Source organism: Castanea sativa, chromosome 8 (assembly GCF_040712315.1).
Source record: "Castanea sativa cultivar Marrone di Chiusa Pesio chromosome 8, ASM4071231v1".
In the NCBI taxonomy this organism is placed as follows: Eukaryota; Viridiplantae; Streptophyta; class Magnoliopsida; order Fagales; family Fagaceae; genus Castanea; species Castanea sativa.
The window spans coordinates 48847115-48919203 of NC_134020.1; the positions used below are offsets into that span (position 1 = coordinate 48847115).

The 72089-nt window shown below is 36.6% G+C and overlaps 4 protein-coding genes and 1 non-coding gene across 7 annotated transcripts; 3 read left to right on the forward strand and 2 right to left on the reverse strand.

Annotated features, from left to right (window-relative positions):
• Window positions 1–11654: 11654 nt before the first annotated feature.
• On the forward strand, window positions 11655–11726 carry TRNAM-CAU (transfer RNA methionine (anticodon CAU)). The gene has a single exon. It is a non-coding gene; the product is annotated as a tRNA-Met (tRNA).
• A 106-nt stretch (window positions 11727–11832) lies between these two features.
• Window positions 11833–15605, forward strand: LOC142607376 (constitutive photomorphogenesis protein 10). 3 transcript variants are annotated; one of them, XR_012839306.1, is made up of 5 exons: window positions 11873–12178; window positions 13593–13666; window positions 14363–14510; window positions 14849–15029; window positions 15217–15389. XR_012839306.1 is itself a non-coding variant. In XM_075778835.1 (4 exons), exons 1-4 carry the CDS (start codon window positions 11953–11955, stop codon window positions 14947–14949), a joined length of 546 nt encoding a protein of 181 aa, XP_075634950.1. In that variant the 5' UTR covers window positions 11833–11952; the 3' UTR covers window positions 14950–15605. The 3 variants fall into 3 exon arrangements, 2 of the variants coding, with proteins under 2 accessions (XP_075634950.1, XP_075634948.1); XM_075778835.1 differs by having other exon boundaries at window positions 11833–12178; window positions 14852–15605; XM_075778833.1 differs by having other exon boundaries at window positions 11844–12178; window positions 14849–15605.
• Window positions 15606–16573: 968 nt separating this feature from the next.
• On the forward strand, window positions 16574–23496 carry LOC142606805 (putative CoA ligase CCL12). Its single transcript, XM_075778144.1, has 12 exons — window positions 16574–16717; window positions 17739–18033; window positions 18919–19048; window positions 19147–19406; window positions 19801–20002; window positions 21307–21347; window positions 21702–21847; window positions 21980–22033; window positions 22128–22348; window positions 22928–23022; window positions 23101–23317; window positions 23414–23496. Exons 2-12 carry the CDS (start codon window positions 17765–17767, stop codon window positions 23432–23434), a joined length of 1656 nt encoding a protein of 551 aa, XP_075634259.1. The 5' UTR covers window positions 16574–16717; window positions 17739–17764; the 3' UTR covers window positions 23435–23496.
• A 14791-nt stretch (window positions 23497–38287) lies between these two features.
• Window positions 38288–39872, reverse strand: LOC142608331 (feruloyl CoA ortho-hydroxylase F6H1-3-like). Its single transcript, XM_075780086.1, has 2 exons — window positions 39294–39872; window positions 38288–38903 (listed from the first exon to the last, which is right to left on the reverse strand). Exons 1-2 carry the CDS (start codon window positions 39797–39799, stop codon window positions 38333–38335), a joined length of 1077 nt encoding a protein of 358 aa, XP_075636201.1. The 5' UTR covers window positions 39800–39872; the 3' UTR covers window positions 38288–38332.
• A 29428-nt stretch (window positions 39873–69300) lies between these two features.
• LOC142607855 (feruloyl CoA ortho-hydroxylase F6H1-3-like) lies at window positions 69301–70920 on the reverse strand. Its single transcript, XM_075779504.1, has 2 exons — window positions 70322–70920; window positions 69301–69953 (listed from the first exon to the last, which is right to left on the reverse strand). Exons 1-2 carry the CDS (start codon window positions 70918–70920, stop codon window positions 69383–69385), a joined length of 1170 nt encoding a protein of 389 aa, XP_075635619.1. The 3' UTR covers window positions 69301–69382.
• Between the last annotated feature and the right edge of the window lie 1169 nt (window positions 70921–72089).

Consider the following 72089-nt stretch of genomic DNA (forward strand, 5'->3'; position numbering starts at 1 on the left):
AGCACCCTGATGGAGATATGGGCCTTTGAGCCGTGCCAAAGAGGTCCGACCTGCTCTTGAGTTTAGAACTTGTTAGTACCACGGGTCGGCCCATACGCCTAGGATCCGAGGATCCAGCCGAGGGTAAATTTCTCTTTGGACGGACACCAGAGAACCTGGGACTTCATGATAAACGTCAGGCAATGACATGGTTAAAACCAGTGGATAAGAGGGGTAGACCCTTGAGTGTCCTGGAAGCACCGATGTGATAGAAACACCGAAGATTAAGGCTGTCATCTCCACATTAAAGACCTTGCACCTACCGCCCTGGCCGCATTGATGGGGAAGTGACACCTGAACAGTGGAAGGGAAACTTCTGGTTACTATTCAAAGGCACTGAGAAAAGAAATATCTAGGCTAAAGGGGAGGTGAGGCAACACGTGTACAAATTATTCAAAAGAGTAGTATTTAAGGAGCAATCTAAGACAGTAAAGTGGGGGACTCTCTTTGTAACCTAAGGAAAAGAGAAAAAGATAGAGAAATAATATAAGAACAGTTCTCGGCTTATGTTCGAGCAGATTGACTTATAGTATTCTTTGTTGTTTCTAAGTGTTTATAATCTCTGGCTTGCCATTTAATCCTCAAATACTTCTAACCTGAGTTTCAAGCCCACACTCTACAAATTCATATTGTTTAAGGCTCATTGGGCCTGGGCCTATAACTGTTCTTGGGGCCAGGTGCAATTGTGCACTTACAATTGGCGCCGTCTGTGGGAAATCTAGTCTAGAAGCGACAGGGGTACTATGGCAGGCTTAGGTGCTCACCATGCTGAGTCACAGGGATCACAGCTGGAAGATCACTTTGAACGTCTTGAACATCAAAGAGATCGTGAGGGGAGTGTCCATACAGAATATCCAGGTGCTGGCCATATTCATGAAGGTGGTAGCACCACCCACGATGAGGGTTCTAAATCCATGCAGAAGGAAATCAACCGTTTAAAGAGAAAGCTACGCCGCGCTAAGCGTAGGTTTTCATCATCCTCATCTAACTCTTCCTCAGAGGAGGATAGGGGAGCTGGCCACAGCTCAAGGTCGCGCTCTCCCACCAGTGCAACATCCTCCAGTGAGGAGGGCAGCCAACCAACTCGCAGACGTAAGAAGCCTTGTTCTAGGGGCTTAGGCAACGATGCTATGAGTAGGGCGTTGCACCAGCTCTCCAAATCTCCATTCGCACGGAGGATTGAGAAAGGAAGGCTTCCCAGAAGGTTTACCCAGCCCACTTTCACCATCTATAATGGCCGGACTGATCCGGTGGAGCACGTGAGTCACTTCAACCAGAGGATGGCGGTGCACTTTCACAACGAGACCCTGATGTGCAAAGTTTTCCCCTCCAGCCTGGGACCTGTTGCTATGAGGTGGTTCAACGGCCTTAAGTCGGGGTCTATAAGTTCGTTTGGGGAGCTTACTAGGGCGTTCGCTTCACGGTTCATCACGTGTAGCAGAGTACCTCAGCCATTGGACTCGCTGTTATCCATGACTATGAGGGAGGGGGAGACGTTGAAAGCATACTCCGATCGTTACTGGGAGATGTTTAATGAAATAGATGTTGACTTTGATGAGGTGGCACTTAATACCTTTAAGGTGGGCCTCCCTACTGACCACGACCTGAGAAAGTCTTTGACTAAAAAGCCTGTTCGCAGTGTACGTCGCCTCATGGACCGTATTGACGAGTATAAGAGAGTGGAGGAAGACCAACAGCAAGGAAAGGGAAAGGAGAAGGTTATCCTGCAGGAGAGAAGGGATTTCAGGTCGGACAGATATCACAATAACAGGCCGAGGAGCGATTACGTTGGACAGTCCTCCTCGGCGGTACCTCAGGCCGTAAACACTGTATTCCGGGAACCAGTACATCAGCTGTTGGAGAAAGTTCGCAAGGAACCCTTCTTTAAATGGCCTGATAAGATGGCAGGAGACCCTGCGAAGAGGAATCACAACCTCTTTTGCCAGTACCATCGGGATGTGGGTCACACTACCGAGAACTGTCGGACCCTGTGGAACCATCTGGAGCAGCTCGTCAGTGAGGGAAAGTTAAAGCAGCACCTGTGTCAGCCCACTGGGCAGGCCAGCCAGGTAGGCTCAAACAACCAGAGGAACAATACATCTCGGCCAGCCTTGGGAACAATTAATGTTATCTTCGCTGCCCCTGGCAGGACCGGCTCAGGTCCCACTAGGGTGATGGCGGTTTCCCATCAACAGACCGAGGACATGGGTCACAGGCTGAAGAGGTTGAAGGGCACTTTGCCCGTCCTAGATTTCTCGGAGGAGGATAAGGTAGGGACTATTCAGCCCCATGACGATGCTCTTGTGGTTACCCTCAGAATTGGGAACTATGACCTGAGAAGGGTGATGATAGATCAGGGCAGCGGTGCAGATATCATGTACCCTGATCTGTTTAAGGGGTTAAGATTGAAGTTGGAAGACGTTACTCCTTATGACTCGCCACTTATAAGCTTCGAAGGGAGAGCCGTTGTGCCAAAGGGACAGATCCGTTTGCCCGTTCAGTCCGACTCAGAAACGGTGGAGGTGGACTTCATCGTGGTTGATGCGTACTCTCCATACACGGCCATCCTTGCCAGGCCTTGGCTGCATGCGCTTGGAGCCGTCTCCTCTACCTTACATGTTAAAGTTAAATTCCCCTCGGGGGAATGTGTTGAGGAAATCCTCGGCAGCCAATCAGTAGCCAGGCAGTGCATATCGGCTGCAGTACTGCATCAGACAGAAGCCGAGTCTTCGGCTTTGATCAACAAGGATTTATAGCAATTAACGGCTCCTGATTCATCTGGAGTGGTGACAGGAGATGAGACACAGTGCGAGGGATTAGAGAAGTTCCCAGTGGCCGATGACCCGGAGAGATTCTTCCAAGTCGGTGTACTTTTACCACACCAAGAGAAAATGGAGTTGTTAGAGTTCTTGAAGGATAATGTTGATGTTTTTGCGTGGGATCCTTATGAAGCTCCAGGCCTGGATCCGGGCTTCATTTGTCATCACCTAAATGTCAACCCGGCTATCATTCCGAGAAGGCAGCCACCTCGGCGATCTTCCAGGGAACATTCCGAGGCTGTGAAGGAAGAGGTGCTTAAATTCAAAAGGGCTGGGGCTATCAAAGAAGTCTTCTACCCTGAGTGGTTAGCCCATACAGTTGTCGTTAAAAAGAAAAATGGAACGTGGAGGGTATGTGTGGACTTTACTGATCTGAATAAGGCTTGTCCCAAAGATTCGTTCCCAATGCCACGTATTGATCAACTGGTGGATGCCACTGTTGGACATCCTCGGATGAGTTTCTTAGACGCCTTCCAGGGTTATCACCAGATCCCCTTGGCACTGGAGGATCAGGAGAAGACTGCATTCATTACACCGACCGGGAATTACCATTATAAGGTCATGCCGTTCGGTCTGAAGAATGCTGGGGCTACTTATCAAAGGATGATGACCAGAATGTTCGAACAGCAGATGGGGAAAACCATTGAGGTATACGTTGACGATATGGTGGTGAAAAGCAAAACAATCCCCTCACATGTGAAAGATTTGGCCGACACTTTTCAGATACTGAGAAGGTACAAGTTGCGCCTCAACGCCTCAAAATGTTCTTTCGGCGTGGGGTCTGGGAAGTTCTTGGGATACATGATTACACATAGAGGCATAGAGGTAAACCCGGTGCAGGTCAAGGCTATTCAGGACTTGCAGTCTCCTCGAAACCCAAAAGAAATTCAAAAGTTGACGGGAATGATTGCCGCTTTGAACAGGTTCATATCTCGGTCAGCTGACCGGTGTCGTCCTTTCTTCCAACTGCTGAATAAGTGGAAGGGGTTTCAATGGACCGAGGATTGCGAGTTAGCCTTTCAACAGCTTAAGCAATATCTATCTCGGCCACCCATTCTTTCTCGTCCAGAGGCACATGAGATTTTGTTTGCTTATCTAGCAGTGGCCGTCCACGCGGTCAGCCTTGTCCTGATAAGAGATGATAGCGGGGTGCAAAGACCGGTATATTATGTTAGTAAGTCTTTGGGTGATGCCGAGGTGCGTTATCAACCCTTAGAGAAAGCGCTCCTAGCCGTGGTTCATGCCACGCGAAATCTTCCCCATTATTTTCAGTCCCACACAGTGGTTGTTCTGACCCAATTGCCCCTCAAGGCAGTTCTGCGTAGCGCCGACTACGTAGGAAGGATAGCAAAGTGGGGGACCATCCTGGGGGCTTTTGATGTAAAGTATAAGCCTCGCACCTCGGTGAAGGGCCAGGTCCTCGCTGACTTGGTGGCGGAATTTGCCGAGCCATTACTGGAAGAAACTCTAAAAGAAGCACACATGGGTGGAAAATCAGTTGGTGTGATTACAACTGCCGCGCCTCCGATTTGGAAAATGTATGTGGATGGGGCGGCTAATCAGAGAGGATCTGGTGTTGGACTAGTCCTTATATCCCCAGAGGGAATTGTCTTCGAAAAATCTTTGAGATTGGCGTTCTCGGCTACTAACAATGAGGCCGAATACGAAGCGGTCTTGGTAGGCATGAAAATGGTGCATAGGATGGGTGGAAAGGAAATCCACATCTTCTCGGATTCTCAACTGGTGGTCGGCCAGGTCACGGGGACCATGGAGGCTAAAGATCCAAGGGTGCAGGAATATTTGGCCCAGGTTAAGCGTCAGCAAACTCAATTTCGCTCCTTCGCCTTAACTCATATCTCTCGGAGCGGAAACACCCATGCAGACTCCTTAGCCACGCTGGCAACGTCCTCGACTCAAGGTTTACCTAGGGTTATCCTCGTTGAGGATTTGCTGGAGCCCTCTCTTGTCATTACCAACGCGCCTCGTATCCATCTAATAAGGCCTGGACCTAGTTGGATCGACCTGGTCGTATCTTTTCTTAGGGATGATGTCCTTCCTGAGGACAAATCCGAAGCCGATAAGATACGCCGAAAGGCGCCACGTTTCTGGCTGTCCGAGGATCAAAAACTGTATAAGCGATCCTTTTCAGGATCGTACCTGTTGTGTGTACACCCTGATCTAACGGAGGGGCTTCTAGAAGAGTTGCATGAAGGGATTTGTGGCAGCCACACTGGGGGAAGGTCCTTGGCCCACAGAGCTCTGACTCAGGGTTATTGGTGGCCCAATATGCAAAGGGAGGCCCAAGACTATGCCAGGAAATGTGATCAGTGTCAGAGGTTTGCTCCTAATATTCACCAACCTGGAGGGATTCTCAACCCTTTCTCCAGCCCTTGGCCTTTCGCACAATGGGGCTTGGATATTGTAGGGCCATTTTCGAGAGCTGCTGGCAATAAAAGATGGCTTCTTGTGGGAACAGACTATTTCACTAAATGGGTTGAGGCCGAGCCCTTAGCAAATATAAGAGATATTGACTCCAAGAAGTTTGTCTGGAAAAACATCGTTACCAGATTCGGTATACCACACACACTCATCTCGGACAATGGTGTCCAGTTCGACAGTATTGTGGTGACATGGGTATTATAAATAGGTATTCCACCCCAGCTTATCCTTGAGGAAACGGGCAGGCCGAGGCCATTAACAAAGTTATTGTCAGCGGGCTAAAGAAAAGGTTGGATGATGCGAAAGGCAGATGGGTCGAAGAGCTCCCTCATGTTCTGTGGACGTATCGGACCACACCGCGCAGGTCCACTGGAGAAACTCCATTCTCTATGACTTATGGAGCCGAGGCGGTGATACCTCTGGAATCTGGTTTTCCCACCCTAAAGACCAGCTCCTTTAGCCCTGAGAGTAACAATGGACTCTTGGAAAAAGGCCTAGATTTGCTTGAGGAACGGCGCGAGGCAGCGATGGTCCAAATAGCTTATTATCAACAGAAGCTAAAACGGGGTTACGATGCCCACGTGAGGCTAAGGCCACTTGCACCTGGTGATCTCGTGCTAAGGAAAGTTGTGGGTACCTCTAAGAACCCAGCTTGGGGTAAGTTAGGACCCAACTGGGAAGGCCCCTACCGCATTGTATCAGTAGCAGGCATAGGGTCATATCGGCTAGCTGACCTAGATGAAAGAATTATACCACGCCCATGGAATGTAAACAATCTTAGAAGGTATTATTATTAATAAAGTGTGCTTTTATTGGTGAATATTTCAAAGTTATGACTACTTCTGATGCATGAAGTTACTGATTTTAAGAATCAAACAGAAACTTGGTTAAGTGCAGTCTTCGGACCACAAACCTTGTGGAAATTGATGTCTTGTCACTTGTTAAACAGAACCTTAGTTATGCCGGGTCTTCGGACCTCCTACTTTGGGAAAATTAACATTTGAAGTTACTGATTTTAAGAATCAAACAGAAACTTGGTTAAGTGCAGTCTTCGGACCACAAACCTTGTGGAAATTGATGTCTTGTCACTTGTTAAACAGAACCTTAGTTATGCCGGGTCTTCGGACCTCCTACTTTGGGGAAATTAACATTTGAAGTTACTAATTTTAAGAATCAAACAGAAACTTGGTTAAGTGCAGTCTTCGGACCCCAAACCTTGTGGAAATTGATGTCTTGTCACTTGTTAAACAGAACCTTAGTTATGTCGGGTCCTTGGACCTCCCACTTTGGACAAAATTGACATTTAAGCTTATTAATCTTAAGAACTAATGTGAAATTGTTTAAGTCCGTCCTCAGATCACAAATTTAATTAAAGTTGATTGTTTATGGCGCCTGCAAATTAATGCCTTACTGGTCATTAATTCGGATCTTAAGTCTTGTATCTTTAAGTGTTAAGTAAATTTGTGTAAGGAATGGTCCTCGGACCTTGTATCTTACTAAGAATGGTACTATACATTACGAGGGTTTGATCGTTATGTTAATTTCAACCATATCACCTTCTGGCAAATCTTTAATAATGTGCGCATGATTATGTGGAAATTATGGTTATGCAGTTCTTGGAGTTAGATTTGTGTACTTTGAGAAACTTTTGTTATGTATTAATGGGAAACTTTTGCGATATATATAAAAAGAATAAAGTAAAAACAGATGCAGCACAAGTAAAAATCAAGTAAAGTCGTTCTTCATTAATCATTTGGACATGCATTACATATAAAGATTGAACAAGGAAAAAGAGAAGCCCTAAACTAGGTCCTAAGCTGTTGGAGGAGGATCTTGCTGAGAAGTGCTGGTTCCCTCCGTCTTTTTCAACTCCAGCTCAAAGGAAGTCAGGACTTGCTTTCCTTTGTCTACTGTCTTCGTTGGAAGGACGCCGAGTTCCACTATCTGGCTCAAATCCTTCTCTGCATCCCCTCCTCCTTCCTTCTCTTTGTTAGAACCTAAAGGTTCTGTAGGATCTGGAGTCAGCTGGGGGACTATCGAAGGCAGAGCAGGGAGAGCTGACTCAGGGGTAGGAGTAGCAGCAGGAGGTTCTTCAATTTCCTGTATCTCCAAAGGAAGCCAAACGTTCTCGGACTTCCTCAGATCCGAGGACAGAGGAACTCCAGCCACGTTTAGGGCTTCCCCCCAGACTTTCTGACAGTACTCCTGGCACAAAGCCGCGAAAGCCTCTGTCAGCTGCTCCTCGGTATTTGCTACCCCTTCCTCGTAGCTCGTCTGCTTGGCAGTCTGTAAAGAGTGCTGGAATGAGCTGGCTTCTTCTTTCATTAGCGCAAGCTCCTTTTCCAAATCCGAGCGTTCCCTTTGGCCTCGGGAAAGCTCGTCATCTTTTTCGCGAAGGAGCCTGCGCTGCCCTTCTATCTGGGTCTTCATGGTCTTCAAATTAGACTCCACCCCATTCTTTTCTCTCTTCAGATCAGCCACCTCCGCGACGAGCTTCTCGTTCTCAGCGAGGGCTGTGCCCAAGGACTTCTCAGTCTCCATCCTGATCTCCAGCTCAGTTCTGGCCTTTTTCCGAGTATCTTCTATGAACTTTTCGGCTACGAAGACCTCCTGAATGGCCTATAACAAAATGTGAGGGAGTTAGAAATAATAAAAAACTTATGAGTATTGTTAGAATTGGAATATCCCCAAAAAGGAGGAAACTTACCAGCGCTAGGTCCCTTTTTAGAGAAAGGAATAGTTGTGGCTGGCTCATTTTTTCCAAGGTCTCCATATCCTTGGGCAGCAGAAGAGGGCGCTCCAACACTTCGGCCAAGTGGTGGGCATGGCCTTGTTGAACCGCCCTTATACTAGATTGGCAGGATATGGGAGCACCGTCCAATCTTAAGTCAGGAGACCAGGTAACCGGTGCTCGGCGCACTTCGGCTTCATCCCTGATCTCCCCACTCTCAACTGAGCGGGCCCTACCCTTGCCTTTGTCCAGCTTCTGCTGCTGAACCGGTGGGGGTTGTTGTTGTGGTTTTTTGGGGTCCTTGCTGATCGTCCCCTCAATATCCCCCTTTCTCTTCTTCTTAGGATCCTCGGCTGGAAGTTTTGGCTCAGCTGGAGGAGGGGGAGGTGGCAAAGATGGAGGAACTTGGGACGCCCCCGTCTTCTTCCCGGCGACCTTCGCACCTCTCTTGGTTAGGAGATTCTGCATCCTATCCATATCTTCCTCGGATGCGTCTTCTGGTCGGGCAACTATTAATCCTGCAATTCCTGAGGCCTCGGTGGCTTCTTCCTCCTCGTCAGAGAGTACGACGAACTAAGTCCCTTGAGGTCTTCCGGTGTCTTCGAGTTGGAATTGATCTATCTCTTCGTCTAGCGCGTGTGAAGAAGACACCTGTTCCTCTGGAACAACAGTCGCCTGAGAATGCACAGCGAGGGGGGTTGCCGCAATGGGCTGTCCGTATAGAACGGTGTCAGGGGCGTCAGGGAGATTGTGGTCGTCCAAAAAATGGGGCCGGGCTACGTTTATCTTCCTTCGCCTTCGGTCACCGGCTACTATGGCGTTTTCTATCTCCTGGAAGTCCGAGGAGATGGGGGTGTATCCAAGCATCAGATGAGCCGCTCTGAGTTGTAGGTCCTCGCTGACGAACACCTCGGAGCGCAGTACCCGGTTAAGATCCGCAACGTTGCAGTGACTTAGGCGTGGGCGCACGTGTCGCTTATCTGCAAAGGAAAATACCAAATCAGACTAATATGGTCAGATTCATACAATACATGATGAACCTAAATAAACGTGAATGCATGTAAGTGCGAATTTTTGTCAATGTTAGAGGAGTTTGTGCGGGGGAGGGGAGGCTATTCCTAAGGTGTCGCACCTGGATCTCCCCACTCAACTGGGCAGTGGAGGCCGTCATGCCAGTTCCCAGAAACGATCAGGTAGTCATCCTTCATGCCTTTGTTGGATTTGGGCAGACAGGAGATTAGCCTAACGACACTGGAGCGAGACTTAATGTAATAACCTACTTTGGAAAGTTTATGGGACTCGTACAGAAAGACCACATCGTGCCAGGTGAGGTTTAAACCCATCTGCTCGTTTAGAGCATCGACACTACCCAAAACTCTAAAAACGTTTGGGAGGCATTGATCGGGGCACAAACGGTGGTTGCGAAGGTACTCCCTAGTTACAGGCCTCATTGGGAGGGTCATCCCACCCTCTATGAAGGCTATCATTGGGATGATAACCTCTCCCTCCTTTCTAGAACCGGCCACGGCTTCTGCCGGGTAGTATTTCAAACCTACATCGTCGGGAATGTGATACTTGGCTCTAAAGCCTTCCATTCCAGCGGCGGTATCAACTAAACACTTAAACCTACCCATTAGAAAGGAACGAAAGGCTAAACTCTAAAAGGGAAAATATTCACGAAGACAGCCGAGGACTGTATCCGAGGAGAAAAGGTTAAGAGTAGAGAGAGCAAGAACTTACAAAGTTGAAGGTACAGGTTTCCACGATTTTCTGTAGGTAAAGTATGATTGTTGGTGTTTTGATGGGATTAGTCCCTGATGAATTAAATGAAGGCGCAGGTTCCCGAAGCGTCACGACGTGCGAAAAGGCGGCCTTGAAATTATATTTGTCCCGCCTAGAATTTTGCGGAGTAATGAGGACCGTTGGATGCCCATCTCACCGTTGAACGTGGGAGACAAAATGTAACTTACAGTAATAAATACGCGCGTTGTTGAAAAATAAAACCGCCAAGTGGCATCTTCTGGGACGCGAAACGACTTCCACACGTGCCATCACTCACAAAGTGTGTGGAATCAGTTCTTGTCGGATCAAAACCCTATTTTTCTCCTCGGACGTTGAAAATTAGAGTTTTGAGGGGCTATTGTGGGGAGTAAAAGCACCCTGATGGAGATATGGGCCTTTGGGCCGTGCCAAAGAGGTCCGACCTGCTCTTGAGTTTAGAATTTGTTAGTACCACGGGTCGGCCCATACGCCTAGGATCCGAGGATCCAGTCGAGGGTAAATTTCTCTTCGGACGGACACCAGAGAACCTGGGACTTCATGATAAACGTCAGGCAATGACATGGTTAAAACCAGTGGATAAGAGGGGTAGACCCTTGAGTGTCCTGGAAGCACCGATGTGATAGAAACACCGAAGATTAAGGCTGTCATCTCCACATTAAAGACCTTGCACCTACCGCCCTGGCCGCATTGATGGGGAAGTGACACCTGAACAGTGGAAGGGAAACTTCTGGTTACTATTCAAAGGCACTGAGAAAAGAAATATCTAGGCTAAAGGGGAGGTGAGGCAACACGTGTACAAATTATTCAAAAGAGTAGTATTTAAGGAGCAATCTAAGACAGTAAAGTGGGGGACTTTCTTTGTAACCTAAGGAAAAGAGAAAAAGAGAGAGAAATAATATAAGAACAGTTCTCGGCTTATGTCCGAGCAGATTGACTTATAGTATTCTTTGTTGTTTCTAAGTGTTATAATCTCTGGCTTGCCATTTAATCCTCAAATACTTCTAACCTGGGTTTCAAGCCCACACTCTACAAATTCATATTGTTTAAGGCTCATTGGGCCTGGGCCTATAACTGTTCTTGGGGCCAGGTGCAATTGTGCACTTACAGCAATTTTATAGGAAGAATTCCAACATCACTTGAAAACGTTACTCAAATTACTTATTTGATTCTATTAAGGAACAATTTTATTAGGCCAATTCCACCAAAATCACTTGAGAACCTAACACAAATGACTTATTTAGATTTATCAAGGAACAATTTTATTGGGTCAATTCTAACATTACTTGAGAACCTTACAAAACTTACTTATTTGAATTTGTCATCTAATAGTTTCAGCGGTGAGATTCAATTGCCACTTTTAAATTTTATGTGTTTTTGGTTGATATATCAAACTAACAATTTTTAATTATTGGGGAATATTTCAATAAATTTGTTGTTGTCAATATTGGACTTATTGGTCCCCTTCTATATCACATAAGTGGTTTGAATTTAATTCATCTCTCTTTAAATTCAAATTTCTTAAATGAGACATTGCCATCTCAGTTATTCAATTTGACCTCCTTGGTGAGGTTAGGACTTGGTGGTAAAAGTGTACTAAACCATCCATGTTCCTTGACCTTTTATACCTTTTGTTTCTTCTATTTTTGATTTATTTATTTCCCATTTCAATCAAATTCAATTAATTTAAAAAAAAAAATTAAAAATATCGATAGTTTTGATCTTTAGCTAAAAAGCCTAGCCAGTTGCCACTGGCCTACTAGGCCCACCAGTGCGTTGCAAAATTGCGGTGAAGAAAACGTCTAATAATTAGATATATATAATACTAATGCATAGTATAACAACAAATCAGAGTGGCGCAGCGGAAGCGTGGTGGGCCCATAACCCACAGGTCCCAGGATCGAAACCTGGCTCTGATACAAAAGAGTAGCTTCCCAAAACCCACTATTTTTACCATATTTTTCCGTCGAAACGGTACGTTTTGAGCCTCTTTTAATCACCAAAACGGTGCGTTTCACACCAACCACTTCTTCTTCATCCACCTCCTCTTTAGCTTTGTGTCTCTAACTGTAACCACACAAAAAAAAAAAAAGTGTTAAAACGGTGCGTTTTATTGAAGAGTACACAGAGAGAGAGAGAGAGAGCATGATGATATCAGGAGGGAAATCACCATCATCATCATCATCAATAGCATTGACAGCATCAGGAGGAGGAACATCGTCATGGGCACCCACCACCTCTGTCTCTGCTTCCGGGAAGAGGATTCAGATAGAGATGTCCGAGCTCAACGTGGACCCACCTCCCGATTGCTCTGCTGGACCCAAGGGTGACAATCTCTACCACTGGGTCGCCACCATTATTGGCCCCCAAGGTCTCCTCTCCTCTCATCTCCAACTGTTTTTGTCTTCTGGGGTGTGCTTTGTTTTAGTGTGCTGACTTTTTAGTTCCAAGCTCGAGTCTTTTTGTGGTTTTGAATGATGGGTTTGTCATGAAATTGTCTTTTGTAAGGCCACTATTGTTTTCTATGATTTCTTTATTTTTGTCTTCTGGGTTTTGTTTGCTGTTTGTTTTGAGTGCTGTCTTGTGCTTTTTTTTGCTGAATTTTTAGTTCAAGCTCGAGTCTTTTGGTGGTTTTGAGTGATGGGTTTGTCATTAAATTAGCTGTTTAAGGCCTCTACTGCTTGCTTTGAGTGTTGGCTTATGTTTTTACTCACTTTTTTAGTTCAAGTTTGAGTTTTTTGGGTGAAGTTTTGCTTTTTAAGGCTTAGTGATGTGATTCTGGATGTAGTTTGTTTGAGTTTTTGCTTCAATTTTTATCCGCGTTGCTTGATTTGAAGAACCTGTATTTTGATGATTTGGAGTTATGGCTTGGTGATGAAGTTCTATTATTTAAAGCCTAACTTGGGTTTGCCTTTTGCTGGAAGGCAAACCCAAGTTGATGATTTTCACTAGCGCAGCTGGTGATGAATTTCTGGTTTCAAGATCAATCATATGATTTGGGTGTACTTTGTCTTCAGTATTAGCTTAAATTTTGCCACTCTCTCAATTTAAGCTTCAGTGTTGATAATTTCCAGTAATGGGGCCAGTAACAAAGTTCTGGTCTTCAAGCCTAATTGAGTTTCCTTTTTCTTCGAGTATTAGCTTAAATTTACTCCCTCAATTTTAAGCTTCAAAAACAAAGGATCATCCTCTATATTGAATCTCCTATCAAATATAATCCTGTACATGTTCTTGTACATCATCATTTGCAACCTTCTCCTTATAACAATCCCAGTCGTTGAAGCTTCAGGAACTTTCTTCACATCCTCAACCACACTAGCTTGAGTTTTATTTGATTTTGAGTAGTGTGGCTGGTGATGAAGTTCCGGTCGTCAAGCTTAATCTTGTGATTTGAGTTTACTTTTAGATGGAGTTCCTCTTTCTTGTTCTCTGTGTTGTCTAGCTCCCGCTTAGAGAACTAGAGAATGCTTCTATGAGGTTTATTAAATTCAATAAACATGTGAGGCCTGGGCCCATTGTGGGTTCTTTGCCCCCACTAGCACACACACACCAACGCACTTGCTATTTTGGGTTGGATTTCATTCCATTACTGGGTTCATGGCATATCACTTGACTTAACTGTTCAAATGAATATGAGTGAATTTTCCAATTCCGAAGCAGTAATTTGGCTTTTTATTATAATGTAAGGTTGATGCAAAGATGGTTGTAAGGAAATATATTTATGCATCGTTATTATGACTGACATAGCAATATTGACTGAACTTTTTGTGTGTCCATTTATTTAGGAACACCATATGAAGGTGGTATATATTTCCTAGACATAACATTTCCAAGTGATTATCCATTCAAACCTCCAAAGGTATGTTGAACAATTTGAAATATTATGTCCTCTTAAACATCAGAATGCATATTTTATTAGAACATCACCGTATATCTTATGACACCCTCTCTAAGTTTCTTTGGTTTGTGTTAGGAATTTGGTGAAGAAGTAAAAGGGACAGTACTGCTGGGTGTGCGACCACTGGAAAAAAAAGGGTGGGGGGGGGGGGAGGTGGATTTATTAACATTTTAGTCAGCATAAAACAAAAAGCTGTCCTAAAATGAGAGTCGTCTATGGAAAAAGTCCACTTTAAAATGGGGAGCATTTTGTGCTTTGACTTTTCATGTCTTTAGGTGTTTTTTCCATAATCTTTATGTGTTTAGTGGGTACTCTGCGTTATAATGCGTGTGTGAGCATATATGAAACTATTTAATATACATAAGACTGTTATATTCGCAAAGATTTTCTTATTTATTATACCGTTATTATAGCATAAAAATAGGCAGTTTAGGGTACTGTTTGAAGCGACAATCTTATGATTCAGAGATCTAAGGTTTTCACTCCAACAATTGTAAAAGTTTTTTCTATCAATATTGCATTCCAGCTGAGAAAAATAATGTGTAATTTAAACACAAATGTGTTGTACTCTTGTATGGAAGAATTATCAACTGCTTATCATGCTTAGTGTCCATTGTTTATTTGTATGTTCTTCCCATTATAACGTTAGGTTTGCAGGTAGTGTTCAAAACTCGTATTTACCACTGCAATGTTGATACTGCTGGCAATTTGATTATAGACATTTTAAACGATAGTTGGAGTCCAGCTCTAACAATCACTAAGGTGCTGCTTGCAATCAGATCAATTTTCACAAATCCTAATCCCTGTAAGTTCTTTCGATCTCTTGGACATTCATTTTTACAATAAATATCTGAAATTAAATTTTTTTTTTTTTTTCAAAATCTGTGTTTGTATGTTGGGAAGGGGGTAAAAGGGTGTTGGATCATGCTGGGATACATCCCTTACATGTGTCACCAACAGCAGTAGCCAATGCCAATTTGTGCATACAATATTAAACGAAGTAAAATTGGGGTTTTCACTTCTCAAATTGTGGCAATGTGGACCTTTATAGCTTGAGTTGGAACTAAGATATCAGCAAAAATAACACTTGAACTGGATGTGTCATTCTCTCTAGTACTGAATTTATGAATATTCTTGTCGCAGCAGATAAGCCGCTTATCCCTGGCATTGCCCGATTGTACTTGGCAGATAGAGAAAAACATGATGAACTAGCTGCAGAGTGGACAAGGCGATTTGCCAAGTGACTTGGGTGAATCTGACAAAAGTGCCATTCAAATTGCAGATGTTCTATCATTTTGATTCATGGATAGGTCATAAAATCCAGGTGAACACAAGGAAAAGCTGTTTGTAAATTTTTCACAGTATCTTGCTAACCTTATGACCATCCCAGTGTGTTTTTGATAATGGCTGAAAGAGACATTCAGGACGCAATATGAAATTATGTACAATGAGAAATCTCAGAATGTTTGGTTAATTGGTGGTTATTGTTATTGTTTACCGGCGAAAAGCAGCTGTAACTATAGAAGACTGTGTCTGGAGGCGTGTCCCAAATTCGTTGGAGTTGTGGACTAGCAAGCTGAATGATATTGATGCATCAAAAGTAACATATGATGTGTACTACATGATTCATTAGAGTGCCAAAGAAAACATTTTTGTGAAGTTACATATCCAAGAATTATATCTCTGCTTCTGTTTTTGCTCCAATAAGCCATAAGATGATCCTGCAAATGAAGACATACAAAAGTAGTGTTTTTCTGGAGTGCCTCTACCATTATCAAAATTGTGGGCAAAGCTCTACTTTTTGAGTTGTTCAAGCTGTCTTGGACTTACCTTGACAACAAAATATGCAATCCCTATTCTCATGTTGTTAATAAGTTACATAATTCTTTAGTTTCTTTCACTGAAGGTGTCGGCTCATTATCAAGACCTGCATGTTGCACTTGCCTGAAATTATATGGTGCATTTAGTGTACTATGCCTTTCCTCCCATTTAAGAATAGCCTAATAGGTCTCATATATAGGTGTCGCATATAGGATTTATCTTTATGTAAGGAATGGCACCAGCCGGATTTCCTATTTTCTGTCCTACTTTCGCTTCGAGGCAGGTTTGTTTTTCCCGCCCCATTCTAGCGGGTACCAAAATGGGTACCCATCTTGTCAAACCCATTTTTTTTTATATAATTTATTAAATGTTTATTTTGAACGCATTAAATTAAAACTCATAAAAAAAAAAAAACAAGTTGTAACATTACAAAACTTTTTTAAAGCATAACAGTACGACAATTTAAATAATAAGAAATACAAAAACAATTCAAACATAGCAATACAACAATTAAAAAAATATAAACAATGTAAACATTTTTTTTTTTTAAACAATGTAAATATTAAAACATAAAAGTATAAATTCAATAATAATACAATATACAAAAATCATAAAAGAAAAGTTAGTAGACTAAAAACACAAATATTCTTATAGAAAAAAACTTATAAAAATATTTTTTAATTATTCAAATATAAACAAAGAAGATGCAGGGCGGGTCCTGAGGAAAATATTAACCTCCATCCTCGCCCTATTGGTTATGTGGGGCTGGTAAAACTAGTCTATCAATGGTGGATGAGGCAAGTACCTGTGGGTGCAGGTTGAAATTGTCATCCGACCTGGACAATTGTGTAAAGAATTCAAAAATTTTAAGATTACATAAAATGTCACAATTTATGTCATAATTTGTGCGACAATTGTCTATTATTACATAATAGAAAGTAAGTGATGGAGAAAAAATGATGGGTGATATAAAAGTGAGGCTCAAGTATGATAATTGTGGCATTTTATTATATTGCCACAGGAGCATGGAAGTTTGAGTGTTTGGTACCAATACTCTCACATGGTACTAGACAAAAATAGTGTTTCCAATACTCTGATATGGTACTAGACAATTGAGTTCTGATCCTTCGATTTTCACTTTCACAACTCCCCCCGTGGTTCAATCAGGAGAATATTGACTTCAGAAGTATTGTATGATCTCTCTATCTGTCTGTACAATCCCCCCTCCCCCTTATTATTCCAGTAATATCTACAGTATTTGAGAATGCCTAATGTTCTATCTGATATCTTGGCCTCTTGCTGAATTTAGAAGATTACTACATACTCTTCTTTACGTTGAAAACAAAATCTAATTCAAAGACTCATCTTTCCACCTCTGTCGAATTGCCTGGAGTGCGTTGTGTATGCCACAGTCGTCAATTGCAACGTAGGATAGATTGTTCTTTATATGCTATAAGTAATTACTTGTTTAAGTTGTTATCAGTGTAATTAGTCAATCATTGGATAAAATTCTTTCTTCTTTACTATTATTTAAATTGGTAAGATTGTGATATTCCAAATTGTGCGGATCCTTTTGGATGTTGAGTGTGTTGATTGGTTATTTTATATATACAAAGTCATTAACTACAACAACAACAGTGGCACTTAGGGGTAGAATATCCCTAGAGGAGAAGTAGGCCAAGAAAAAAAAGTTGTGAAAAATATGTCTTCCAATCATTAAAAACTTTTTCTACAATGTTAGAGACATAGATGATAGACCCACTTCTCGTTTGGCTTGGATATGGACACAGTGATTCTGTTGCAGTCATTGGAGCTTTCTTTCTATAAAATCTTACTTTTAACATGGTGTTTACCCACAACTCTCCCAAAAAAAAAGAGGCACTGTTGTACTTCAAATGATATCAGAAACTTCGTGACTACTCCACCAACACGACTGAGTTTTAGAGAGTAGTTGGTGTATAAGGAAATTTGGAAGGTTCGGTGCCATATGTAACACGTGGACCTCACCTAAACAATACTTAACTATTTTTTATTCCTACTTGCATGCTACACTGAAGATATATCTCATGCAATTGCAATGTGACGTTAACAACCACTACGATTTCAAAAACAAAGTTATTGATAAGATGTAACTATATTGCTTAAAATTTCCACAGATTTTGAAAAAGTTCGCATTTTCGACTTTTTTCTACAACTTTGTCACTTACCACAGATCAAGAGAGAGATAGAGAGACAAAGATGAGGAAGAGCATAAGCGAAGTTGGAGTGGAGGACTTTGTGAAGGCAGGGCTAACCATAGAGGAGGCCCAAGAATTCCAAAGGGTTCTCAAAGAAGCAGTTTTTGGAGCCAAAGGGTCTGACCCAAAAGAGGTTTGGCGATCACTGGTGGCTCAAAGGGTGCTAAAGCCATGGCACCCACATGCGCTGCATCAGCTAGTCTACTACTCGGTCTATGCCAATTGGGACTCCCTCACCAATGGTCCTCCTCTCTACTGGTTCCCTTCTCTGTATGGTTTTGCTCTTTGTCTTTGATTTCTTTCCCTCAGCTCTATTAGCAATTACCTACTACTTTCACTGATTCATTGCATTGTTTTCTCCGTTGTTATTTAGTCCCTATAGTTATGCATATTCTTACAGTTGGTCCTGCAGTTTTTGTCTTTTCTATTTATCTGCCTAGTTATAATGAAAAGATATTATCCTTTTTGGTAGTTGTTTGCCACGTTTTTTGAAAAACTGGTTGAGGCCCTTCATCTAACAGGTCCTAATAATGTATTAGATTTGTCTGGCAAGTATCGACAAATAAACTATCACTTGTCCCAAAAATAATTGTTCAGAAACTGTAAATTTAATTATTATTGGAACGCTCTTCTAATGTGTGGTCCCAGACTTCCCTTAATACGTGGGGTCCAATCAACATTTGAGCTTTATAACATTTTAAATAGAGGTACAATGGAAACATGGTTCTATTTGATCACAGGGTTTAAAAAGAAATCAATGAATTTAACTAATCCGATCTCTCTTTCATTGATTCTGTTAGGAGTTAAGCTTATTTGACCATGTTTCTTTCCATGTTCTCTGGATCAATGTTATAGGCATTAGTAATGTTTATTCTAAGGTTAGCTGCAATTGTTAACAAATGTAACCGGCATTAACATTGCACTGCTGCTGTACTCTTAACTAAACTTAATACAATTGTCTATGATTGATGGTTGTATCATTAGTTGCAGAAACTTATATACGCTTTGTTGCAGAAAGTTACCAGTGCGTGCATTCCAATTGATAGCTCAATTTTATTGCTTTGTAATGACTTTGAGGTTGCATTTTTGATATATTCAAAGAGTAAATGTTCAGATTTTTACCCTTAACTGATCTTTTCTCGCTCTGTTTGTTAGAGATCAGTCTAAACATACAAACTTGGGACGTTTGATGGGAAAGTATGGTTCAAAGCTGTTAGGAACATCATACAAGGATCCTATTACAAGTTTCAGCCACTTTCAGAACTTCTCTGTTCAGCATCCTGAGGTTTATTATGCTTTTTGTGCCTTCATTTGCTAGGTAAATGCTAGTTTTGATGCAAAGCAGTATTTCAACTTAGTTATGTAAATGTCAATGAATTTCAGGATTACTGGTCTATTGTTCTAAAAGAGCTTTCAGTTTCATTTCATGAGGCCCCAAAGTACATTTTAGATACTACCGACAAATTGAAACATGGGGGAACATGGTTTCCAGGTTCAGTTTTGAATATTGCTGAGTGTTGTTTGCTACCTAGAACTCATCCAAGAAAAGAAGATAACAGTGTGGCTATTGTGTGGAGGGATGAAGGCTGTGATGATTCCAATATTAATCACATGACACTGAAAGAACTTCGAGAACGAGTAATGTATGCTCTCACTTGATTATGCTTATCCCCAATTGAGTGTGTTATCTGTTAAAGTGTGGTGCACATTATAACTACTGTGTCTGAGTGATGTCTGAGTGAACATTATAACTACTCTTTCTCTCTCTCTCTCTTACTCTAACTGGGTCAATGCAAATGGGATATATTAGGGATACTGCCTTGATCTCATAGAATGTGATTCTTTGCAACTATGCACTTTTTGGGAATCTAATGGTGTTGTGGTTGTGTTTGTGTGTTTTTTTTTGGGTCTTTAAAGAATGGTAGCCCTCCACATTGAAATGCAAGGTTGAGTTATAAAGTGTACTTGGCTCTTTATTTTTCAATTCTTCAACCTAAGACAGATGCATATATTAAGAGGATTTGAAATGATTTACAGGTTGGTGGCAAATGCACTCGATGCTGTATTTTCAAAGGGTGATGCAATTGCAATTGATATGCCAATGACAATCAATGCAGTTATCATATATTTGGCAATTATACTAGCAGGATTTGTTGTTGTATCAATAGCTGACAGTTTTGCAGCAAAGGAAATTGCAACTCGTTTGCGTGTGTCAAAAGCAAAGGGTATCTTCACTCAGGTGATCATTCACCTTCATAAAATATCTGTTAGATTAAAAATGTGGGATTACCGTAGTACTCAAACCAAGTTGGTCCATCTGTTATGCTGAATATATGTGAAGTGGCAGCAATTGTACTTGCGTCATCAGATGTTAGAATCAGTAATTAGCAAGATATTAGATTGTTAAATTGTGTTCCTTGTCTAGTAAAACCCATAAATAAATAAGTGCTCAAAGCTGCAAAAATGATGGCCTGACCATTCAGTCTTTTGCAAAAATGGTCTGACCATTAGTTTGGCTCATCATACATGTTGATTGTACTACATAGAATCATCCATATAATTCTGCATTGTGTCAATGGTATATTTGGTTGTTTAGATACTGCCTGTGTCATATCATATTAGCATGAGTGGATTACCAAATTTTACTTTTATAAGTATTTATCATTTATTTCTGCACCTTCCCCTTCCCTCTCTCTCTTTTTGCCTAGTTGTTGTAGTAGTTTCATCTTATGCTGTGATCTCTGTCCACTTCTGAGTATGAACAAATCCAGCTGCTAAGTTGTATTGTTAATATGTCTTCCTTATGGTGTTAGCAGATCATTAATCAATAGTTTCTAGAAGCACATCTCTAAGCCATCCAGCCATAATTCCCTACTGGCAATCTTACTGAAAAATTAATTTCCACTTTTTGTAATAATTAGATAGAATCTTTTAATGGTTCTTCCCATGTTTCCACTTTTTTCAAACTATTTTGTGGTAATTTTTAAATGTCAAGTTTCATACATTTATGATGTTAAACTGTCTAGTTCTGCTTCCATCTCAGTTTGGTATTTCCCTTCCCAAGCTGGTAGCTATAAGCAAGGTAGTTAAGTTTGAAAAGCAAGAAAAATGTGTCTTTCACAAGTAGTTAATTCTTGGAGAGGCTTTTGTCAGGTTAATACTATTTGAGTATATTGGATGAGGCTTTGGACTAAAGGTCAAAGAAAGTTGTGGAGCTCTATTAGTTTCTATCATGGAACAACTTACCGTAGCTTTTCAGAATTGTTAATGCAACCTGTATTTGAGTTCTCTCCCATGTCTATGTCTATATACATGTGGATGTACCATGAATATTCATTGAGGTGGTTCGCAATTACATTTTTGAGTTCATTTCTACGTTCATATGCATGTGAATGTACCACAAGTTCTGTCCCTCAGGGGTAGGCTTGTACAAGCCCACAAATATGCTAAAGTAAAATATCAATTTTGAACTAATTTTTATATGTTTCAGTTTACATAGTTCCTTGTTTTGAAAGGTTATTCCTGTTCTCAATTTGTATTCAGGATTTCATATTAAGAGGAGGCCGAATGTTACCTTTGTACAGGTAAAGACTGCCATTGTATAGTTAAGATAGATGAGCAACTTCCTTCTCTCTGTCAGGTGGTAGAACTAAAGCAACAAGCCATGTGTGTGAATGATGGATTCACCCTACCTGAGCCTTGTAAGATGCTAGTTTTTGTGCAAAAGCCGAATGCCAAACACCAATTTCCTTTAAGTAGTTCTCGTAGGCACTTCATGAAAGTTAGCTACCATGAAGCACTTACCCAATATGGAAATGAATCTGTGCATGTTAATTCCTTTTTCTTATCCGAATTTTTTTTACCATGTTGATTGGAGACTGGACAGGTTAATAGTACACTTTTTGTATCATCATGGCTATTCTTCTTTCTCCTTGCAGTCGAGTTGTAGAAGCGGCTCCTTATAAAGCTATAGTGCTCCCTGTGATTGGTAATGATGTGGGCATTCAGTTAAGAGAACAGGATTTATCGTGGAAAGAATTTCTTTCTAGTGCCAATCACCATCGAAGGTATGCATACAGCAATGGTGTCAAATTAGTCCAACAAAATACTTAATGAAAATAAAGGTCCACCTTTGTATCAAAATGCAAAGAATGTCCAAAGAATTAATTACAGTAATGACATTCTCTTCTTGGCAGATCAAATAATTATATTCCAGTCTATCAACCAGTGGAATCCGTGATTAATATACTTTTTTCATCTGGAACCACAGGTATATAAGTTGTTCCAGCACATATATATTTCTTAGCTTGAGTATGAGATGCTTGTATCATAATTTTTCTAGTTCCTTTCTTGGCCTTCATCAGGAGAACCAAAAGCTATTCCATGGACACAACTTTCGCCAATTCGATCTGCTGCTGATGCATGGGCTCACATAGATGTTCAAGTTGGAGATGTTTTCTGCTGGCCTACAAATTTGGGATGGGTGATGGGACCAAGCGTACTCTTCTTATGCTTTCTATGTGGTGCAACTCTTGCACTCTATCATGGATCACCTCTTGGCCATGGCTTTGGAAAATTTGTTCAGGTAACACCTCCAACACTTTATCTCGGCCTGAAGGCTAATAGATTAATATAATTTCTAGGTATTTGATTTTACTTAAATCAATCGGAAAGAATTATTATGAGGCAAACAATGGAAGCCAGCATGAGAATGGTAATCCAACCCAGGGTGATTGGCTTTGGAAGAGACAGACTTATGTAGCCCGCTAAAGATCTTATAAAATACCATCAAAGTTGTGGTTGCTTAGATTTATTTATTTTTTGTGAATTGTTGGTTAGTGGTGGAACAAAGGCAAATATTCCCCCGGACTTATTTGAAAAGAAAAACATTATTTAGATGAGTTGCAGTATGAACAATAAGGAACTGCAGGAATACTGAACTTCTATATACAAGTACAGCAGTATACCAAAGAGATCTAAGCTCAAATGGCACGTCCTTCCTACCGTAAGAATGAGTTGAACGGTGAGGTCATTAGTTCAAAAGCCACTAAGCGTGTGCTTGTGTGACTTACAAATTAAATAATTTGGGTAATATTTTTTGCATTATAAGGGTTAGCACCCTCTGTCCAAATGCCAACTTAGTTTTGATTTTAATTTTGTTCAGGATGCAGGAGTGACTATTTTGGGTACAGTTCCCAGCATAGTAAAAGCTTGGAAGAATACAGAATGTATGAAAGGCTTAGATTGGACAAGGATAAAGTAATATCTCTTTGCAGTTTAAAAAACTATGTTTGCATATAAATCGAAGGAAAAGAACTTAGAAATGGATATGTGCAGATCATTTGGATCCACAGGGGAAGCATCCAATGTTGATGATGACCTTTGGCTTTCTTCACAATCTTATTACAACCCCATTATAGAATGTTGTGGTGGCACAGAACTTGCGTCATCTTATATCCAAGGATGTCCACTGCAGCCGCAAGCTTTTGGAACCTTTAGCACAGCATCAATGACGACAGGCTTTGTCATCCTTGACGAACATGGGATACCATATGTAAGAAATTTTATTAGATGGTTTCTAGTTGAAAGTTAATTTTCTATTTCTACTGTGTATTCTGTTATTTCAGTAACTGGTGACAGATAATTGCAGAACAATTGCAACAATGTTTGATGATGCCTAAGAGATCGCCAGTAAGCTGCTAGTACTCCACCGATTTGAAGCAACACCTGCGAAGAAAGAAGTAGGTGATCGATAGAGAGCACCGGTGTGGTGCCGGCCAAAGACCCTCCGACGATCAAGTTAGAATCTTTAAACAACCCTAGAGTGCCAGAGTTGAGGTAATTGTGCGTACCTTTGGGTCATGAGGGTCTTGGGGTATATATAGTGGTGTGTGGCCGAAATATACGCCTTGGTGAAGAAGTACTTTCCTTTTTAAAAGAGTAATTCGCGGATCTTTGCCTATTGTATTGAGCCATTTCCTTATAGGAATCTTCTTAACTAAGTCGAACGCGTAGCGCAAGAACTTTCCTTATATTCACATAAGCAGAGGTCAAGTTAGGCTAAAAATGAAAGTTGGATTATTCCTTCAGCCTTCACCTGCCAAGGTCGTCAGCCCACGTGTAACTCCTATACTGTCGTCAGCTTACGTACGCCAACGTGGTCCGTCAGCCAAGGACATCAGCCAAAGACCTTACAGCCAAGGTCGTCACCCCTGACTCGTCCACGTGATCCGTCAGCTTAACGTTGCTTCGTAAGGGGCATGGCTATGAATGCTAAAGAGGTGTTAATGACAGTAGTTGACGGATAGCGTATTGTCGTCAGCTTCTTAACGTGCATTCAGTATGTAACAAGTGAACTTCCGTCAGCTTCTTAATGTGCCGTCACCTTGTAATAACGTCACTATCAGCTGCCCCCCACTCCATTATCCCGTCAGCTATGGGCGACGGGTCATGGAGTTGGTGTTATTGGGGAAATGGTGTTTGCATGGTGATTTGTGCCATGTTCATTAAATGGTGGGACACATGTCATAAGCAGATTGGCTCCGCGTCTGGACGAGTGTGTCGCTTCGCCTTTCGCGCCTCCTCTCTCCTATATATATCTCACTATTTACCTTTTTTCCACTTTTTTCGCCTTGTTCATCTTGAGAGAAAAAATTCGTCACTGCCAGTTTTACCACACCGTCGATCATGCAACCGTCATCTTCTTGAGACCGTCCTCCTACACGTAAGTTTTCTTTACTTTACCTTTTTACTTTTTCTAGTGACGCCCTTTAGTGAAGTCGTCTGCCTAGGATCTTAGAAAAACCCGTCGTTTGTAGGTAGTCAGATGTCTAGGGAGACGCCGAGTGATCAATCGTCAATCCGCGACGGAGCGGGTTACGACGAAGTTTTTCCATCAGGTCGTGAGCCCACGGAGGGCCTATCCTGGTCGTCAGAAAGAGACTCGTCAACTCCTTCTGACGGTGAAGTAGAGAGTTCTAGAGGAAGTGAGGTGTACGGTGATGAAGAAGGGGTAGCCGACGAAGACCAAGGGGTTCGTGGAAGGGAAAGTAGCAGTGACGGGGGTGAGAGTGACGGTGACGAGGAAGCCTCAGTGAGCACCTCGGGATCCTCTGGTGATGACCGTCCCTTCATCTTACCCTCCGAGTGGTCCGTCAACAATTTTCTCCCGACGATGTCGGAGAATGTTTTCAAAAGTTTGCGGTCCCGTTACCAAATACCCGATGACATTCCCATCCGTCTGCCTGAGGAGGGTGAGAGGTGCTACTCAGGACGAACCGCGGACGTCGGCATGTATGATGCCATGTTCGCGGCAAGACTGAGGTTGCCGCTGACGGCATTACACCGTCAGCTGGCTAACTTTCTCGGGATTTCTGTCAGCCAGATTGCCCCCAATGCTTGGCGAACCTTCATTGGTGCCGAGATCTTGTGGGGTAGTCTAAGTGGTGGGAACCGTCAGCTGACCTTGGACGAGTTCTTTTGGTGTTATCGTCCTCAGCACATTTCCTCGTCAAAAGGAGTGTATCATTTTGCAGTGAGGGATAAGGAGTTGAAGTTAGTGTCAGATATGCCCGACTCCAATAGGAAGTGGAAGGGCAGATACTTCTTTGTAGAAGGGACAAATTGGGTATGTCGTCAAGAGGAGTGGGAGTCAATGCCCAATGGTTTTGATAACACATGGGCTTACGTTAGAGATTCAGGTTAATCCCGTCGACTCTTCTCGCCTCGTCTACTTTTTTGCTATCCTAACCCGTCACTTTTCATTGCAGCTAATAATCGTCCACGTATTACCGAGGAGCAGGAGGATTTCATTCGTCGAGTGACGGCCATTCCATTGGACGAGAGGAAGTGTCGGGATCTAATCACGTTAGATACTCTTCACTTATATTGTGGAGGTCCTGAACCGACGGAGGAAGCTTGCAAATTGAACGCTTATTCACGTCGTCGTAAGTGCCTTTTAGCTTCTTGCCTTTATCCTGACGTTGTCTCTTTCTAACCCTTATTCTTCGCAGAAATGGAGTCAGCTAAACAACGGATTCGAGTTGCTGCTGCGGCCAAGAAGAGACAGCAGGAGAAGGTTGGGGACGAGTCAACCCCACCGTCAGCCCACAGGCCCGTCGGGAAGGTCGCGGCCAAGAGGAAGCCTGACGGTAGGGAAGACCGTCAAGGGAAGAAAGCTGCCCCAACCCCTGGGGACAAGTCTTCACGAAGGCCGTCGCCTCCCAGGCCCGTTCATGGGGCAGGTAAGGGGCCCATGACCTCGTCAGGCCCTATCTCCCAAGGGTCTGCTCGTCGCCTTCTGACCCACAAAGATTACGCTGTAGAGGTGACGGAGTCCATTGTGAAGGATGAGGAAATGGACCTTTGTGCCGAGCAGACCATTGACGAGATAAAGGCGTCAAGCCTTTTTGACCTTACCAGGGTGAGTCTCGCTTTCTATTTTGATGCCCGTCCAACTTTTTATGCCCTGACGTTGTCTTGCCCCCTTTTTCTTTCAGGCTATGGTTCGCATGAAGGCACTGTCAAGCAGGTGCTCTGCCAAGGAAGGGGTGATCACCCGTTTGAACGAGCGCGTCAAGTACCTAGCTGACGGTCAGGCGCAGTTCAAAGAGGCGAACCGCATCTTGGGCACGGAGCTGAAGGATTATAAGGAGAAGCTGACGGAGGAGACCCGCCGACGGGAGATGGAAACGGAGGCCAAGGTGACGGCGGAGAAGGAGTTGAGATCCATCCTAGTTCAAGTGGAGACGGCTAGGAACGACGCTGTGACGGAGTTCAAGGATTCGTCAGCCTTTATAGACGCTTGTGCTGCCTACTATGGTGACGGGTTTGAGGACTGCTTGAAGCAAGTAAAATCCGTCTATCCGGACTTGGATTTGTCAAGGATTTCAATGGATGAGTCCATCCCGTCAACCCCTGCAGGCGACGTCGTCCATGAAGATGCTGATGACAATAATCAGAGAGACAACAGCGTCGTCCTAGCCCAGCCAGCTGCGGATCACTCCGTCACTCTGACTCCAAATCCTCACAATGGCGACCCAAATGCCGTCAGCCCTTCTCTCTCCTGTGCCCAGCCTTTCACTGCTGAAGATGATGGATAACACTGACGCCCTCTCATGAGATTAAAGCTCTTTTTTTTTTTTTTTTTTTTTTTTGAAGAGCTGTAGACGAAATTGTAGTACTTGGCGCCCATTTTTCTGGGCTTTTGTAAAGACATTGCCTATTTTAATTTTAATGTCATTTTATGCTTCAAGCATGTGTGTTTTTTTTATTAAGTCAAAATTGTCCGTGATGAACTCGTCAGCTTAAGGGTGACGGTATTTTTCTTCAATCCAATTTTTCGAATTGATGACGGCGTCAGCTTCTTTTTCATAAAAACATAGGGTCGTTTTTTATCATTCCGTCAGTTACATGGGCGACACCGTTGGACAGAATTGTATGCTTGAGTTTCCTAACGGCGTCAGCTTCTCTTTCAGCGAATCTAGCTCGATGTATTCATTTGGCAATACGCCCATTTTTCTACGAACGATGCCGTCAGCTAACTTTGAACATAACACCGTTATTAGGCCGTCACTTTGAACATAACGCCGTCACTTTGAACATAACGCCGTCACTTTGAACATGACACCGTCACCTTGTTGCATCATGGCAAGGTGACGAGCTCAAGAGGGAACATATCAGCATTTTATTGCCCTTGTACATCTTATGCGCTTGGTGGTAAGGCCTTATAGCAATGAGGTCGTCCACCTTGTTGTCCTTAGATTGGGATCGTCCACTTTGTGGATTTTAGGTGTAAGATTGTCCACTTTGTGGACTCATTTATGACGCCGTCCACTTTGTGGACTTAGATGTAGATCGTCCACTTTGTGGACTTAGAGGCAGACCGTCCACTTTGTGGACTTATAAGCAGGTCGTCCACTTTGTGGACTTGGATGTAGGCCGTCCACTTTGTGGACTTATAAGCATGTCGTCCACTTTGTGGACTTAGATGTAGGCCGTCCACTTTGTGGACTTAGATGTAGGCCGTCCACTTTGTGGACTTATAAGCATGTCGTCCACTTTGTGGACTTAGATGTAGGCCGTCCACTTTGTGGACTTATAAGCATGTCGTCCACTTTGTGGACTTAGATGTAGGCTGTCCACTTTGTGGACTTAGACGTAGGCCATCCACTTTGTGGACTTATAAGCATGTCGTCCACTTTGTGGACTTAGATGTAGGCCGTCCACTTTGTGGACTTAGATGTAGGCCGTCCACTTTGTGGACTTGGATGTAGAGGACCTGTTGTTTTCTTCAAGACATAAAAAAATTCACTAGTCGTTTCTGAATGAACCTCCTCTTATTATGATGAATGCATAAGTAAAATTTTGTTCAAAAATAGGAAAGATAAGTTTTCAGCCCTTTGGACTTAAAATATACTGTAGACAAGAATAAGCTAAGACAAATAATTAAGGATCGTAAACTGGTAATGAGGAGTAACATTCTGCTTGCTATCTTCTACTGGTAGTACTTTCTGAGGTGCTCGGCGTTCCATGGGTGTCGCAGTTTCTGCCCGTCAAGAATCTCTAGGTGATAGGTGCCCTTTCTTCGCCATGATACGATCTTGTAGGGTCCTTCCCAGTTCGGGCCGAGCTTTCCTTGTGTGGGATCTCTGGCTGCGCCCATTACTTTCCTTAAAACAAGATCTCCGACTTTGAAGTCTCGGTGCTTGACTCGGGAGTTGTAGTGCTTGCTTACGAGGTCCTGGTATCGCGCGAGTCTCTGCTCAGCCACCGCCCTTACTTCGTCAATTAGATCCAGTTGTAAACGAAGCTCTTGATCATTTCTTCCCTCGTCGTGATTGGCCACCCTATAACTTGTGAGTCCTATCTCGGCTGGAATGACCGCTTCACTTCCGTATGTCAGCTGGAAAGGGGTTTCTCCTGTAGGGGTTCGCACTGTCGTTCTGTATGCCCATAACACGCTGGGTAGCATCTCAGGCCATACGCCCTTTGCCCCCTCGAGCCGAGTCTTGATGATTCGAAGCAAGGATCGGTTGGTGACTTCTACTTGTCCGTTTGCCTGAGGATGGGCTGGGGAGGAATAATGGTTCTTGATTCCTAACTCTGAACAGAAGGCTCGGAAGGAGTCGTTGTCAAATTGTTTACCGTTGTCCGAGATTAAGACTCTTGGAATTCCATACCTGCAAACAATGTTTCTCCATACAAAACCCCTTATGTTCTTTTCAGTAATTGTGGCTAGGGCTTCAGCTTCAACCCATTTGGTGAAGTAATCGATGCCGACGACGAGGAACTTCAGCTGCCTTGCTGCCATCGGGAATGGTCCCATGATGTCCAACCCCCATTGGGCGAATGGCCATGGGGCAGTTATGGGGGTCAATTCTTCCGCTGGTTGCCGAATGATGTTCTTGAACCTTTGACACTTGTCGCAAGCTCTCACATAAACACAGGCGTCATTTTGCATTGTTGGCCAATAGTATCCGGCCCGAATCAACTTTTGTACCAATGACCGTGACCCGGAATGGTTGCCGCATATCCCCTCGTGTACTTCTCTCATAATATAGCTTGCTTCTTCGGGGTCCACGCACCTTAGGTATGGTCGAGAAAAGCCCCTTTTGTAGAGGACGTCCTTTATCAAGACAAACCGTACAGACCGGACCTTCAGCTTCCTGGCAGCCTCCTTTTCATCAGGCAACGTGCCATCTTTTAGGTAGGAGATCAAGGGCGTGGTCCAATTGTTTTCGAAACCAATTTCCTGTATGCAGACAACGTCAATTAACGGTGAGGACTGAATGAAAGAAAGTACCTTGTCGATGGGGGTCACAGTTTCCGCAGATGCGGCTTTGGAAAGTCGGTCGGCATGTTCGTTTTCTCCTCTTGGAATTTGGACGATTTTGGCTTGCAGCCCGTCCATCCTCTTTTTTGCTTGCTCCCAGTACCTCTTCATTCTTTCACCCTTGCACTCGTACTCGCCGTTTACCTGGCTTGTGACGACTTGGGAGTCGCAATGAACAACCACATTCGTGGCCCCTACAACTTGAGCAAGGTCTAAACCTGCTATTAGGGCTTCATACTCAGCTTCGTTGTTAGTTGTAGGAAAGTCGAGGCGAATCATGCATTTTAGCTCGTCGCCTTCCGGAGAGTTAAGCACGACCCCTACCCCGCCAGCCTTCTTGTTGGATGACCCGTCAGTGAAAATGTCCCATTGGGGATTCTTCTCCTCTTCGCCTTCCGGGCTGGTGAACTCAGCGATGAAGTCGGCTACTGCTTGTCCCTTGATGGCGACGCGGGGGCGATATTGTATATCAAATTCACTTAGTTCTACGGACCATAACGCCATTCGTCCGGCAGCCGAAGGGCTGCCCATTGCGCGCCGCAAAGGTTTGTCGGTTAGAACGACTATTGTATGGGCTTGAAAATATGGCTTGAGCTTACGGGCCGCTGTAACCAAAGCGAAGGCAAGTTTCTCCATGGGGGGATATCTCTCTTTTGCACCGTGCAATGCCTTGCTCGCGTAGTACACGGGTCGTTGGACCTTATCGTCTTCTCTAATTAAGGCTGCGCTGACGGCTGCTGGGGAAACGGCTAGATAGAGGAACAGTTCTTCTCCTGGTTGCGAGGGGCTTAGCAATGGCGGGGAAGAGAGGTAGACCTTTAAATCTTCGAACGCTTGTTGACACTCGGCAGTCCATTCAAAGGATTTTTTCAATGTTCGGAAAAAAGGTAGACATCTATCTGCGGCCTTCGACACAAATCTGCTAAGCGCGGCGACCCTACCATTGAGGCTTTGTACTTCCTTGATATTTTTAGGAGGGGCCATCCCCACAGACGGCGCCAAAGACTATGTCCGACGTATACTACAGGGCGACGAAGTATATGAACGCGGAGGATGCCTTGCTGGCCAGGGACGACTATAAACCCAGAAAAAGGGAGAGACAGGAAGATACGAAACCCGATAATGGACGAAAGAGGGGGAGAACCAGAGAGGGACGAGATGATCGACGACCCAAGCCGCCTATAGGAAGGTACACGAACTTCACTCCCCTGAATACGCCCATCGACCAAGTGTTGATGCAGATTAAAGACGAGGAAAACTTGGCCTTTCCTGGAAAACTGAAGGGAGATCCCAACAGGAGACCAAGGGATAAATACTGCCGATTTCATCAAGACCACGGCCATGACACCGCCGATTGCTACGACCTGAAACAGCAAATAGAAGCCCTCATTAGGCGAGGGAGGTTACAAAGGTTCGTCAACAAAGAGAGGGCGAACCCGCCACAAAATCAAGCCCCTCGGCAAGATAATGATCGCCCCAGGCAACCCGTAAGAGACATAAGGATGATTGTAGGAGGCACCGCGAGGGCCGGATCTTCCAAAAAAGCCCGAAAGGCATACATCAGAACGATCCAAAACGTCCAGTCGGCAAGTCCTGCGCTTGGAAGGTCACGGATTGGAAATCCCCCCATTGAATTCTCGAAAGTAGACGCCCAGCGCCTTCACCATCCCCACAACGACGCTTTGGTCGTCACCATACGGGCAGGAGACTACAACATACACCGAGTTCTCGTAGACAACGGTAGTTCAGCAGACATCCTTTACTATCCTGCTTTTCAACAGATGCGAATTGAAAGGGAGCGACTAATTCCGGTTAATGCCCCACTCATTGGCTTTGGAGGGGCGAGGGTACATCCACTTGGCACTGTCACTTTAGCGGTAACCGTTGGAGACTACCCATAGCAGGTCACCCGGAACATAACATTCCTGGTAGTCGATTGCTCGTCGGCCTACAATGCCATCATAGGACGTCCAACCCTTAACTCATGGAAAGCCGTAACCTCGACATACCATTTGATGATAAAATTCCCTACTGATCATGGAATTGGTGTCTTTGGGTCGTTCTTGCATAGAGAGAACAAGAACTTACCCTCTTGTAACCCGTTTGTGAATGCTGCCACAAGTGTCTTGTCGTCTGCCTCGTCTATCGAGAGGGATTCCTTGTTAAAGCGGGCTATATAAGACCTTAATGTCTCACCTTCTCGTTGTTTAATTCCCAGTATACATGCAATAGACCTCTTGTGTCGATGACTTCTAATGAAGTGTGATACAAACTGTGCACCTAATTCCTTAAAAGTGCCGATGGAATTAGGCGTCAACCTGCTGTACCAATCCCTCGCAGGCCCTTTCAAGGTGGTGAGGAAAGCCCTGCACATGATTTCGTTCGGTACACCCTGAAGATGCATTAGTGTTCTGAAAGACTCCAGGTGATCCAGCGGGTCCTTGGATCCGTCATAGTTTTCCACATGAGGCATTTTAAACTTTGAAGGGACGGGGCATGAGTTCACCAACGCTGTGAATGGTGAATCCGTTCTATGGACTAGGTCGTCCAGATTGCTGGATACCCGTCCCTTAAGGGCGTTCATCATTGCATCCATGCGCTCCCTCATCTCCTGCATCTTGGCTGTGATATGAGGTGGCCGGGAGTTCGAGGCGGATGGCGGGTTTGTCTCCGGCCGCTCCAGCCTAGTCGGTGCGGTACTACCTTCAGGCCTGACGGCATTCCTCCCCTCCGGGCTCGCTACTTCCTGGTCCTCCCCTGGCGCACTTTGGTGCGCCGTCATCTGCCGTAGTTGCTCTTCTAAGTCGTGATTCTGTTTAGTAAGGCGCTCGACGGCGGCAGCCAGCGTCTGAACTTGCCTTTCTAGCGCTGTAGCATGCGGTTCGTCGCCTTGGTTGTTGACTGTTGCCATCGATCGAGTGAGTACCATACAACTTTTTGTCTCAGGAATAGAGCAAGGCTAAATGCTTGTCGTTCCCACAGACGGCGCCAACTGATGATGCCTAAGAGATCACCAGTAAGCTGCTAGTACTCCACCGATTTGAAGCAACACCTGCGAAGAAAGAAGTAGGTGATCGACAGAGAGCACCGGTGTGGTGCCGGCCAAAGACCCTCCGACGATCAAGTTAGAATCTTTAAACAACCCTAGAGTGCCAGAGTTGAGGTAATTGTGCGTACCTTTGGGTCATGAGGGTCTTGGGGTATATATAGTGGTGTGTGGCCGAAATATGCGCATTGGTGAAGAAGTACTTTCCTTTTTAAAAGAATAATTCGCGGATCTTTGCCTATTGTATTGAGCCCTTTCCTTATAGGAATCTTCTTAACTAAGTCGAACGCGTAGCGCAAGAACTTTCCTTATATTCACATAAGCAGAGGTCAAGATAGGCTAAAAATGAAAGTTGGATTATTCCTTCAACCTTCACCTGCCAAGGTCGTCAGCCCACGTGTAACTCCTATACTGTCGTCAGCTTACGTACGCCAACGTGGTCCATCAGCCAAGGACATCAGCCAAAGACCTTACAGCCAAGGTCGTCACCCCTGACTCGTCCACGTGATCCGTCAGCTTAACGTTGCTTCGTAAGGGGCATGGCTATGAATGCTAAAGAGGTGTCAATGACAGTAGTTGACGGATAGCGTATTGTCGTCAGCTTCTTAACGTGCATTCAGTATGTAACAAGTGAACTTCCGTCAGCTTCTTAATGTGCCGTCACCTTGTAATAACGTCACTATCAATGTTCATGCTTATGAAAGAAAATGGATGTGGAGAAGCCAAGCCAAATGACTGATAAATGGATATATTTTATGTCTTTGACCTATATGACAGCATGATCGAGCTTTTGTTGGAGAAGTTGGTTTATACCCCCCTATACATGGGAGCAACTGAGAGATTGCTTAATGCCGATCATGATGAAGTTTATTTCAAGGTAATGCCAATGGACAAAGGAATGGTATGCTTAAACCTGCCCCCCCTTCTTTTTCTTCAGAATACTTGCATGCTAGTTCAAGTGATAGTCCGTGTGCAATGACATCATTTGTGGTGTCCTATGTTTGTGGTTCAAACCCCACCTCCACCTCCCCCACAATCTACCTATCTCAAAAGAATACTTGCATACTCAGCTCTTTGTATGCCTAGTTTTTATATCATTTAGGTTGAACATACTTATACGGACATTTAGAATGGGATATCTATTTGAGAATTTTGGTTGTCTCCTACCCAAAAAGCAGCCTGATTGGTGTTCTTTAGATTGTGATTGTTACCCTGATTTTTTAGATAGTATCATGTGTGTTTATCTCACCCATAGGATAGGCAATTGGTGAACCACATAGGCATTGTTATCTTCTAGTTCTTCTGATGCATTGAGGACCGTAAATTAATTGCAAAAGCACCAATTTGTATCAATCACAACATTTATCTACAAATTTTCAAAGGACAAAGTTAGGCTCCAAACATGCTTGAATCGGAGCTATCTTTTCAACCAATTATGTGGCGGTTTATAAGATTATCTATGTGTATTATCTAAACAAATCACACGACTCATTAACAAATTCATGTAATTAAAATCACGCATGGATGTTCTCTACAATCACCACATAGTGGTTAGGAAAAAATAACTCCAAACATGTTTGGAGCCAAAAAAATTTCTTTTTCAAGTTTGTTCCAAAGAATTATTATTACTATATTGATTATTGTTTTATATTTCTTACCTAGAGAAGATAGTAAATTTATATAAAATATTTCTTTGGGTATTGGGGAGTATAACAAACATGTGATGGTTGTTGGCCTTGTATCTTATTATGACATGATATATATATATATATATATATATATATATATATATATATATATATACACACACATTGGCAGCACCTTAGGAGACATGGAGATATCATTAAGAGAACTGTTGGAGGATATTTCACTGTTCAGGGTAAGGCTGACGACACTATGAACATTGGAGGCATTAAGGTACCGCATATTGCTCTTCCTGTGATTTGATCATTTGAGAATTACTATAATATTTGTTGTGGACTAACCCGTGGAAGAAAGCAAAGGTATAAACATTATATCAAACTAGAGGTGGACTTCCACGACATGGGAAAATATGTAATTATTTTGTAATGTGACATAATTATAATTTATTTTATGAAATTTGCTGAAGATACTAAATTAGGATTTAAACTAGGATTAGTTGTCTTTAGAGGTAGACTCATGTAATCAAAGAGGTATTCCTACACTTTAAACAAATCTTTCTTCCAAATTTCTCCCCTTTTTTCTCTTTCTTGATTGCATATAAGTATCACCCATCTATATTCATTGACTCTCTCTTTCTCTCTCCAAATGCAAAAAAATCTGCAAGTATTTTCTCTGTCTCCCTATCTCTACAAATGTATCTGATGCAGGACAAACAAAGACCATTCATCAGGAAAATAAAAGAACATGAAAAATAAAGATAGAGAACCTAGGAGTCAGCAGCACCCAGCAGCAAGAATGCTCTAGAAGTCAGCACCTAGGGTTAGCTATAGTCAGTACCAGACCATTAGGACAATTTCAAGAGAAATTTTATATATCATAAAAATAATTCAACCTGGGTTCTAATTAATGTAGGAAACCTTATTCTAAATGACTAGGAAATCCCAATCAATGAATTTTAAAAATAACCTACTTAACTACTAAGACCTAAAAAAATACAATTGACTAATGAATATTACACCGGACTCCAAAATCAAACAAGACTAAATAAAAATAAATATTTTGTGCACTTCTAGGATTAGCCTTTTCTATTTACTCCTCCTATTTCAATTACTCTTTTATTTGCATGTTTTGGATGTGTTTGGTTAATTTTATTCTTTTTAAAGATTGTCCATGTTCTTCTAACTTGTGTCATAATGGGTAATATTTTCTTAGAGTTTCTTCTGTACAACTGAACTTTACTTTGGTGCAATCAAAAGGCAAAAAAGATAGACCTTGTAATTAATATTTACTCAAATAGTTGGTAGGCACATTTAAATGCACAGTCAAGTAGATTTGTTTCGATAAACTCAAATTCCCACTTTCAAAACAACTAATTATGACTAAAACTAAAATCAAATTAAAGCCATTAAAGGGAGAGAGAAGACCTATGATGGGGAATTATGAAACACAACACAAAAGCATCAAAACACATCAATCTAAAGTAGAGCTATAAAAAACACAAAAACTCCTAAACTGAGACAAGAAAGATTAAAATATTCACCAAAAGAAAGAAAAACAGAGAGAGAGAGACACACAGAGAGAGAGAGAGAGAGAGAGTAATCTCTTTTTTTTTGGTGGATGAATGTGAACTGAATGGGAAAGAGAGAGATACAAAAGGAGTGATAGCAAATGGGAAAATGTTGTTGCATGCGCACAAACTGTTTAACACAAATCCTAAAAAAAAATTTAAACCATGACTTGAAGTCACAATAGCGGAAATCGTGACTTTAATTTAAGTTGCTTATTGGAGTGTGTAGAACAATGTAAAACAATTTATATGTAATAAACATTACTCATAGCAAATTTATCGAAAAGAAAATGGAGAAAAGAAGAGTTAGAAAAGGTTGGAGGAAAAATAACAGTAAAATAGGAAATAATAGGGAGAAAAAGGGCCAAAAAGGACTGAGAAATGTTGGACAAAGAGTGATAGTAAAGTGGTAAATAATGGGAAGAGGAAGAATAGTCCAATCTATTATTATTATTTTTTTTTTGAGAAGAACTAAAAAAAAAATAAAGGAGACATATAGCATATTAACAAAATTAATTTCTAATCCTCTATTATTCATACAAATATATATATATATATATATATATATATATATATATATATATATATATATATATTTGTATAGAAAAAAGTGAGTTGCATAAAGTACAACTGGAAAAGGAAGCCTTTGATTTTTGAAACTTGCAATAAGCTTGACCTGACTGAATGCATTAATAGGCATGCTTGGGCTAACATCTGAAATATTGAAAACTTCGTATATTTGTTGATAAACAGACAAGTTCTGTTGAAATTGAGCGTGTATGTGACCGTGCTGACGAATGCATCTTGGAGACTGCTGCAATCAGTGTTGCACCCGTAGATGGTGGTCCAGAACAACTGGCCATATTTGTCGTCTTAAAGAAAGGATCTTCTATTGAACTAGACAAGCTGAAAATCCTTTTCTCAAAGACAATTCAAAGCAACCTCAACCCGTTGTTTAAGCTTTGTCTCTCTCTATCGCCCTTCCTTCTTTTAGCAGGTCATCTCGAATCTAGAATGTTTAGCGAATCGATCGTAATTAGTCTGACCGCTTAAGGCTTATCTTTCTATTTCCCTTTCTGGTCTCCGGTCATTGGTACAAAAAGCCTGTAAATTCCATTTCTCTCCTCTCCGGCTTGGGAATACTTCTTTCTATTGGCTATATATCTGTAGTCACAATGGGCGGCTACCATACCAGATACGTAAGCGTTTTGGACAGCATACCGGAGGTCTAAGACTCTTTTTTTTCTTCCTTTGGCGTACGATTTGTTTTACTTTTACCATCATCTGACCATTCTTAAGAGATCAGATTCTTGCTATGAAGAGTCATCTTTGAAATTTTTTTCATCCACATAATGTTCAATGGAAAATCAAATATATAGTGATGTTACAACTATTAAAAATTTATGCTTTGTTTGTTTCGTTGAAAAATATTTTTCATTAAAATTTGATCAAACCTGAAAATGTTTTCTGTTGTTGACTATAAAATCCTTTGCAAAAGGTTGTAAACCGTTTTAACTAAAAAACTTGGTAAAACATTTTTCAAAAACACACAGTACCTATCCCTCCATCTTGTGGCTGGGTCGTTGTTTTGGTGGGCTAGGCCATTGGACCACTGGCACCAGCCACTGGACTGGCTTGCTCCTGCAATCAGACCATCGGTTTTGGTGGTTTATGCACTGTAAATGTTTTCAATGACAACATTTTACAGAAAAACAAATGGAGTGTTAACTACATAAATGCTTACTGTTATTGTTGCTATGTTTTGCTTTTCTGCGTTTTGTCCCTTTTTTTTTTTCAGCGTGCATGAACAGTAAAAAGTACTGTTCATGCATGTTATTTCACTTGCGGGAGACCAATTTTATTGTTCATGCACTGTAGCTGCACTATTCACGCACTGTTCATGGGACCCACGAGCACTTTATTTAGAAAAAATATTAAAAATGGGTCACACAACACTATTCACACATTTAAAATTTTTTTTGCTATAGTATTTTTAGTTTTCAGTAATAAACTCTATCCAAACGGACCCATAGAAGGTGGGAGAGGGTACGGTAGTTTAAATCACAAACATGAAGTAACATAAATAATACCATTAGTGTTGGATTATCACTTAAAACCAAGCGCAGTGTTCTAGCAATTTTTGGACAATATGGGGGTACAAGTAAGTTATTTTGAACCTTATTGAACCCAATATATAAGAGAAATCTTTTTAATATCATCAATCTTTTTAACCTGTCACGAATTCCAGTGCTTCAAATAGACATATATACAAACAATGTCAATGCCACGTTTAAAAATAAACTCTTTTTTGTAAAAAGTAAAATAATTCGATAAAGAATTGACTGACTTCTAATATCTTCAAACAGATTTCAAATTGTGTTTTATTTCAAAAAAATTATTTCCATTAAAATAGAACATAACATACTTGTAGCGACTACACTGATCGGTGTTGTAGTGGCAACACACCTTAGAATACATATCATATTTTTGCAAATTCAATTGTTTTCTTCCCATCATGAGCCTTCTTGAAGAAATGTTTCACATAATTTGAATACAGAACTTGCTTATACAATGCTTTCTCACCTCCTGCAAGCACTTCTGGAAAAGGACCAATCATGTCATATGGCCTAGGATTAACAAAAATAGGAACCGAAATCCTATTCTTGCTTCCACTAGCAACCACACGGTGCTCAATGCTCTTGTATCGACCATTGCTCATTATTTGTAGTGCATCGCCAACATTGATCACGAGGGAGCCGCTTATAGGTGGAACATGAACCCAACTATCATTGTTTCCTCGCACGTAGAGTCCACCAATATCATCTTGAAGGAGGATAGTAAGGGTTGACACATCAGAGTGACGACCTACTCCCACGGTGAGCTCAGGGTTAGGACATATAGGATAGTAGTTAAGGTTAATCCTCTTTGAACCCATTAAGAGAGATTCTTTTGTCTCATCAATTTCTTTCACATTTATCCTCTTCATTAGTGCCTCTAATAGCCTTTGGATAACTAGTTCAGACCCCCTCATATATTCCAAAACTTGATCCCTAAAAGCAAACAACAATTAATCCACCAAAAATTATATATACATAAGCATATACTATTTGATCCACCAAATTATGTTTTATGATACTCAATTTTTTTATAATATATATATATATATATATGTATATATATATATATGTATGTATGTATATTAGGATGAGATCACTATTGATCTTCAATCAAACATGGTTGATATAATGAGATGTGACTAAAAGTTATGAAGTGTTGTAACGTCGTATTGAGTTACACTAGATTTAACTAGAACTTGACCTATTCGGTGAATTATATATGTGTGTATGTATGTATGTATGTATGTACACAAATATTTCATCTATATTATATGTCATGTATTTGTTGTGTAAACTAAATTGAGCAAAGTTAAGCTCTGTTACTTGCACGCAGAGGGCCACAATGCAGAGGCCTCAGCCTCGGACACATAAAACAGGCTCAGGTAATCTTTCCATTCAAGAGCCTTCTCTGCTTCAGGACTAAAGCTTGTGCCAAACCGCACGCTGTTGGAAGGTGAGTTTTCCTTTGAAAACTTCCTCTTCTCCTTAGCTGGCAAATTGAAGAACCTATGTGTTGCATCCTTCACATTCTCCAGCACGTCAATGGGCACTCCATGGTTGATAATCTGAAAGAAACCCCACTTTTCTGCAGCATCACAGATTGATTCTGAGACTTTTGGTTCGTCCCAGTTTGACATATCAATGATGGGTATAGACTCTTGAGGCAAGATGTTGCTCACAGTGATCCTTTCTTCTACAGGTTGGATATATTGCTTAGGGAGGGCTTTGAGTCCCATTTCTGAGAGACCCTTTACTCCATTGCCATTTGTTACGACGAAGTCAGTGATATTTGAGGACTCACTGATAGGTGTTGCAACTATTGGATCCATTCTTACAAGAGAGGAATAAAGAGAGAGCTTAGTATTTAGCAAATGGCTTGAAACTAAGATGTTTGGTGTTGTTGGTGGTAATGCAATTTGCATGCCATTTGCACCTATTTATATAGCACTGTCTCAAGAATTTTAAGGTTAATTTCTATTTATTTAATATATGCCTCACTATCTCAATGTGCTCACCGGTCAGAGAGCCATGGCCCCCAAAGTCGAAAAAAAGTCTTTAAGAAGGAATTGATGTTGGAGTGTTTTAAATGAAGGCATTTATGGTTCAAGTTTTTTTTTTCCACAATTATAATTATCAAACTAATAATTAAATTAAAATTTCAGCCAATTAAAATATAAAATAAAATAGGGAGAGAATTTGATACAGATCTGTATTTAACAATTGCTGCATAAAAAGGTTAGGTGGCAGCAAAAAAAATGTGACAAGTGTCCAAGTATACACCTAGTCATGTGCATTATTACACATCACCTTTAGATACTTGTTGCTTCATTCTGCTGCACACAGGATTAATGTGATTTGGTTTACTATGACTTTTCAATTAAGATGGTAAAGAAATTTATATATTTCTTTTACGAAAAATGATATATTCACAATATTTTCACAATATTTTTATAACAAACCTTAAGTGGCAGGTTATTATTGGTTGTTGTTGTTGGGGCAAAAAAGTAATCTTAGTTTTATGTTTAAATTTGAACCAATAACAATTAACTACCTATGATTTGTTGTAAAAATATTGTGAACGTAGCATCTCTTTTCTTTTACCATTCGCATGAGATTTTGACAGAATAGTTTATTTTTAGGGGTAAAATATTAAAACTATTTGTAAGATTTGGGCAAATGACAAGTATTACTAATTTTATTTTCAAAAATATCGAAATTTGCTCCTAACGTCACTTCTTAACACAATTCAAAATTTTCATTTCTCTACCTACTTTATTATTTATCTATCATTGGCTACCCAGATGCTCAACTCACACATATAATTGCAATAATGCAAAGAATTTTCAAACGATGTTAAATTGCCATTTGTGCTTAGAAATTAAATTGAATTTAAAAAAAAAATCTTGGTAGTACTGATATTAACCAAACCTCAAAAGTGGTTATATGACCTTTTTTTTTTTTTTTCTTTACACTTTACTTTTGAATGTTGTGATCATTAGCGGAGCCCCACCAATTTTCACGGCCAAAATACCACTCCCTTTCTAGCCATAGCAAGAATATATAAGTTTATTCCTAAATTGCATTCTTTCTTTTCCCCAAATTTGCTTAATCTCCTTATTCTTGAAGTTTTAATTGATATCTTCTGTTCAAGGTAAAAACAAAAAACAAAAAATCAAAAAACAAAAAACTGAATTCTCATTCCTTTAATTCTGTTCCCCAAAAAAAAAAAAAAAAAATACTATCACTTCAATATACTTATACTAAGTTTTTTAATTATTTTTAAAAAATATATCTTATTAAATCTAACTAGTAGTATTGCCATGAACTAGGATTTTTTTTTTGTTATTGATCTTTATTATTAGTTAACTATTAAAAATTAGTTAGTCCAAGTTATATATATATATATATATATATATATATATATATACACACACACATACACATATATAAAATAAATGTTTTTTAAAAGAAAAAGACATTGCGAAACGTCTGTGTGAGCTTATGGGTGAAATTAGTCAAATTACTGCACGTAGCTTGAAAGCTTCATCAAAGACTTTCAGCTACCTATTCCTGATATAGATATCAAAATTCAAAACTTCACTCTAGATTCTATAACTTGTTTGTGTAAGAATAAATTGTTTCATTTGATAAATTCATGTATGTTATGGTACAACGAATTTGGTCATTTCTCTAGTTATAAAAGAGACAATCAGTTATCCTCATTAAACACACTGAATAGTTAAAGAAAAAAAGGGTCAAGAAAGAATAACCAATTCTATAAGAATTAAGTGCCTTTTATATTAAGACTTGATCTTAAGAAAATTTCAGTAATGGATCAAGATAAGCTTTATTATTAACTCGTATAGTCGTGGAATCATAATAATTCAAGATCCTAAAATTTTATTATGATTGTTAATTTATAATCTTACAACATAAAGAAAACATTTACAATATGTATTTTTAAAGTACGTGTCATTTTTATATATTTCATCTCATTATGTGATTTCTCCATTGATGATGCTTGTCCTCTCAAGTTGAAACTTGCACGTCTTAGGTTTATTGACCTTCTTCGTTCTTTATCTATTCCTAACATAGATCTCAAAATTCTTCTATTTATAAGAGCATTATTGAACTAAGTCAAATATTTGAGGAGGGGAGGGGGAGGGGGGGGGGGTGGAACTCCTATTTTTTAACTATATATATATATATTTATATAACCAAATAACTTTTGGTTAACCTCTCCACAATTTTACACATCAGCATTTTTTATTTATATTTTTAAATTTGATTTAATTTGATTTAATTCTTTCGATTTTATAGAACTAAAATGCAGAAAATTTATTACATTTCTTTTTTAAAAAATTAAATTTAGTTGTTTGGTGCCATACAACCACTATACTTAAAGAAGACCTAAATTATCACATAATTAGGGAATTTTTAGATAATCTTAACAAACTATATAATAACTCTATTAATATAAATCTATCCCAAAAAATGGAATATATTTCTATTAATTTAATAATTTCTACGTTGATGACATTTTAAAAAAAAAAAATCTATCATATTTCCTTATATCTATCAACCACGTTTTCTTTCTCTTCTTTTTTTTTTTTTCATTTTTTTATTATATATTAACGTTGATTAGAAATTATAATTTCAATAGGATTTAAACTCTATAATTATATCAAATGAGACTCAACAAATATATATCATTTTTAATTTCAACAGGAGTTAAATTTTATATCAAATGGACTCTACTAACATATTCATCCTTTAAAAAAAAATTGCATAACCAAATTTGATTAGGAATCCATAACCCTATACTATATTATAAATAGTTTTTTTTTCCCAGGGATTGTTTGTTACAATTCCAACTTGGCTTTTTATTCCTATATTATATTTCAAATAGTTTTTTTTATTTTTTTATTCTTCCAACACCACTTTGCTGTACAATCTCTTACATTGATTTGGTTCTTGGAGTGCCTTCAAAACAAAAGATATGTAAAGTTTTCTTATCAGATTTAATGTTAACACATATGAGAGATATTTTGGTCAATTAGAAAAAGTTTGATAAAACATAAAAGGAAAAAGAACTAAAGAACAAACAAATCTGGAAAAAATAAAATAAAATTAGTGACTGTATTAGGTAGAGGCTTTTGGAGATTGTAGTTTTTATTTTTGGAATTCTTTACGTTCATGTGTATGTACGTATTGGGTTTAATTGAATTGGAATTATCTTTGAAACTTTGGTTTTGGTTGAATAATGAAAATGGCAGAAGAAGTATGTTCCAATATTTGAAGTCTTCCAATATATGTGTTGTTATAGTTTAAACTTGGTATTTAAATTGTTAAATCGTTAATTTACAGTTTCATTGTTCATCTATCAGTCATGAATAATACTATTGCTATTTGCAACCATCATGATACAGTATCAATGATGTGATCATTCGAATGCTTTCTTTCAGAGTTTAGATAGAGTATTTTATGACTAAAAAAATAATCATTTAGATAACTAAATGATTTTTTTATTAAAGGTATAGAACTACATGTGTAGTCCTAGCCCAACTTTAAATAAGGAATGGGCTAAGGTTGATATAAAAAGGGCCCAAAGACTCTGGATTTCAGTAGAATTAGTAACCGTAGCAATAAATGACACGTTTTCATACCCTTTTTTCGGCCAAAATGGCCCAATACCACAATTTTCAGAAATTTTTAGCAAAAAAACACTGTTTCGGAACTAAATAGGGAAATACCACTTTTATGATACTCGAGTTTGCCAAACTCGAGTACCATTTGGGACTCGAGTTTAAGACACTCGAATTCCTAGAAGTTTTGCCACCGTGGCACTGCTGAGGTGGAAATTTGGCGAATAAAAAAAATAATGTGATACTCGAGCTTGGTATACTCGAGTACCATGCAACACAATACTCGAGTATAACATGCTTGAGTACCTTTTATAAATAAAATGTTGTTTATTTTATTTCTACAGTACTCGAGCTCACCAAGCTCGAGTACCTTGTAACTTTTTTTTTTTTGGATTATCGACAAATAAACATAAACATAAAATGTTGTTTATTTTATTTCTACAGTACTCGACCTCACCAAGCTCGAGTACCTTGTAACTTTATTTTATTTTTTTTTGGGATTGTTGACAAATAAACATAAACATAAAATGCTGTTTATTTTATTTCTACAGTACTCCAGCTCAATAAGCTCGAGTACCTTGTAACTTTTCTTTTCTTTTCTTTTTTTTGGGACTATCGACAAATAAACATAAACATAAAAATAAGTAGCTTTTTTATGTATTTTTTTATTTATTTAAATAGAAGCATTGTAAAATACAGAGATTTTAATTTCAAAATATGAATTTAATTTCTACATTAAGTAAAACTATTCACTGTTTTCTCATAAAAATTGTTCACTCTCTTTTTTGCGTAAATTATATTTTGTTCACTATTTAAAAAATTGTTCGCTGTTTTCTCATAAAACACCTAGTAAAATCGTGTTTTCTAAATTTAAACGCCAAATCTGAATGCTTTTTCATGTTTGAATTTCACAATAATCGAATCTATTTTTCTGCATTAATAAAATCTACTTCTACATTAATAAAATTTTCTCTCTACACATTATGTTTACTGTATATTCGAATCTGCTTACTGCATTCATAAAATTTGTTTTTTGCATTAAGTAAATCTGTTCACTGTTTTCTCATAAAAATTGTTTACTTTTTTCTGCATAAACTATTTCTAGCATTCTGCATAAAATTATTTTCTGTTCAGCATTATTTAAAAAATTGTTCACTCACTTTTCTGCGTAAATTATTTTTTGTTCACTATTTAAAAAATTGTTCGCTGTTTTCTCATAAAACACTTAGTGAAATCGTGTTTTCTAAATTTAAACGCCAAATTTGAATGCTTTTTCATGTTTGAATTTCACAATAATCGAATCTATTTTTCTGCATTGATAAAATCTACTTCTACATTAATAAAATTTTCTCTCTGCACATCATGTTTACTGTATATTCGAATCTGCTTACTTCATTCATAAAATTTGTTTTTTGCATTAAGTAAAACTGTTCACTGTTTTCTCATAAAAATTGTTCACTATTTTCTGCATAAACTATTTTTAGCATTCTGTATAAAATTATTTTCTGTTCAACATTATTTAAAAAATTGTTCACTCACTTTTCTGCGTAAATTATTTTTTGTTCACTATTTAAAAAATTGTTTGCTGTTTTCTCATAAAACACCTAGTGAAATCATGTTTTCTAAATTTAAACGCCAAATCTGAATGCTTTTTCATGTTTGAATTTCACAATAATCGAATCTATTTTTCTGCATTGATAAAATCTACTTCTACATTAATAAAATTTTCTCTCTGCACATCATGTTTACTGTATATTCGATTCTGCTTACTGCATTCATAAAATCTTTTTTTTTGCATTAAGTAAAACTGTTCACTGTTTTCTTATAAAAATTGTTCATTGTTTTTTGCATAAACTGTTTTAGCATTGGCGCGGTTAGTGCACTTAAATGATTTTTGTGTTTTTTTTTTTTATTTTTAAAATATGTAACCATATGAATAATGGACAAACTCCATGAAAGAAAAATGAGTGATTTGTATAAATCACCTAATGGTAAGTGCCTCAAATAATTCAAATTTGTGAAAAAGTTCGAATTAGTTGAACGTAGAAATTTGGAAAAAATCAATGGAAAATCAATGAACGTACCAAATCTTGAATGTGTACATAAGATGTATAGATAATCTAGACTTGTTGAGAAATTTGACTTCATTAAAAGTACAAAATAATGAAAATTCAATGGAAAAGTATGTACGTTAGATGTACAGATCGTATGAATTTGTTTAAAAATTTGAATTCGTTGAATGTACAAAACCGTGAAAGCTCAAGGAAAAATAGTGTACATTAGATGTACAGATAATACGAATTTGTTGAAAAATTCGAATTCGTTGAGTGTGTAAAATCGTGAAAATTCAAATGAAAATTGAAGAACATACCAAATTAAGTAAACTCAATGGAAAATTAATTACATTAGATGTATTGATCATCCAAATTTTTTTCCAAATTTGAAGTTGTCAAATGTACAAAATTGTGAAAATTCAATTTAAAACTGTTTACTAATGTACTGATCATCTTAATTTGATGAAAATTTCAAAATTGTTGAATGAACAAAATCGTGTAAACTCAATGGAAAATCAAAGAACGTACCAAATCATTGAGCAGCACATGTAGCACTGCAAACATCAGTGTAGCAATGGTGGACAGCTCACCCCCAAAATTGATGCAAAAACTTTCCAGGGATGCTCTGCATCCTTGAAAACGGTGCATTACAAAGGGTTGCATATTTGTGTATTCATGTGAGTGTGGATGGGTACTTCTGGTCAGGGCTCAATAGTACCGAGCTGTTGAACAGCACATGTAGAACTGTTTACTATCTTTGGTCATTTTCAGGGATGCTACTCGAAACGCTCTTCCCATAATCTGTGACTACTGGTTAGAAATAATAGCACATGGGTATTTCTGGTCAGGGCTCAACAAGTAATGTACAATAAATCTAATATGGGTGATAAGTGTTATGTGTGTAACATTTCAAATTACACAAACAGAATATTGGAAACATCAACATATCTAACTGGAGGCATTTCACTTCCTAAGGTGTTTCCTACATTACAAAGCAGATCGAGGACATTGTCCAACCAAAGCACAAGAATCATATGTAGCAACAAAGAACAGCAGAGAAAAAATGAGCAAGTGATTTCATATAAACTTAGCCAAAACTAATGAACAGTTAATCTTTAGATTTGCAAAAGTTGAATGTACATAATCATCAGTTGTCAGACATTAAGAACAACATTTTGTATTGCACATAACGTGTAGACATTAACAACAACGTTTAATGTTCGTAGGTAGAAATTTTTGGAAATCATCATTACTTAAATCTGAGAAGTCTAAAATATATCTTTCATCATCTAACACACTAACTTCATTAAGCAGATTCGTCTCAAATTTAACTTACCCACCCATGGTTTCATTTTTGACACTTAACCCATTTTTGACATTTAGCTAGAAAATAATTCTAAAATTATGTAATAATAACTCATTTAGTTATAATTTCTCAAAAATATATATAAAGAAAATTCAGGATTAAAGCCATGCAACGCATGGAATTTTCACTAGTATCTTTTATAAATTTAAGCATTATAAAACATTTCATCCACACTTTAAGGGTATCATTTGATTCATTTCTTTCAATTTAAATTTTGAACGAATCCTTCTATATATATATATATATAATCATTCTATTACACTCCTTCCAAAATGGCAAAATGATAGATAGTTTGATAGCCATCCAAACGCATCACAAAACAAATATCTTTTTTTTTTTTTTTTTTTTTATGAAAAACAAAAATCTTTTAAATATCGTAGGACATTTCACTTTTGTTATGTTTTTAGTTGATACAACTTCTATTTCTTGCAAAGTGACATTGTCTAGAAGTTCTTGTTCCACGTGTAATAGACAGTTTATTTAATTCAGTGTTAATTGTAGCTATGTATCTTATTAGACTTTGTTTCATAAATTGCTAAAGAAACATGACTTTTTCTATACCTCTTGTTTCAAATTTATTTGACTTTCCTCTACTAATGGTTACGTTCTAATGTCAACTCGTACTTTTGATTGGAAGATTATTGCATATATTAAGCCTATGTGAGCAGACTCTGATTGGACCAGATATTGTGTATTGTTCCCCATTCAGCAATCAGCTAGAAAATCTTTTGGTTTTTAAAGCATGGAAGCAATAGGCAGTAGAAATCTAAAAGAGACATTTAGCAGTTGTATTGCATTAAATTTTGTAGAAATACAATGTAGCTTAGTATGAAAATAATACACATGAAAAATACTTAAAAAAAATTATGAGAATGACATTATAATGTAATTAAAAATGTGCAATTTCTAGTGTTTGTACAATGCAGTTGTTCAGTACTAATGATTAGGTACCCAGGCCATGAGTATGAAAGAAGTTGCAGTACAATCTGCAAGCTAGCCAGCTTTAAAAGACTACAATGGGAGGTGTATGCATCCCTGTAAAAGTAGATTTGTACTTTCTGAACAAGTCTAGACTATTTGTACATCTTATGTACACCTTCACGATTTGGTACGTTCATTGATTTTCCATCGATATTTTTCCCGAATTTCTACATTCAACTAAGTCGAACTTTTTTACAAATTTGAATTATTTGAGGCACTTACCATTAGGTGATTTATATGAAGCACTCATTTTTCATTCATGGAGTTTGTCCATTATTCATATGGTTACATATTTAAAAAAACATAAAAACCATTTAAGAGCAATAATCGCGCCAAAGCTAAAAACAGTTTATGCAGAAACAGTGAACAATTTTTATGAGAAAATAGTGAACAGTTTTACTTAATGCAAAAAAAAAAAGATTATATGAATGCAGTAAGCAGATTTGAATATACAGTAAACTTGATGTGCAGAGAGAAAATTATATTAATGTAGAAACATATTTATAAATGCAGAAAAATAGATTCGATTATTGTGAAATTCAAACATGAAAAAGCATTCAGATTTGGCGATTAAATTTAGAAAACACGATTTCACTAGGTGTTTTATGAGAAAACAGCGAAATTTTTTTTAAATAGTGAACAAAAAATAATTTACGCAGAAAAGATAGTGAACAATTTTTTAAATAATGCTGAACAGAAAATAATTTTAAGCAAAATGCTAGAAATAGTTTATGCAAAAAACAGTGAAATTTTTTTATGAGAAAACAGTGAAAAATTTTACATAAGGCAAAAAACAGATTTTATGAATGCAGTAAGCAGATTTGAATATACAGTAAACATGATGTGCAGAATGCAAATTTTATTAATGTAGAAACAGATTTTATCAATGCAGAAAAATAGATTTGATTATTGTGAAATTCAAACATGAAAAAGCATTCAGATTTGGCGTTTAAATTTAGAAAACACGATTTCACTAGGTGTTTTATGAGAAAACAGCGAACAATTTTTTAAATAGTGAACAAAAAATAATTTACGCAGAAAAGTGAGTGAACAATTTTTTAAATAATGCTGAACAGAAAATAATTTTACGCAGAATGCTAGAAATAGTTTATGCAGAAAACAGTGAACAATTTTTATGAGAAAACAGTGAACAGTTTTACTTAATGCAAAAAACAAATTTTGTGAATGCAGTAAGCAGATTCGAATATACAGTAAACATGATGTGCAGAGAGAAAATTTTATTAATGTAGAAGTAGATTTTATCAATGCAGAAAAATAGATTCGATTATTGTGAAATTCAAACATGAAAAAGCATTCAGATTTGGCGTTTAAATTTAGAAAACACGATTTTACTAGGTGTTTTATGAGAAAACAGCGAACAATTTTTTAAATAGTGAACAAAAAATAATTTACGTAGAAAAGTGAGTGAACAATTTTTATGAGAAAACAGTGAACATTTTTACTTAATGTAGAAATTAAATTCATATTTTGAAATCAAAATCTCTGTATTTTACAATGCTTCTATTTAAATAAATAAATACATAAAAAAGCTACTTATATTTATGTTTATGTTTATTTGTCGATAATCCCAAAAAAAAGAAAAGAAAAGAAAAGTTACAAGGTACTCGAGCTTAGTGAGCTGGAGTACTGTAGAGATAAAATAAACAGCATTTTATGTTTATATTTATTTGTCGATAATCCCAAAACAAAATAAAATAAAGTTACAAGGTACTCGAGCTTGGTGAGCTCGAGTACTATAGAAATAAAATAAACAACATTTTATGTTTATGTTTATTTGTCGATAATCCCAAAAAAAAAAAAGTTACAAGGTACTCGAGCTTGGTGTGCTCTAGTACTGTAGAAATAAAATAATTGACTTTTTATTTATAAAAGGTACTCGAGCATGTTATACTCGAGTATTGTGTTGCATGGTACTCGAGTATACCAAGCTCGAGTACCACATTATTTTTTTATTCGCCAAATTTCCACCTCAGCAGTGCCACGGTGGCAAAACTTCTAGGAACTCAAGTGTCTTAAACTCGAGTTCCAAATGGTACTCGAGTTTGGCAAACTCGAGTACCATAAAAGTGGTATTTCCCTATTTAGTTCCGAAACAGTGTTTTTTGCTAAAAATTTCTGAAAATTGTGGTATTAGGCCATTTTGGCCCCCTTTTTTCTCTTCAGAACTATTTTCATTTGAACCTAGCTTTTAAGAAGCTAATATATTCAAAGACCAGTTGAAAATTTCAATCTCATTTTTCTATCGTTTTTGTTTTTGTTTTCCGCTAAATTTTATCTCATTGGTGTCAAACTATTATTGTTGATGCTGTGGTAACTTCAAAGAAGTCAAAAGCGATGTCGTTTCGATGCGAGGCATGTAATGTAAGTCAATTGGTTAAGACCTTTGTGCATAGGGGTAGTGTACTGAAAAAAGATGGTAAAAGTAATTGAATATTTTAAGGAGTTAATGGGGCAAATTTAAGGGCATTACATACGGATTTCTTCTGTCAAAAGTTTGGAGTCGCAACCAAAAATCTTTGGAATCTGAGGTATAGTTGGTCACTTATGTCTAATCGATTTTATTTTAATTAATAAAATTGGGTATCGAACCAACTTTGGACCCCATGAGGAGGGATGGAGGAAATTGAAAATATGATGGAAAACAAAGCCCATGTCTAGGAAATATGATAAACACCTACACTCCCAATGCTCCCTTCTCTCTTTTTTTGGGTGTAACAAACCATTCTCAAATGCAAACTATTTACGTTAGCTGTGAACCCACTGCTTTACCTAACATCAACCAGAAACTGGACTACTCACTCTTTGAGTTCCATTAGATCACTCAGTTGAAGAATTATCCTTGGCAAATGTTATCTTATATGCTCTCTCAAGGACACATATGCATGCCCATATTTTATGTTTAGGTTTACTCCCTGAAGAAATTAGTTTCATCAGGGAGATCTAAATGATCCAAGGCCCAAACCAATAGAAACAACTTCGGATTATTTTTTTCATAAATGATCACATACTATAAATGATTATTTAGTCTATTCTAAACGGTCTAAATGACTTCTATTATACTCCATCCTTTATGGCATCATTAAAAAGAAAACTCATATAGATAGGTATTAAGGTATTATTTGGAACTATCATTATGGATTAATGTATTACACATGGTACGGATCTAACTGTAACATCCTATACTATAAAATAAAAATTGGGCCTACGGTTATCTTCTCTTTGCAAAAAATAGTTAAATTCTCATTAATTGTGATAGTTCACTTTTATGTAAAATAGAAATTCTATTAACTAAGTTTTAAGAAATTTAAAAATATATTTCAAAAAATTTCCAAAACATTAGATTTTATTTTAATTATTTTATATTTTAAAAGAATAAAATTTATACATTATATACAATCATTACTTTAGTTACCTTCTAAATGATGGAGGATATGAGAATGCAATTTGTAGATTTACTATCAAGATAACATAAATTAGATTGGTGGTGGATAGTAGATTTAATTGCAGTTGAGTATTGTGTAAAGTCATCAACATAGAATAGCTCACGTTGAGATGCGTTATGTGGAACCAATGATATGAAAGAAAATGAATTTTTCTAAACCATTATATTGAACAAAAAATTACTTATTTTCAATCATTTTCAAGTTATATATTTTTTTAAAGTCAAGTCATAGAGCTTTAAGCAAAATAAATACTTTTAATTTTTATTTAACTATCCCGTGCATTGCACGGGTTAGCGACTAGTTATAGATACTAGAAAAGATTTTTAAAGGCACCAACCATGGATGTGGCTCCGCCCCTATGAAAGTGGTTTAGTTTTGAAATAAGACCAACATAGGTGGTTTGGATAGGGTACCCTGGTTGTGGATGGTGGTGGCTTTTGGTGTCCATGGCGCCTCTAAAGAAAAATGAAAAACTAAAAATGAAGAAAAATAACAATATATTTTACTAAAAAAATATTCTTTTTTGAAATGATTTAATTGAATGACACAATTTTTAAATAAACTGAGGTGACACCTTGACAGGGGCCGTTTTTGTGTGAGCCACGTGTCTTCTACTAGAAGAGTGATTTTACTAGACCCGGATTTGTTTTGGGGGGTTTAATTCAGAACTTGACATTGGGCCGCATAGACCAATGGCTTCAGGTGCATTTTTAAGCCTACAAAATAGATAATGCCTAAAGTCTAAGAATCGTGATAATGGTTGAAATAAATATATAATATGTTTAGCGTAATAGCTTTGATTAAGTCATTAGTTAAAGATCTTAATGATGCATATTAAGTGATTTCCAATATTAGAGAATAATTAATTGTTATATGTCCAGTAATAGGATGAGTCAAGAATAGTCCATATCCAATTGTGGTTTATGACCCATGTTCAACATAATAAAGTATGTCCAGCTATGGTCTATGTTCAAATAATGTATGCCAAATAGTTTATGTCCAAATAATATACATGTCCAGTGGTGGTTTATGTAGTTAATATATGTCTAGTGGTGGTTCATGTTCAGATAATATATGTCTAGCAATGGTTCATGTCCAGATAATACATGTCTAGCGATGATTAATGTCTAAATAATATATGTCTAGTAATGGGTAGGTTCAACTTGTCAAAATTTTTGTATTCATTAGTGAAATATTAGTGAATCCATTTTGTTAAATAGTAAGATATTATTAGTGTAAGTTGCATTTTGTGGTATGGTGATAATGAAACAATATGTACTCAATAATGTAAGTTTATGGATTTAGACATAATAACTTATCTTGATATGTGTGAGAGACCGTGCTTGTTGGAGAGGTGCTCTCAAAAAGAGATTTAGGTGATTAGGGCACCTCTCTTATAGGTAATTGTGTGGAGTTGCCACTTTTCTTTTTACAAAAAAAAAAGAAAGAAAAAGAAATACAATTCACATGTCCAAGAATACCTCAAATGTCATTAATTGATTATACAAATACAACTTGGTAGAATGACCTTACAAGGCTTTGGTCCTAGATACTTAATTGATTATACAAATACAACTTGGTATAATGACTTTACAAGGCTTTGGTCCTAGATACAATTTATGTAAAAATTACAAAGTTTTGACCCTAGTTACAATTTACCAAAACAAAAGATAAAACACTAGTCTACTATCCAAAAATCTAAGTTCAGCGGCCAGGTTACAGAATGAAAAGGTGTTAGGCACCCATTCCGCCCAGACAAAGTCTGATCTTCTAGACTCTAAATGACCATTAAATACTCATATTCAAAGTATGAAATGTTATGCAACAAATGCTATATCAAATCCTAGATCTAGGGTTAAACTTTTATTCAAGAACCTTAGAGCATTATGCAACAAATGCTATATCAAACCCATTCTTTTCTTTTGAGTTTCCATAAAAGAAAAGAATGGGTTTTAAATAAAAATTCAGATCTGATTGGGATTTTTAAATGTGGGAAAAAACAGATTTTTATTTTGAAAACACAAATTTTTTATTCAAAGATGCAGATCTGATTTTGAATAAAAAAAACAGTCAGATTTTTATTTAAAAAAATGCAAACCAGATTTTTCATTTAAAACAGACCAGATTTTTATTCGGAAAAATGCAGATCAGATTTTTTATTAAAAACATGGCAGATTTTTATTTGGAAAAAATGCAAATAAGATTTTTTATAAAAAACAGAGCATATTTTTATTTGGAAAAAATGCAAATCATATTTTATTAAAAAAAACAGGGCAGATTTTTATTTGGAAAAATGCAGATCAGTTTTATTAAAAGCAGGACAGATTTTTATTCAAAAAAATGCAGATATGATTTTATTAATAAAATTTAGATCAAACTTTATGAATAAAATTCATATCTAGTTTTACTTTGAAAAAGAAACAAAGAGAAAAATATACAGATCTGACTCTTAATAAAAAAAATGAAGAAAACTTACAAATTTGATTTTAGATCTAAAATTCTAAGGCAAGATTCAACCCTTGATCTAGACATGTTCATCAATTAATCATGTGAAAACTTTTGAAAGCAAAAGAGAACATGTGATAACATATGAGAAACATGATTATTTAAACACAAAAGAAAACATCATGTCCATGGAAACTAAAACATATATGAAAGCATGTTATGGAAACAAAGTTAGAGTTATACCTGCATGAACTTAATCCTCAAGGAAAGAGTTCTTCAAAGAGAAACAATTTTTTTTTTTAAAGATTTAAGTGAAGCCTTTTAACAAAAAAGAAGTTCCTAAAACTTCTTTAACATAAGGGGAGAGAGAAGTCAAAAAAAAGAAAGGTGAGAAAAGGGGGTCAAAAAAGGGTCAGAAAAAAGGGGTCTGGAATGTTGGGAGGCCTTCCCTATATATAGAGGTGGTAGTTGCTTAGAAAATATGCTAGGTTTGCTTAAAAATTAAGTCCAATCAGCTTAAAAAATAAGTAAAAAACTTATGGAGAAAATCCTTAAAAAAAATAAAGAGATTTGCATAAGAGTAAGCTGATTTTTCAGATCAGAATCAGTTTCAGTATTTGGATCATATCTTTTTACTCAAAATTTGGATTAAGGTGAAGGATTTCCAATTCAAGGGAAATTCGATTCTCTACAACTTTTCCAGAAATAGCCTAGTCCGAATTTTGAGTTCTTCTATGCCAAAAGTGCCTTAGAACCTGAATCTGAAATATGCTACTTTAGCACGTTTTTAAAGTGTTTTCCAACTCTAAAACTGTATTTGGATGAATTTAAGAGTTATTTTCATGATAAACCTCATTCCAAAGTGATAATTAGGACTTTTAAAATAATTATTTTGAATATAATTATCCCAAAAGCCTAATTATCTTTAAATATTACTAGCTTATTTGTTTTAATCCCATGCAACAAATCTCACTTTAAGAAAAATACTTAACCAATCACAAAAATTCATTTAATTAATTTTAATCATTAACCAATTAAAATTAATTTTAATTAATCACACGTGATTGACTTCACCCCATACAGTGCATGCTGATCGTGAAAACTTGATCTTGTGATATCTTTCAATCCAACAGTCCGATTTGGGAATTGGACATATCGTCGTAACTGTTAGAATCTCAAGATCATTTTTATGATATGCAATGAATAAATTAATGTATGTAATACAACTATGATTTTTCGGGTATATGAATGGTCATTCTAGCCATCTTTTAAGATTAAATTATGGGTGCAAAATCGAATGTCTACAATATGGTTTGTGGTTCCAGCTATAGCATCACTTTATATGGTTTGTGGTTCCAGCTATAGCATCACTTTATATGGCTTGTGGCTCCAGCCGTATAGTATTAGTGAGTTGATAACATTCCGGTGGTATAATAACACGAGTCTAGTGGTACAATGATAATAAAGTAAAATATACTTATTAATGTAAATTTGGAGCTAAAAATATAATGATTTATCTTTATAGTTTGTGGTTTGTGGCTCCAGCCGTATAACATCAGTGAGTTTTTTAGTAGCATAATAAAATGAGTCTAGCAGTATAGTATGATAGTATGAGTCATTTCATGGTGACTTCATGATTGAAGGGGAAAAATGGGTGCAACTGGAGGGAGAGAGAATATGTCCAGCCGTGTGCATAAGTTGGTTAAGTTTATCCTATTTATCATGCACTTAAATAATTTTCCCTATGTAATGCTCTTTTAGTTTTTAGTCAAATATGAATGATATTTCCTTTCTATGAGAAGAGCTTTTAGTATTATTAGTTTGTACCTTTCATAAGAAGGATTTTTAGCATTATAATTATATGCATTCAATGAGAAGGGCTTTTGATAAAATATTCTTGGAATAGTAGATATGTTTTAAGAGGTATGGAGATGGTAAAAAATATATATGTTCTGTGAGATATGGTGTTTGTAAGATATATTAGAAATATATGTGGGAAATATGTATGAATAGTTTGTGAGGAATGTGTTTGTAAAATATATAGAAGTAAGAGAGATATGGAGGTTAAATATAGTAAATACATGAGCTTATAGTTGCTGTTAGAGTAGTTTTTCATGTTGTATCATGGGTTATGTTACTTTCTAAGAAGAGAGATTTTGTAAGAGAAATGGAGAAAGATATGGAGATGTGTTTAGGCAGCAAAATGATGAAGTTTTAAAACAAGAGAGTTAGAGAGGGAAGGATAGTGGTGGTCTAGTGTGTTGTGCCTTGGTCCTCTTTATATAGGGCCAAGTATGTAACTAAATGGGATTTGGTTGAAGGAATAACCAGCAAATAAGGAAGGGTTTTTAGCAAAATGAGTGATTTCTTTAGTTGGTTTTTGGTTTTTAGACAAAAGAAGAAATTTGGAGATTTAAGTTAATTGGAGTTGCTATTACAATTGTCAGTCATAGCTATACAGTAGCTGACATAGCTGTTAGTTGCACAGCAGTAGCTGCTGCAACAATTGGCATTGCTGGATGATGTCACATGAATGATTGCTTCTAGTGGAGGAAAGATTCAGCATTAAATTCATGGGTTTGGTTGAAAATGGTAAGATAACTTTTATGGGATCCTCCTATTTTTGGTATTGCAACTGGAGGCTAAAGATTTGACTTAAAATGATAGGATTTCTTTTATGGGATCCTTATTTTTGTGAAGCAGGTAGTTGTTGGGATTGACCATTAATAGGCTAGCGATGTCATTTTGGGACATGTGCTGCTTAAGTTGTTGCTAGAACTATTGCAGTTGTTGCTGAAATTAAGGCAGTCTCTGTTGGAACTGCTGTCGGTACTTTTAGCTAAGTTTTCTCTTTTGAAAAAACATATGTTTAGTCGATGGTTTCATACAATACATTTTTAGTATGTAATAAAGTAGTTGGTTGATATTTGATGAAGTTTTAGAGATGCAATTATGGTCTCTATGTGTTTTGACCAAATCTTAGAGAGCAAGGAGGACGTTTAATGTTGGATGAGATATTAAATAGAGATAGCCAATAAGATTTAGGCATGTGTTTGATATTGATTTAAACAAAAAATAATAATATAATTTATATAAGATAATATAATTTAGATTATATGATGAACATTAGTTTTAGGTAAAGAGCAATGGAGAGTTTTATCATTTTAAGAGTTATGCGATATGAAAGGCTTATCAGATGTTATCTATTGCACACTGACTCGTTAGAGTTCAGGGAATTGGAGAAGACATGCTAAGCAGCATGTTTCTTTTATCAACTTTGAACCGTTGGAGCATTACTGAACATACTTCTTGACCCTCCAAACCATAACTCCTAAAATTCCCCTGATGAGACTCATTAGCTTGGATTATGAGCCAAAAATGAGATGTTGTGCCGTGAGCTTGAACCATAACCATGGGCTTTGATGAGATAATATTGCCATGGGTTTTGGATTGTGGGCTTTGGCGTCATTTTGTGTAAATATGGGCTCTTTTGGGCTTTAAAATAGATTTTCCCAAAATCCATAATATGTTGATGTGGTGCGGATTACCAATGAAATAAAGTTATGTGGCGTGAAAATTTTGTCGTCAACACACCTTACACTTAATAGTGAGTAGAATTAAAATGACTCAAATTAAAGTATAATATAACTTTAGGGGGATCACAATCCAAACTTTTAAATTTTAAAGAACAAAATCAAAATGATCAGACAGCAATTTACAATTAAACCTAAAATGTAACTATGTAAGTACATGTATCTATGCAGATGTTCAAATATGAATATGAGTGTTTTGTTTAGGTATGTATGTATCTATGCGTCATGTATTTGTTGTGTAAAACTGAATTTAGCTAAGTAAAGCTTTTTTACTTGCACACATGAGGCCACAATGCAGAGGCCTCATCCTCTGACACATAAAAGAGGCTAAGGTAATCTTTCCATTCAAGAGAATTCTCTGCATTAAAGGTACAATCACTTGAAAATGAAAATAATTATAATTTCAATACAAAATAAAGATTGAAAATAGACATAAAAAGATTGATCAAATATACAACATTCATCTCAAAATTAAATGTCATTTGAGAATAAACTCTAATCATCAAAATGAAGAAAAAATTTCTTGTCCAAACAACTCATCAAAGTGGAATTTGGTTATTAAGGTCCAATACTCAAATTGCCTGAAAGATATCACGTTAACCTTGATCTTCATTCTCTTTGGCATCTCAATTATAACATTTGTCAATTTTTGCTGTACTCATATATCATCTTGGGATAAATCTATAGATATCTCATTTTTACAGCTGGTAGGCATCCCACGTCTATTACCATTGACATCCTTTCTTCCATGAAAATTAAGGTCTCTATCCTTCTTTTTATAATATAATTGCTCCCATTGCTTAGTCGGTTTGTAGAATCCTAACTATTTTTTTCTCCCAAAGCCTTGCTATTCCCATCTATTACAGCAACTGAAGCTTCATCTTCTTAAGGCATTCACCTAAACCTCTCAACAAACTTATTAAGCAAAATCATTGGTTAAATCAATACAACAAACCAATATATCTCAAATTTGAGAATGTACTATCATCTTAATACGAAAATTAATGTAATTGGAAAATATTATTATTTACAACTTAATGTAAATAATAAATAAAATTATTATTTACAAATTAATGAAAGTGGTAAATATTAATAATAAATAAAGATAAAACTATTATTTTTGTGATTAGTGACACCCAATAGCTATATCGTAAAATTTGTAATTTGAATCTGGTTAATGTATGCCCTTAGAACATGTATTAATAATCATTTTTAGGAAGATTTTTTAATTGAAAATTGAAAAAGCTGTAAAAAAAAAGGTGATAAATTTTTCATAAAATTTTTTCTAAAATGATTTATTAATACATGCCCTATTTAGTAAAATCCAATTTGTAATATCTCTAATAGTATTTTTGTTACACATATCTCATCTCAAGTATCGAAGTACCTAACGTTGATATTTGACAACAAATTATTTTATTTTATTTTTTTATAACTAACGCCTTTTCACCTCCACTCATTCTCTCGTGCTTTATTCTTAGGTTTTATTTTTATTTTTTAATCTTCATGTTATCTCCTCCTCATGTTCTCTTCCACTATGTACTTAACTCGGCAAAATTTGCTGAATAGTACATTTTAAGGAAAATTTCGAAGTGGATAGCATGAGAGCGAAATTATTTAGTTATGTAGACTCTTTTTGGACTATTAGTAAAGATTGTCACTGTATAGTTAAGATAGATGAGCAACTTCCTTCTCTCTGTCATGTGGTAGATCTAAAGCAACAAGCCATGTGTGTGTGAATGATGGATTCACCCTACCTGAGCCTTAATTATATGCTAGTTTTTGTGCAAAAGCCAAATGCTAAACACCAATTTTCCTTTTAAGTAGTTCTCATGACTATTGTTCTTCCTCCTTGCAGTCGAGTTGTAGAAGCTGCTCCTTATAAAGCTATAGTGCTCCCTGTGATTGGTAATGATGTGGGCATTCCGTTAAGAGAACATGATTTATCGTGGAAAGATTTTCTTTCTACTGCCAATCACCATCCAAGGTATGCATACAGCAATGGTGTCAAATTGGTCCAACAAAATACTTAATGAAAACAAAGGTCCACCTTTGTATCATCATGCAAAGAATGCCCAAAGAATTAATTACAGTAATGACATTCTCATCTTGGCAGATCAAATAATTATATTCCAGTCTATCAACCAGTGGAATCCGTAACTAATGTACTTTTTTCATCTAAACAACAGGTAGATAAGTTGTTCCGGGCCTCCGGCACATATCTATTTCTTAGCTTGAGTATGAGATGCTTTTATCATAATTAATTGTCTAGTTCCTTTCTTGGCCTTCATCAGGAGATGATTTTATCATAATTGCAAAAGCACCAATTTGTATCAATTCCAACATTTATCTACAATTTGTTCCCCAGAATTATTATTACTATATTGATTATTGCTTTTATATTTGTTACCTAGAGAAGATAGTAAATTTATATAAAATATTTCTCTTGGTCTTGGGTAGTATAACAAACATGTGATGGTTGTTGGCCCTGTATCCTATTATAACATGATATATATATGTGCATTGGCACCTCAGGAGACATGGAGATATCATTAAGAGAACTGTTGGAGGCATTAAGGTACCACATATTGCTCTTCCTGTGATTCGATCATTTGAGAATTACCCTAATATTTGTTGTGGACTAATTACCCGTGGAAGAAAACAAAGGTATAAACATTACATCAAACTAGATGTGGACTTGCACTTTAAACAATTTTCTCTTCTGAATTTCTCCCTTTTTTCTCTTTCTTGATTGCATATAAGTATCGCCCATCTATATTCATTGACCCTCTCTTTCTCTTTCCAAATGCAACAATTTCTGCAAGTATTTCTCAGTCTCCCTATCTCTACAAATGTATCTTATGCAGGACAAACTAAAACCATTCATCAGGAAAATTAAAGAACATGAAAAATAAAGATAGAGAACCTAGGAGTCAGCAGCACCAAGTGGCAAAAATGCTCTAGAAGTCAGCACCTAGGGTTGGTTGTCGTCAGTACGAAACCATTAGGACAATTTCAAGATAAATTTATATATCATGAAAATGATTCCCCTTCGTAGGATTACATTATTGTGCTTGTATTAGTTATACAGACTACAAAATCCTAATCCTAATTCACATAGGAAACCTTGATTCTAATTGACATAGGAAAGCTCATTCTAAATGGCTTAGGAATCCCAATTATTGAATTTTAAAAATAACCTTGACTCTAATAAAATAAAATACTAATAACTTAGTTTACTACTGAGACCTAAAAAATTACAATTGACTAATAAATATTACAATGGACTCCAAAATAAAATAAGACTAACTTTAAATAAATATTTTGTGAGCTGCTAGCATTAGCCTTTTCTATTTACTCCTATTTCAATTACTCTTTTATTTGCATGTTTTGTATGTGTTTGGTTAATTTTGTTTCTTTTAAAGATGGTCCATGTTCTTCTAACTTGTGTCATAATGGGCAATGTTTTCTTGGAGTTTCATCTATACAATTGAACTTTAATTTGGTGCAATGAAAGGCAAAAAAGATAGATTTGTAATAATCATTTACTCAAGTAGTTGGTAGGTGCATTCAAATGCATAGTAAAGTAAATTTGCTTCGATAAGCTCAAATTCCCACTTTCAAAACAATTAATTATAACTAAAACTAAAATCAAATTAACGCCGTTAGAGGGAGAGAGAAGACCTATGATGGGGAATTATGAAACACAACACAAAAGCATTAAAATACATCAATCTAAAGTAGAGCTATAAAAAACACAAAAACTCCTAAACCCAAAGTAGAACTTCAAGAAAGAATAAAATATTCACCAAGAGAGTGAGAGAGAGAGAGAGAGAGAGAGAGATCTCCTTTTTTGTGGATGAATGTGAACTGAATGGGAAAGAGAGAGATACAAAAGGAGCAATAGCAAATGGGAATATGTTGTTGTGCACAAACAGTTTTACACAAATCTTAAAAAACAATTAAAATTGTGACTTGAAGTCACAATAAATAGAAATTGTGACTTCAAGTCACGGTTTCGGTTGTTTTTTGGAGTGTGGGTAAAACAATATAAAACAATTTATATGTAATAAACACTACTCATAGAAAATTTATTGAAAAGAAAATAGAGAAAAGAAAAGTTAGAAAAGATAAAGAAAAGGTTGGAGGAAAAATAACAGTAAAACAGGAAATAAGTGGGAGAAAGAGGGCCAAAAAGGACCTAGAAATGTTGGACAAAGAGTGATAGTAAAGTGGTAAATAATGGGAAGAAGAAGAAGAGCCCTTTTTTTTTTTTTTTTTTTTTTGAGAAGAACTAAAAAAAATAAAGGAAACATATATCATACTAACAAAATTAATTTATAATCCTCTATTATTCATATATATATATATATATATATATATTTGTATAGATAAAAATGAGTTGCATAAAGTACAACTGGAAAGGAAGCCTTTGATTTTTGAAACTTTGCAATAAGCTTGACCTGATTGAGTGCATTAATAGCCATGCTTGGACTAACATCTGAAATATTGAAAACTTCGAATATTTGTTGATAAACAGACAAGTTCTGTTGAAATTGAGCGTGTATTTGACCGTGCTAATGAATGCATCCTGGAGACCGCAGTTGGTCATATTTGTAGTCTTAAAGCAAGGATTTAATATTTATTCAAAAAAAAAGAAAAAAAAAAGCAAGGATTTGATATTCAACCAGACAAGCTGAAAATCCTTTTCTCAAGGATGTAATAATGTGCTGATTTTCTGGCTAAGAGGGGTTGTTCCATCATGGAAAATTTTGTTGTTTTTGATACCTCTCCCTCTGATATTGATTTAAATGTTTTGATTGATGCTGATATGGATGAGCTGTATTATTATAGGCGTGTTGCCAATACTTTGGCTTCTGTGGCCAGTTTGTAATTTTTGGTTGTTGTTTTATATATGCACCTGATTAACCTAAAAAAAAAAAAAAAAGGACAATTCAAAGCAACCACAACCCGTTGTTTAAGGTTTGACTCTAAGACCATTTTTTTTTTTCTTTTTTTTGGCTTACGACTAGTACTTTTACTTTTACCATCATCTGACCATTCTTAAGAGATCAGATTCTAGCTCAAAATTGAAGAGTTATCTTTGAAATTTTTTCCATCCAAATATTACTGACTGGGAAATCAAATATAGTGATGTTACAACAGTTACAAATTTATGCTCCGTTTGTTTCGTGGAAAAATATTTTATAAAAAATATTTTTAGCATTTTGCTATGTTTGGTTCACTAAAATTTGATCAAACCTGAAAATGCTTAGTGTTGTTGAATATAAAATCCTTTGTAAAAGGTTGTAAACCGGTTTACTTTAAAAACTTGGTAAACATTTTTTTTGAAAATACACAGTACCTATCCCTCCATCTTGTGGCTGGGTCATCGTTCTGGTGGGCTAGACCATTGGACCACTGGCTCCAACCACTGGACTAGCGGGCTCCTGCAATAGGACCATCAGTTTTGGTGGTTTATGCAGTGTAAATGTTTTCAATGACAACATTTTACAGCAAAACAAATGGAGCATTAACTACATAAATGTTTACAACTTATATGCTAACTCTCAAAGACAATATAAATAAAAAGTAATTCAAAAATTCACTTTATTATGTTTTTTCATGTGACATTAATCACATTCACCATCGCATCAGTTTAACCTCTTTGTAGTAGAATGGATAGTAGTTTTAGCATATTCCAAACCAAATTGGTGTCTTTCTGAGTTCTAATGAATCCATATATATTATTATACACTCATACCGATTGATTTGAAAAGAGGCATTCAATTCATTCCAAATGATGTGTAGAAGAGATGGAATAGATTTCAATTCCATGGTAGTTTCCACAAATTGGTCTAAATTATTTTATAAGTTATTGATACAATTCCTCCAACTCTTTTTATGATTAACAGGTGAATTATGTTAAGATTTTTCCAAAGTTTCCTAGAACGATTTCTAACAAGTTATTGAGAAGGGTTCTGAGGGACCAAATGAAGCATGAGCTCTCAACTCGGAGTAAAATTTAATGTGAACATCATCAATTTCGTCATGCATAAAAATATCAATAAATTCATTCATGTGAGGTAAATTTTGAGAATTGAGATGGTTGAATCAGTGAAACAAGTATATAGAATACGAAATGGTTGAGAAATATGTTACATGTTGATGGAAATCTGTGATTAAATCTGACTATAGGCATATTGCCCTATAAAGTGTGACTAGAATATAGTCATTGTTTATAGAGTTGCAGATGTGATAGGTGCAAGCCGTTCACTAAATAGTCTACATTGAGATTTGAAATATGCATTCATGTTCGTTTAGAAACAATTTATTTAGTTTTGTATTGAAATTTTTTGCCAAAAGTATACTACTTTGTAAAAGTTTAAAAATAAAAGATATTTTAAAAAGCTATACATAAAATTAAAAAAAAAAAAAACAAAAAATTAACTTATAAGTTAGTTTCATAATTAGAAGAGTCATTTGGTACATTTTTCTATTGTTTTTAGAATAGTATATAATCTATATTGAGATTTGGGAAACGAAATCACTTTTTGATAAAAGGTGCAACTAGATACCTTTTCCTAGCGTTGTGTTAAAGGAACCTTTGAGTAGTATTGTGTCATGTGGATATTATTTTGACTATTTTCAGTTTTTTCACACGATTTTGAATACAAACGTTACCATGTATTTGGCAAAAGATGCCAAACAAACAAGAGATAGGAACAAAGAAATTTAGAATAAAAAAAGGGACCCAATTACACATGCGTGATTAGCTTTACACCGTCCTTGTCTCCTTTGATATAGAGATGCACATGGTCAGGTGTAAATTGTTTATATCCTATTGAATATCTGTTAAAAATGAAAATAAAATAAAAATCACTTGCTCAGAATATGGATATGGTGTGTTATTAAATATCTGTATTTAGTTTTATTTTTTAAATAAAAAAAAGGGAAGAATAAAGGACCTCTAGATAGATTTGTGAGGATAGTACGTATTTTCAGAAGATTGATTGTAAATATGAATTGGGATTTGTAAAAGGATCTCACAAAAAATCAAACAGTAAGACAAAAAATCTAGAAAGAAAAATGAGACGCAATTACACATAAGATAATTGATTGTGTGTGCTATTTTTTTTTTTATATTTTTGTTATAATGTTATTTGTGTGAATTGTGGTATGTGTGAATGTGTGAGTGTGTTATATAAATATAATATAATATTATATAATTTAATAATTAGGAAATATAGAAGGTTTGTTACACTTACATGTGTGTGTATTGTTATCATGTTATAATAACTTTTGTTATAAAGTTAGTGATTCAAGGAAAAAAATTGTAAAGTTAGTGTTTATTTTTTTGAGGAAAAAATAGTATTGGAAAGTTAATAATTGTTCAAGCATTTGATTGTCTAAAAAGACACTGAGTGAACTATCATAGATAATGATAAGTGCATAAAAACAAAAATGTTATACAAACTTAACATAATAACATAGTCACATCTACCCGCTTTAAGAGATAATAATCGCTAATAATGAACTATCATGTAATGATTTCAAAATATAAAAACTTGTAGAAGCATATCGTAAAACTTCATGTGTTTTTTTTCCCCCGATAATTGGATATATTCAAGCTCTCTTTCTATTAAATTTTGTTTAATTTAAGTTTCTTATGACCCCCCCTCCCTTGCGAAAAAAAAAATCTTGGAGCCGCACTGCTCTCACAAAATCAAACCTAAAACAAGATACTATAAAATAAAATTGGGTCAAGTCGTGGTTATATCAAGTGACTATATTCTCTTTGTAATAAGTGGTTTCTTTAATTAAAGATTTGGTTAAATTACATAATTTTTCTATAATTTGGGTTGTTTGAGAGCAACCACATCAACTCATCTAGAATCTTCTAAAATAGAAAAAGTACCAATTTTACACATTCTAACCCAAAAAACACTCACATTAGTCTTTGTAAAAATGTGCAAATATACACCATGTTAATGAACAATAACCGTGTTATTGTTCACCGTGTAAATGAATTTTTTATTCTTTTTTGTCTCTCCTCTCTCTACTTCTGACTCACCTCACCGTGTAAAGAAATGTGTATAATATTTTATTTGAATATTTTACATTGTTCACTGTGTAAAAAAATGAATATTTTATTTGAATAAATGTGTATAATAAAGAAACTGATGTGTGTATTTTGTAAAAATAGGTGTGTAAAATTAAAAAAAAAGTATATTTTAGATGTGCAAAATGGAAAATTTTTTCCACATACTGACGTGGATGCTCTCAAATTCAATCTCAGATTGAATTTTTTATTTATTAAAACAACAAACTCTTTTAAATTATTTTAAATCACTCATAATAAGAATACATTGCCTAAAACTAATAAATATTCAATTAAGTCGTAACTAAAACCTATTATATGAGATTAGGTATCAATTATCTTACACAAATAACATAACTGGCTTAAGTCTTGGCAGAAATAACATGCTCCACAATCTGTTTTCTCTCTCTAACTGAAACATCATCAAGTAGAAATGCTAAAGGAGTGTTTGGGAGAATAGTTTAAATTATGTTGTTTGAATGTTTTTAATATAAGTGTGGATGAAAAAGTATGTGTAATATTATTTAAAATGTGTAAAAATATGTTATAAGTATGGTATCAAACACCTCTAACCGTAATGTCAGCTAGAGTCAATGAAAAATAAAATATAAAGGGCCCAAACTCGTAAGAGAGTTGAAATTTGGGAAATACAAATCCCAAAATCAAATCTTAAGTCAGCATAATTGTACGTTGCCAAAGAAAAGGCAGATAGCACAAAACTCGAAGCAAGGAAATATGATTTTCTTAAGTTGATTTATGGTGTTTCTGAATGAGTCAAACACAATGAATTCGAGCTACCTCCACAGATATATAAAAGTTTAATGTTGCTGTTGTTTTTGTCATGGTTTTTTCTTTTGAACGTTAACGGCTGTACTCTTTTTTTGACACTATGGTTGGGGTTGGGGGAAAATCAAATATAAAAAAACTAGTATTTTTCCACAAAAGAAAAACAATTAAATGACTTAAAGCATTAAGTCTTCTATAATAATAATAATTTTAGTGTTGATGTTGTTACTCCAATCAATGGTCTATATCAGTAGTTATGAAGAATATACGTATATAAAAATGTCATATCCCTATCACTAACTTTTACTAATTCAATCTTTACCATCACCAAATATTATTACCCTTGGTAGGTCCTCGTTAAATTACAATTCAGGCTGATTAGGCTTAATTTCTAACTAGAGTACATGAGATAATTTGAGAAGGGTTTCAAAGTAATAAAGTCATGTGAAGAGGCGTAGGCAGAGACAAGGGATGTAACATGTCGTCTTGTTTTCTTATATTCTTATATATTTTTAATGAAATGTATAATACACACACACACACACACACACACACATATATATATATATATATATATATATATATGTGTGTGTGTGACAAAGACCATGAGTTAATATAAAAATTACTCACTACACTTGGTCTTTCAAAAAAACTATAATTATATATGTTATACCTTCCATTAAAAATATTGCTGGCAACACTTGGCCTTTGTTTGGGAAGTGCATTTTGCATTTTTCAGCGGTGCTTTTTTTTTAGTGAGTGTCGTGTACTGTTTACGGAACCCACAAACTACTTTAAAAAAACAACTTTAAATTAAACTAGGTCCCACGGCACTATTCACACATTTATAAATTATTTTGCTATAATATTTTCAATTTTCAGAAATAAGCGGTATCCAAACAGACCATTGGTCTTTCAAAATAACTATATATAACATGGTATAATTATATGTGTTATACATTCCATTAAAAAATATATATATAATAGGTTATTAAAATCAAGATCCTAAGTAGAATTGTAGGAGAGGTAGGTGGAATCATAGATTGTAGGATCGGATCGTGAATCGTAAGATCCTACATTATTTGAAAAAAAAAATTGATATATTACATAATTACATAAATTATACATTTATTCATAAAAAATAAAAAATTTGTATCAATTTAATGTAATTACCATACATCACTACATCCATTTGTAAGCATCATTTAAAGAGGCCAAAAACTTCCAAACGTGACACTCTATTGGGATGTTATTTTTCATTTTGATACAATTGACACTCTATCTCTTTAGATTAGAATAGCAAAACTTGGTTTATTGTGATGTTATTTTTCATTTTGATTCAACTGAGTCTTCTATCAAGTTAAAGAAATTTACAAGAAACTAGGATTGTTTGGGGTCATCAAAATCGTATGATGTTGAATGATCACAAAGATCCAGATCGTTTTGGGCTTGTGGAATCGTAAAATCGTAGGATCCAAATCGAGATTTTGACAATCATATATATATATATATATATATATATGTATATGTATATATCATCACACTTTTTAAGTTTAAAACAAATCTATCTTCCAAACCTAGTTTAAAATTTTTCATGACTATCCAACTCAAAGCAATGTGTCCATATTAATTTTAAAGTTAAAATAATTAATTTTTTCAAAAAAATTTACTTATGCCTTGTTTTCTTATGATACTAAATCTTCAATACCTCCTCATCTTTCCTCTAATTTTTTTCCTCTCATCTCTAGACTTTTGCATAGTTTCAAACTTTGAGTTTTTGCTATAAACTCAAGTTTTTAACTAATTAGAAGAATAAAAAAAGAAATTTGAATTTTACATTATTTTTTAAAAGCAATCAATGGAGTGAAGTTGTATAAAACTTTTCAAGTATATTGCTATAATTTTAACACTTTTAATTGATTTATTTCTCTATTTATTTTGAATAATCCAATAACACATTTAAACTTTATATAATTAGATTAATCTCTTGATTTTTTTGTTATCAGTTATCAATTTATTATTTGTTCCTTTTTTTTTTAATAATATGAATTTTTTTTAATGTCCCAAATTAATATTGTTTGGATTATTTTTGTTGGCAATATTTTCTTTTAATTGTCTCTCCTTAACTAAAATTCTGGCTTTATCACTGTATAGATGAGAGTCATAATGAACTAGTGAAATGAATCGATTTTTCAGGTAAAAAAAACTTTAAATAACATTAGTAGGAGGCATAAAAAAGGCCGTTCCAATTAAAGAGATATCATAGTATGACTTAGGAAAGAATATAATAAATACACATTACCCTAATTAGTTTGTTAATTCATAATAGATCCCAAAAATTTGGGACTAATTATACAACATAGAAGCGTATAGGATAAATTGATATCTTTTTTTACTATATATCCTAGTATACAAGAACTCCAAGTTAGTAGGCAAAGAAAAAGAGAATTTCTTCTCAAATTTTTTATAAAATTCAACCAAAAACATTATTTTGGTCTTATAGATTGTAAGCCTAAATAAAGGCACTCCATAAAATTTAATTACCAAAATAAAAAATATTTTAGACGTGGAATTGGTTGTTGTTAGTGGTATTACTATTGTTTGTCACGGCATTCAAGACACGTCAGGTAGTAATTATTGTTCATTTTTCATAAATTGGGTCAAAATGGAACCTGTAGGATCATTTACAGGCGCAGTGTTTTTTGTTGTTGTTGAACCCAACATATAATAGAAATCTTTTTTATTTCATCAATCTTTTTCACCTCTCATGAATTCTAATTCTTCAAACAGACATACAAACAATGTAATAGCCACGTTAAAAAAAAGTGTAATCTCTTTTTTGTAAAAAAGTAAAATAACTGGATAGAGAGTTGACTGACTTCTATTATCTTCAAAAAGATTTTAAATTGTGTTTTATTTCATAAAAGATTATTTCCATTACAATAGAACATAACCTCACAACACACCTTAGAATACATCATATTTTTGCAAATTCAATTGTGTTCTTTCCATCATGAGCCTTCCTAAAGAAATGTTTCACATAATCTGAATACAGAACTTGCTTATATAATGCTCTCTCACCTCCTGCAAGTACTTCTGAAAAAGGACCAATCATGTCACATGGCCTAGGATTAACAAAAATAGGAACCGAAATCCTATTCTTGCTTCCACTGGCAACCACACGATGCTCAATGCTCTTGTATCGACCATTGCTCATTATTTGTAGTGCATCACCAACATTGATCACGAGGGAGCCACTTACAGGTGGAACATGAACCCAACTATCATTGTTTCCTCGCACATAGAGTCCACCAATATTATCTTGAAGGAGGATAGTAAGGGTTGACACGTCAGAGTGACGACCTACTCCCACTGTAAGCTCAGGGTTAGGACATATGGGATAGTAGTTAAGGTTAATCCTCTTTGAACCCATTAAGAGAGATTCTTTTGTCTCATCAATTTCTTTAACATGTATCCTCTTCATTAGTGCCTCTAATAGCCTTTGGATAACTGGTTCAGACCTCCTCATGTATTCCAAAACTTGATCCCTAAAAGCAAACAACAATTAGTCTACCAAAAACTATATATATACATACAAAGGCATATACTTTTTGATTCAAAAAATTATGTTTTATGATACTTAAATTTTTTTTATAAAAAAAAAATTAAATATTTTATGATGAGATCACTTGATCTTCAATCATCTTGTTATTTTGCAAACAATGAGTATATAATGAGATGTAACTAAAAGTTATGAAGTGTTGTAACGTCGTATTGAATTACACTAGATTTAACTAGAACTTGACATATTCGGTGAATTATATATGTATGTATGTACATACACAAATATTGCATCTATATTATATGTCATGTATTTATTGTGTAAACTAAATTGAGCAAAGTTAAGCTCTGTTACTTGCACGCTGAAGGCCACAATGCAGAGGCCTCATCCTCGGACACATAAAACAGGCTCAGGTAATCTTTCCATTCAAGAGCCTTCTCTGCTTCAGGACTAAAGCTTGTGCCAAACCGCACGCTGTTGGAAGGTGAGTTCTCTTTTGAAAACTTCCTCTTCTCCTCAGCTGGCAAATTGAAGAACCTATGTGTTGCGTCCTTCACATTCTCCAGCACTTCAATGGGCACTCCATGGTTGATAATCTGAAAGAAACCCCACTTTTCTGCTGCATCACAGATTGATTCTGAGACTTTTGGTTCGTCCCAGTTTGACATATCAATGATGGGTATAGACTCTTGAGGCAAGATGTTGCTCACAGTGATCCTTTCTTCTACAGGTTGGATATATTGCTTAGGGAGGGTTTTGAGTCCCATTTCTGAGAGACCCTTTACTCCATTGCCATTTGTTACGACGAAGTCAGTGATATTTGAGGACTCACTGATAGGTGTTGCAACTGTTGGAGCCATTCTTACAAGAAAGGAATAGAGAGAGAGCTTAGTATTTGGCAAATGGCTTGTAACTAAGATGTTTGGTATTGTTGTTGGTGGGTCAATTTGCATACCATTTGCACCTATTTATATAGCACTGTCTCAAGAATTTTAGGGTTAATTTCAATTTATTTAATATATGCCTCACCCTCACTAACTCACACGGCAATATTCGCATGGCTTATTACATTTTTTGTCCTTTCCCCAATACTTGTCAAGAACCCAAGGTTCACACTCGTTTTTATTCAACGTACAAGAGAGTGGGGGAGGACGGGGGGGACGCATAGTTGAATAAAACCGAATGTGTTTACCGCACTTCAATGGGGGCTGTGTACTGGTCAGAGAACCATGGCCCCCAAAGTTGAAAAAAAAAAAAAAAAAAAGTCATTGAGAAAAGTATTGGGGAATTGATATTGGAACGTGTTATGGTTCAAATCAACGTGTTTGTTTCTTTTTATTTTATTAGAATACTAAGGATTAATACACACATGCACCCGAAGAGGAGAAATTTATAAAAAAAAATTTATAGTGGTATATATCCGAAAGGGCCTCAATGTGTTTGTTTCAGTTTGTCTATTAGAACGGAATATTTCAGTACGGACAATTTTAGACCGCTTCAAAATTACCACTTTATATATATATATATATATATATATATATATATATATATATTATTAATTAATAATAAAAAAATGTTATTACTCATTGCTATTCTTAACCCAAATTTTATAAATGTAATATCATTTAATGAATGTAATATAGTGTTTTAAAATAAATGCTACCATAATAATAAAGTGATTAGATTAATTATTTTAAATTTCAAGTTTGAGTAATTTTGTAAATAAGCAATCATCGATGGGGTATTTATAAACTAGGAAGCCCCCCTTTCACCCAACCCCACTCCATCACCCCGTCCAATGACTTCTCCACTCTTTCTTCTTCATTTCAAATTCCCATCAATTATACTCACAACTCCTTGGAAAGTTTCAAAGACCCAGACCAGAAGTTTAAGTGCATGCTCTAAATCTTTGTTCTCTTCTTCTTCTTCTCTTTTTTTTTTTTTTTTTTTTTTTCAAATCATTTGGTAGCTCTGTAACAGATCTGATTTGCACTTCTTCAGGTGATCAATGCTAGGTGGAAACATGCTATGCCGATGAGTTTGTTAATTTAAGGGTTTCCCCCCCCCCCCCCCTAAAATCTGCTACCGGCTAAAATGTAAATTGACCGAGATTGCCGGAATG

Excerpts from the sequence above, each read along its gene's own strand:
- LOC142607376 (XM_075778833.1), top strand. The coding sequence starts at position 11,953 with ATGATGATATCAGGAGGGAAATCACCATCATCATCATCATCAATAGCA. Across the intron at positions 12,179-13,592 it reads CACCATTATTGGCCCCCAAG|GAACACCATATGAAGGTGGT; the intron begins GTCTCCTCTCCT and ends CCATTTATTTAG. Across the intron at positions 14,511-14,848 it reads TTTCACAAATCCTAATCCCT|CAGATAAGCCGCTTATCCCT; the intron begins GTAAGTTCTTTC and ends TTCTTGTCGCAG.
- LOC142607855 (XM_075779504.1), bottom strand. The coding sequence starts at position 70,920 with ATGCAAATTGACCCACCAACAACAATACCAAACATCTTAGTTACAAGC. Across the intron at positions 69,954-70,321 it reads TTGTGGCCTTCAGCGTGCAA|GGATCAAGTTTTGGAATACA; the intron begins GTAACAGAGCTT and ends GTTTGCTTTTAG.
- LOC142606805 (XM_075778144.1), top strand. The coding sequence starts at position 17,765 with ATGAGGAAGAGCATAAGCGAAGTTGGAGTGGAGGACTTTGTGAAGGCA. Across the intron at positions 21,348-21,701 it reads CGAATGTTACCTTTGTACAG|TCGAGTTGTAGAAGCGGCTC; the intron begins GTAAAGACTGCC and ends TTCTCCTTGCAG. Across the intron at positions 23,318-23,413 it reads ACGAACATGGGATACCATAT|AACAATTGCAACAATGTTTG; the intron begins GTAAGAAATTTT and ends AGATAATTGCAG.
- LOC142608331 (XM_075780086.1), bottom strand. The coding sequence starts at position 39,799 with ATGGATCCAATAGTTGCAACACCTATCAGTGAGTCCTCAAATATCACT. Across the intron at positions 38,904-39,293 it reads TTGTGGCCCTCTGCGTGCAA|GGATCAAGTTTTGGAATATA; the intron begins GTAACAGAGCTT and ends GTTTGCTTTTAG.